The following is a 72,089-nucleotide window of genomic DNA, read 5'->3' on the forward strand; positions in this document are numbered from 1 at the left end:
TGGTGACTCAAGAACAAGTGTGGGAAAAGAATATTTGGTAATATCTTAATATGCCAGTTGTGTTTTAAGGATGTGTCCCATCATAGATCCAGGGTGTCCAGAGGGTGGAAGGGTTTTCTTGGCAGTGAGCTAAAATGTCACCATCAGGTGGCATCATGAGACTGAAGGGACTCATCTTCCCTCATCCTTAGTTTAGTCATTCATTAAAGGAAAGTGGTTGAGCTGGGATGTAGCTCAGTGGCAGACTTGCCTAGCATACATGAAGCCCTGGGTTCAATCTCCAGCCTCACGAAAAGGGGGTTATTGAGCTAGATGACATTTGAGGACTTATTTCTAACATTCTGTGAGGGTTTTTTTGTTTTGTTTTGTTGTTTGTTTGTTTGTTTGGCATTGGGGATTGAACCCAGGGGCACTTTACCACTGAGCCACATCCCAGTCCTTTTTTGTATTTTATTTAAAGACAGGGTCTCACTGAGTTGCTTAGCACCTCACTGTTGCTGAGGCTGGCTTTGAACTCACCATCCTCCTGCCTCAGCCTCCCAAGCACTGGGATTATAGGAATGTGCCACCAAGCCTGTCTCCTGTGAGTTTTAAACATTTAACTCTTGCTACTGTTAATGAGTTAAATGTTCATGAGAGCAGGTAGTTGAATCTGAATTGCATTCTCTTTTCTGCATAATGTGTTTTAGCCTTCTGAGGTTTGGTATGAGACAAAAAAATACGTACAGTGGTGGGGTAATTTGCATTTCTCTTGGAGATTTACTAAAACATTTCACATCATTGGGCTGCTTCTGAAGGCACAGGTGTCTGCAAGGGATAGTGTTACAGTCACTTCTAAGTAAAGACCAGGCCAAGAGAAATGTCAGCACCAGATATAAATTTAAAAAAAAAAAAAAAGGTCTATCAACAACTAAAAATAAAAATAAAAAATTTTAAAAAATAAAAATGATTTTCTTCACTAGCAGAGAGAAAATATGTAGATTATAGAAAAATAAGTATAAAAATGACTCGACTTTGATCAAACTGTAAATATATTCAAATATAATTCAGCATCCCAAACTGACTTTTTTAAGCTTTCAAGAAGCCTATAAATCCCATTATGTAGGGCTCATATTCTTCTTATTTAATTTTGCTTGGATTTGGTTATAATTAAAGCACAGCTAGACAGTGTGATCTTGATCAATAGAGTTATTGCCCAGATCATCCATGATAAAGTAACAAATTAAAATGTTTTGAGATTAGCAATATTTAAGTGTTAAGTTCATTATCTCCTACTTCCTTGTTGGTTCCACACTCCTGGAAATTTTTATCTATTTGGTGATTGAGTTTCAAAAGGTAGGGTAAAGTGTACAGTAAATTAGTCTGCTGGGAGCCATTAGCCAAGTAGGTATGACAATTTCCTTGCCAGCGTACCCCATGTTGCAGTGACATTGAATGTAGGTGACCTTGCTCAAGGACCAAGGCGGATTAGGGCGTTCCCGGTTTAGGTTCCAGGTTTAAGGTTTAAGATTATTCCTGCTGGGAATAGGGCGTATCCTGCTGCCTGAGTTCCTCTTGAGTTCTCACGGGATTCAGACAGTATTTTTTGGGAGACAGATGCCCAGTGGAGGTGATTTTGGGCAGAGAACGTGGATTTGGGCAGAGAACGTGGATTTCCCCAGAATGTGTTTGTAGACGGCTGGTGTGAGTTCGGGAATAAAGAGTTGCTGTTTGAATCTACAAGCTGTGTGGTGGCTCGTGATTGTGTGCCCAGCCAGACTGCGGCATTTGTGCCCAGCCAGACTGCGGCTTTAGTCTGTCAGGGTGAATTGAGGTATTTGAGGTGAAAGAGAATAGAGTTAGGGTAACTGCTGTACATCAGAGTGGTGAACTCTCCATTGTGAAGAGTTATTGGATACCTTATCTTTTCAAGCAGAAATGCTTAAAAATTTCCTTCAACTGGATATAGTGGTACAGTCCTGTAATCCCAGCTACTCGGGAAGCTGAGACAGAAATCACAATTTCAAGGCTCACCTAGGCAACTTAGCAAGGTCCTGAGCAACTTAGCAAGACCCTGTCTCAAAATAAAAATAATAAGAGCTAGAGAGGAAGCTCAGTGGTAAAGCACCCCTGGGTTCAACCCCAGTATAAAATTTTTTCCCCTTAAATCTAGCAAAACACTATATGTGAGTCAATGATTGGAGGTAGCATGGTAACTTCTGGTCAGCTCTCTTTCATCAGTACTGGGGATTGAACCCATGGCACTCTACCACTGAACAACATTGCTGGCCTCAAGCTTGTGATCCTCAACCTGTGGAATCACTGGGATTATAAGTGTGCACCACTACACCCAGCAACTTAAATATTTTCTTAATTGTAGATGGACACATTACCTTTATATTATCTATTTATCTATCTATTTTTATTTATTTATTAAAATTATTTCTCATAGTTTTTTTTTTTAATTTTTTATTGTGGGTTGTTCAAAACATTACAAATTTCTTGACTTATCATATTCCACACTTTGATTCAAGTGGGTTATGAACTCCCACCTTCACCCCATACACAGATTGCAGAATCACATCAGTTACACATCCATTGATTTACAAATTGCCATACTAGTGTCTGTTGTGCTCCGCTGCCTTTCCCATCCTCCACCCTCCCCCTCCCCACCTCTCCCCTCCTCTCCCCTCCTCTCTCTCTACCCCCTCCACTGTATAACCCTGAGGGTCTCCTTCCATTACCATGCAATTTCCCTTCTCTCTCCCTTTCCCTCCCACCTCTCATCCCTGTTAAATGTTAATCTTCTTCTCCTGCTCTTCGTCCCTACTCTGTTCTTAGTTACTCTCCTTATATCAAAGAAGACATTTGGCATTTGTTTTTTAGGGATTGGCTAGCTTCACTTAGCATAATCTGCTCTAATGCCATCCATTTCCCTGTAAATTCTATGATTTTGTCATTTTTTAATGCAGAGTAATACTCCATTGTGTATAAATGCCACATTTTTTTTTATCCATTCGTCTATTGAAGGGCATCTAGGTTGGTTCCACAGTCTTGCTATTGTGAACTGTGCTGCTATGAACATCGATGTAGCAGTGTCCCTGTAGCATGCTCTTTTTAGGTCTTCAGGGAATAGACCAAGAAGGGGAATAGCTGGGTCAAATGGTGGCTCCATTCCCAGCTTTCCAAGAAATCTCCATACTGCTTTCCAAATTGGCTGCACCAATCTGCAGTCCCACCAGCAATGTACAAGTGTACCCTTTTCCCCACATCCTCGCCAGCACTTGTTGTTGTTTGACTTCCTAATGGCTGCCAATCTTACTGGAGTGAGATGGTATCTTAGGGTGGTTTTGATTTGCATTTCTCTGACAGCTAGAGATGGTGAGCATTTTTTCATGTACTTGTTGATTGACTGTATGTCCTCCTCTGAGAAGTGTCTGTTCAGGTCCTTGGCCCATTTGTTGATTGGGTTGTTTGTTCTCTTATTGTCTAATTTTTTGAGTTCTTTGTATACTCTGGATATTAGGGCTCTATCTGAAGTGTGAGGAGTAAAGATTTGTTCCCAGGGTGTATGCTCCCTATTTACCTCTCTTATTGTTTCTTTTGCTGAAAAAAAACTTTTTAGTTTGAGTAAGTCCCATTTGTTGATTCTAGTTATTAACTCTTGTGCTATGGGTGTCCTATTGAGGAATTTGGAGCCCGACCCCACCGACTGTAGATCGTAGCCAACTTTTTCTTCTATCAGACGGCGCGTCTCTGATTTGATATCAAGCTCCTTGATCCATTTTGAATTCACTTTTGTGCATGGCGAGAGAAAGGGATTCAGTTTCATTTTGTTGCATATGGATTTCCAGTTTTCCCAGCACCATTTGTTGAAGATGCTATCCTTCCTCCATTGCATGCTTTTAGCCCCTTTATCAAATATAAGATAGTTGTAGTTTTGTGGATTGGTTTCTGTGTCCTCTATTCTGTACCATTGGTCCACCCGCCTGTTTTGGTACCAGTACCATGCTGTTTTTGTTACTATTGCTCTGTAGTATAGTTTGAAGTCTGGTATCGCTATACCGCCTGATTCACACTTCCTGCTTAGCATTGTTTTTGCTATTCTGGGTCTTTTATTTTTCCATATGAATTTCATGATTGCTTTCTCTATTTCTACAAGAAATGCTATTGGGATTTTGATTGGCATTGCATTAAACCTATAGAGAACTTTTGGTAATATCGCCATTTTGATGATGTTAGTTCTGCCTATCCATGAACAGGGTATATTTTTCCATCTTCTAAGATCTTCTTCTATTTCTCTCTTTAGGGTTCTGTAGTTTTCATTGTATAAGTCTTTCACCTCTTTTGTTAGGTTGATTCCCAAGTATTTTATTTTTTTTGAAGATATTTTGAATGGAGTGGTTGTCCTCATTTCCATTTCAGAGGATTTGTCGCTGATATACAGGAATGCCTTTGATTTATGCGTGTTGATTTTATATCCTGCCACTTTGCTGAATTCATTTATTAGCTCTAATAGTTTCTTTGTAGAGCCTTTTGGGTCTGCTAGGTATAGAATCATATCATCTGCAAATAGTGATAATTTAAGTTCTTCTTTTCCTATTTTGATGCCTTTAATTTCTTTCGTCTGTCTAATTGCTCTGGCCAGTGTTTCGAGAACTATGTTGAACAGAAGTGGAGAGAGAGGGCATCCCTGTCTTGTTCCAGATTTTAGAGGGAATGCCTTTAGTTTTTCTCCATTCAGAATGATGCTAGCCTGAGGCTTAGCATAGATTGCTTTTACAAAATTGAGGTATGTTCCTGTTATCCCTAGTTTTTCTAGAGTTTTGAACATAAAGGGATGCTGTACTTTGTCGAATGCTTTTTCCGCATCTATCAAGATGATCATATGGTTCTTATTTTTAAGTCTATTGATGTGGTGAATAACATTTATTGATTTCTGTATATTGAACCAGCCTTGCATCCCAGGGATGAATCCTACTTGATCATGGTGTACAATTTTTTTGATATGTTTTTGTATCCGATTCGCCAGAATTTTATTGAGGATTTTTGCATCTAGGTTCATTAGAGATATTGGTCTGTAATTTTCTTTCTTTGAAGTGTCTTTGTCTGGTTTAGGTATCAGGGTGATGTTGGCCTCATAGAATGAATTTGGAAGTTCTCCCTCCTTTTCTATTTCCTGAAGTAGCTTGAAAAGTATTGGTATTAGTTCTTCTTTAAAGGTTTTGTAAAATTCTGCTGTAAACCCATCCGGACCTGGGCTTTTCTTAGTTGGTAGTCTTTTGATGGTTTCTTCTATTTCCTCAATTGATATTGGTCTGTTTAGGTTTTCTATATCCTCCTGACTCAATCTGGGCAGATCATATGACTTAAGAAATTTATCTATGCCCTCACTATCTTCTAATTTATTGGAGTATAAGGATTCAAAATAGTTTTTGATTATCTTCTGTATTTCTGAAGTGTCTGTTGTGATATTGCCTTTTTCATCCCGTATGCTAGTAATTTGAGTTCTCTCTCTTCTTCTCTTCGCTAGCATCGCTAAGGGTCTGTCGATTTTGTTTATTTTTTCAAAGAACCAACTTTTAGTTTTGTCAATTTTTTCAATTGTTTCGATTTCATTAATTTCAGCTCTGATTTTAATTATTTCTTGCCTTCTACTTCTTTTGCTGTTGTTTTGCTCTTCTTTTTCAAGGATTTTGAGATGAAGTATGAGATCATTTATTTGTTGTTTTTTTCTTTTTTTAAGGAATGAACTCCAAGCAATGAATTTTCCTCTTAGAACTGCTTTCAATGTGTCCCATAGATTCCGATATGTTGTGTCTGTGTTTTCATTTATCTCTAAGAATTTTTTAATTTCCTTCTTGATGTCTTCTATAACCCATTGATCATTCAGTAACCTATTGTTCATTCTCCAAGTGATGTATGCTTTTTCCTTCCTTCTTTTATCGTTGATTTTCAGTTTCATTCCATTATGATCAGATAAGATGCATGGTATTATCTCTACTCCTTTATATTGTCTAAGAGTTGCCCTGTGACATAATATATGATCTATTTTTGAGAAGGATCCATGTGCTGCTGAGAAAAAAGTGTAACTGCTTGATGTTGGGTGGTATACTCTATATATGTCAATTAGGTCTAGGTTATTAATAGTGTTATTGAGTTCTATAGTTTCCGTATTCAACTTTTGTTTGGAAGATCTGTCCAGTGGCGAGAGAGGTGTGTTGAAGTCTCCCATGATTATTGTATGGTGGTCTATTAGACTCTTGAACTTGAGAAGAGTTTGTTTGACGAACATAGCTGCACCATTGTTTGGGGCATAAACATTTATGATTGTTATGTCTTGTTGGTGTATGGTTCCCTTAAGCAGTATGTAGTGTCCCTCTTTATCTCTTTTGATTAACTTTGGCTTGAAATCTATTTTATTTGATATGAGTATGGACACTCCTGCTTGTTTCCGAAGTCCATATGAGTGATATGATTTTTCCCAACCTTTCACCTTCAGCCTATGTATGTCTTTTCCTATCAAATGCATCTCCTGTAGGCAGCATATTGTTGGGTCTTGTTTTGTGATCCATTCTACTAGCCTGTGTCTCTTAATTGGTGAGTTTAAGCCATTAACATTTAGGGTTATTATTGAGATATGGGTTGTTCTTCCAGCCATATTTGTTTATTTTTGTTACTAAACATGGTTTGTTTTCCTCTTTGATTATTTCCCCCCCCCTTTACTGTCCTACCTCCCACTGTTGGTTTTCATTGTTATTTTCCATTTCCTCTTCCTGTAATGCTTTGGCGAGGATGTTTTGAAGAGATGGTTTTCTAGCTGCGAATTCTTTAAACTTTTGTTTATCGTGGAAGGTTTTAATTTCATCCTCCATCCTGAAGCTTAATTTCGCTGGATACACAATTCTTGGTTGGAACCCATTTTCTTTCAGTGTTTGAAATATGTTATTCCAGGATCTTCTAGCTTTCAGAGTCTGTGTTGAAAGATCAGCTGTTATCCTGATTGGCTTACCCCTAAATGTAATCTGCTTCCTTTCTCTTATAGCTTTTAAAATTCTCTCCTTATTCTGTATGTTGGGCATCTTCATTATAATGTGTCTAGGTGTGGATCTCTTATGATTTTGCACATTCGGCGTCCTGTAGGCTTCTAGGATTTGGGATTCTGTCTCATTCTTCAAGTCTGGGAAGTTTTCTTGTATTATTTCATTGAATAGACTGTTCATTCCTTTGGTTTGGAGCTCTGTACCTTCCTGTATCCCAATGACTCTTAAGTTTGGTCTCTTAATGTTATCCCATATTTCTTGGATGTTCTGCTCATGGTTTCTTAACAGTCTTGCTGAGCTGTCTATGTTCTTTTCCAGTTGAAATACTTTGTCTTCATTGTCTGATGTTCTATCTTCTAAGTGTTCTACTCTGCTGGTAGTATTCTCCATTGAGTTTTTAAGTTGGTTTATTGCTTCCTGCATTTCTAGGATTTCTGATTGTTTGTTTTTTATAACCTCTATCTCCCTGTATAGTTGATCCTTTGCTTCCTGGATTTGTTTGCGTAATTCATTGTCGAGGTGATCTTTCATTGTCTGATTTTGCTGTTTAATGTCTTCCTTGATACTCCAGATCATCTGAAGCATGTATATCCTGAATTCTTTATCTGACATTCCATCTGCTGCAGCTGTTACCTCTTCTAAAGTTGCGTTGACCTGCATTGCTTGTGGTCCTTTCTTTCCTTGTCTTTTTATACTGCTTGCGTATCTTTCCTGCAGGTGCGGGTGGCGGCTCTGCTCTCTCCTTATTCCAATTGGGGTGTCGTGGCTACCACGCCGGCAGGTCACTGGGCCTGTTCTGGGAGCTGGCGGCGGCTCTGTTCTGCCCCTTCTCCAATTGGGGTGACGAGTGTACCACGCCGGCAGGCCACCGGGCCTGATCCGCCGGTCGGTTGCAGGTTTGCCTACCCTGCAGGCGCGGGCGGCGGCTCTACGCTGCCCCTACTCCAAATGGGGTGACATGTCTGTCGTACCGGCAGGCCACTGGGCCTGTCCCGCTGGTCGGTCGCAGATCTGCCCACCTTTCGGGCACGGGTGGAGGTTCTGCTCTGCCCCTACTCCAATTGGGGTGTCGTGACTACCCCGCCTGCAGGACGCTGGGCCTGTTCCTGGCACGGGCGGCGACTCTGCTCTGCCACTACTCCAATTAGGGTGGTGTTTGTACCACGCCGGCAGGCTCCTGGGCCTGATCCGCCGGTCTGTTGTAGGTCTGCCTACCTTGGAGGCGCGGGCGGTGGATCTGCCCTGCCCCTCCTACCACGCCTGCGGACCCCTGGTCCTGATCTGCAGGTTGATCACTGGTCTGCTCACCCTGCGGGCACGGGTGGCGGTTCCGCTCCACCCCCACTCCAATTGGGGTCACGTGACCACCACACCGGCAGGGCCTGATCCGGGCGTGGGAGAAGGATCTGCTCTGCCCCTACTCCAGTTGGGGTGACGTGTGTACCACACTGGCAGGCCACTGGGCCTGACCCGCCAGGCTGTCACAGGTCTGTTTACCTTGCAAGCGCGAACGGCGGCTCTGCCCTGCCCCTCCTACCACGCCCATGTACCACTGGGTCGCGGGTCTGCCCACCTTGCGGGTGCGGGTGGCGGCTCTGCTCCGCCCCCTCTCCAATTGGGGTCACGCGGTCACCACACTGGCGAGCCGCTGGGCCTGCTCCGGGCGCTGGCGGCGGCCTGGCTCCTCCCCTCTGGCTCGACGACAAATTGAGGAGACTCGGGTGACTGTGCCTCACCCCCCCTACCAGGAGACCAACTGCTTATGTCACCGCTGGTATTGATGAAGTTCTCTCCTCCGCCGCTTTCTGCTGACATCAGATCTCTGCCATGTTGGTATCCTATGCGAATGGCAGCATTTCGTTCCCCTTGCCAGGCAACCAAAGCAACGGGTGAGTCCTGACCGGCCCTCAGCAGGACCCGGACCGAGAAGCAGTTTCCGCGGGCTCCTAGCCCCGGGCCAGGGAAGTTCCGGGAGCCGGAGCTCGGCCGCTCCATGCTCGGTGTAAGCTCCTATAAGGGTAGGCTCCAAGAAGCAGTCCCCGCGGGCTCAGTTCCGGGAGCCGGAATTCAGCTGCTTAGTGCTTGGTGTATGCTCTGATAGGGGCAGGGTCCAAGAAGCAGCCTCCGCAGGCTCCGCAGCCCTGGGCCAGGGCGGTTCCGGGACGGTTCCGGGAGCCGGAACTCGGCCGCCCCGCGCTCGGTGTTCGCTCCGATAAGATCAGGTTCTAAGAAGCACCCAGGCGCTGAACCCTAGCAATCTGTCTGCAAGCCGCAGGCGAATTGCAGCCTGAAATTACCTGTTCTATGGCTGAATGAGCTGCGGTCAGTCGAAAACAGGGATAGTGACGTCAGTTTACCAACATGGTGGCTGCTGGCCTCCTCTGTGGTCTGACCGGTGTGGAGAACCGAGATGGACCGCTTCCTTCCCCCGTCTCGAACCCAGAATTCAGCCCTGAGTACGGTGCTTGCGCGGCTGGCAGAAACTGCAGTGCTGTAACCCTGCGTCTCTATCCCAGCGCGCGCTGCAGACTCTAGCCGCGGGGCGATTTGCTGAATAAGCTGTGTTACCCTCCGTGCGACAAACCTCTCGCGTTTGAGTCCCCGTAGCCGATCCTTGTGCGATGGAAATCCTTCCTCCAGGTTCCGGAGCACCCCACTATTGCGGGAAATTCCTAACAAGATATCCTTTAGCCGTCCTGACTTGTCATACTCCCACACAGTGAAGCAGCACACGGGGGCAATGCACTCCCCTCGCCGCCATCTTCCTTCTCCCATAGTTTTTTTTTAATACCTTTATTTATTTATTTTTATGTGGTGCTTGAGGATTGAACCCAGGGCTTCACACACCTAGGTGAGAGCTCTATCGTTGAGCCACAACCCCAGCCCTATATTATTTATTTTTATATGGTGCTGAGGATTGAACCCAGTGCCTCACATGTGCTAGGCAAGCACTCTACCACTGAGCCACAACTCCAGCCCAGCTTAACAATTTTTCAACAAGGGAAAGAGGGTGTGTTCATAACTGTGTACATCACATTGCTGGCTTTGAAGATGAAGAAATTGGTCCGAAAATCCAAGGAATAGGATGGCCTCTAATAGCTGGAAAAGGCGAGGAAACAAACCACCTAGAGCCTCCAGAAAGGAATGGATCCCTGCCTGAACCTTGATCTCAGCCTACTGAGACCTGTATGGTACTTCTGACTTCCAGAACTATAAAATAATGAGTATGTGTTGTTTTAACCACCAAACTTGTGATAATTTATTGGAACACCAATAGAAAATTAACATAATAGACAAGAACTAGTGACATTGCTATCAGTTATCCAGAGCTTAAACTTAGCCTAGTCAAAGTCCTTTAGCTCCAGAGTCTTCAGCATTCCTTTGCATGTATGCTTATTCCAAAGTCATATTTTTTTTTCCTTATAAGATAATAACAAAAGAACAAGCAGTCAGGGTAGATAGATGATTTGGTTGGGTCAGGAAGACAGGGGTTGGTTCAAAAGAAAAGAGAATGCTAATACCTCCAGGACACTTCCGCCTCCTCCTCCTCCTTAGCTGGTGCCAAGGTCACTTGCCTCCAGAGAATTGTTCCTCCCAACAAGGAGTTAATAATGAGATACTTGCTGGATGGCTCTCTTCCTGCCCTTTACCAGAAGGGGAGAGTGGGAAGAGGGTGCATGAGAAGAAAGGAAACCTGATATCTATTGTAAGGGTCCAGCGATTGTTGGAGGAAGAGACCACCAAGAGACCGCAGCTCATGCAACAGCAAAAGGGGTTTATTGAGGATCCAATCCAGCGCGCTGGGGCTCCGTGCTCACTCAGAAAGAAGAGCAGCCCAGAGCCCAGAGCAGGGGTTGTGCAATGCTTAAGTACACTTTTTGGGGAGGATGGGGACTTTACATACATCACAGTCTCCTTTAACAAATCATCATACACCGCGGGAAAATCAAACAACAACTCCTAAACATGATTAGTTCATTCATTGGCGGGAACAGGTTGGGCGGGAGTGATAGGTCAGTTCTAAGGGGGGAGGTACATTCAAACTGATTGGTTTAGGCCCTGCGATGTCTACGTGCAAGGTCACACAGAGGGTCCTAGGTTATCAAACAACCAGGCGATCAGGGGAAATATTTACTGGGCGGTTTCCAAGCATTGTCTTAACAGCTACAGGAATTTCAGGTTTTGGTGTAGCCTAGGAACTTAACAATACCTGGTCCTTTACATTTTAACTCAGGCCTTGCAGGTTAGAAACTTTACAATGCCTGGTCTTTTACACTTTAACTTCAATTTCTTTTACCCTTACACTATAAAGGGGAAGGATGCCCCCACTCCCTCAGGCACCCTCTCTGGACCACCTCCTCTCTGGAGGAGCCTCTCTCTGTTCCATCCTTTAAATAAAATTTCTTTTTTACACATGCCTCTGAGATTCCCGGGTGTTCAATCTTCAACACCACGGGTGGGACGGATCCTTACCAGTCTCACTTACATTACCGATTTTGAAAAGTGAAAATAAACTTTATTAAGACCACATACTCAAGAGCTGCTCTACTGAACTTACAGAGCTTACTTTTTAGACAGCAAAGGAAAGTAGGAATGCAATCCTAATGAGATGAATGACTCAGCACTTAGCAATTACAAAGATGCTCTATCCAACCACAGGATTATTAATCACTGCTGGAAGCAGAAATGAGCAAATTGATAACTTGATGGTTCAGGAGAATCCCACTTGGAAACTGGAGAGAGCCAAGTCATCAATAACTCAAGAATCAATTCTTGCACTCTCAGCCAACCTCTAGCCAAAAGGAGTAATGGCCTATTGGTAGCCAACTGCTTCAGCTTCTGGGATTATGTTACATCAGGATGTTCTTACCTTCAATTAAAATAAGCTGCATGACACTTAGGAATTTACCTACTTCCATGGAAACTCTTTTCAAGTAGAAGTTAGTTGGCAGGTATTGAAAAAAATGCAAAAATTAAAAAGCATCAATTTAAAAAATGATGATTGTGGTAGAATTATATGGCTTTTGCTGTCCCTGGCATTCATACCGTGTTCTTTTCATAGTGACACAGAGTTTTAGTTGTTGCTAATCCCACACACATTCCTCTCACTAACCTTCATAACAAAAAAAAAGAGTGAATGAAGGACCCAAGCCTTGCTGTCTCTTAAACCAAATGATTAGTTTAAGAATTTTAAATGGGACCAAATTTGATCTAATAGAATTCAAGCCTGGATTACTATTTAAAAGTATTGGGCAGAGGCCTGTTCTATGGTCTGGTCTTGCTAACATGGTGAAACATGAGCTAATGTGGAGGGAAAATCAGTTTGACAATGAAGTCGACTCAAAGGGAAGAGGGAGAAGAGATTTCTTTGATGTCTTTTGGACTCTTTAATCTAGTCATTGAATCTAGTCATATTATTTTGCCTTTAATCTCCTACTTATCTGTGTGGGCTTAATTTCTTTTCCAGTAGTCCTTTCTGTTACAGTAATCCCCCTTTGTCCATGGGGGCATATTCCACAGACCCCCTGTGGATTTCTGGAACCTCAAGAAGTACCTAATCTTATATATCCTACATGTTTATTTCTGATACATACATACCTATGATAAAACTTAATTTAAAATTAGGCATAATAAGAGATTAACAACAATAACTAAATAAACTAGAATGATTATAACAACATACTGTATAAGTTATGGAAATGTGGTCTTTTTCTCAACTATCTTATTGTTACTGTACTCTCCCTTCTTGTAATGATGTGAGTTTAAACCATGCCTATGTGATAAGATGAAGTGAGGTGAATGACGTACGCACTGTGACATAGCATTAGGCTACTATTGACCTTCTGACGAAGTGTCAGAAGGAGGATCATCTGCCTCATTTCAAAGTGGGTTGGCAGGAGGTTTCTTCATGTTACTCAAAACTGAGCAATTTTAAACTTATAAGTTATTTATTTCTTCTGGAATTTTCAATTTTATATATTTAATCCAGGGCACTTTACCTCTTAGCTACATCCCCAGCCCTTTTTATTTTTTATTTTGGACAGGGTCTTGCTAAGTTGCTGAGTCTGGCCTCAAACTTGCAATCCTCCCTCATCAGCCTTTAGAGTTACTGGGATTATAGGCGTGGACCACGGTGCCCAGCTCAATTTAATATTTTTGGACAATAGCTGACTACAGGTAATTGAAACTGTAGAAAGAAAAACCTCACATAGGAGGGACTGCTATACTCACAATCAGGAGCGTCTAAGGCAATCATGTCAATTTAAGAAATCGTCTCAACATCAAAAAGAAGGATCAAGGAAGAAAGTAGGAAAATACATAGGAAAAAAGAAGACAGATGTCAATTGTTAAAAATACAAAAAAAAAAAGCAGAGGGAAATTGAGAATATCATCCAAATGTTACATATATTATCCATAAATACAACACAAACATAACACAACATTATTTGTGATGCTTTTGCAGAGGAGAAATACTAGATATTACTTCATTCAATAGTTGAAACTAACCAGAGAAATCTCTTAACTTCTTGTACTACAGCATCAGTATGCTTTATGTGGTCCCTCAATTGCCTGATACTGTACTGGAATTGACATCAGCATTTATAGTTTTATTTGAAGCTAAGACAATGACACAGAAATGGAGAAAATTCTGTCTGCATTTAAAATGCCTGTGTGCCAGGAGGAGAATATAAAAGGAGAAAATGTAGCTATAACTAAAAGTGAGTGCCATATGTAAGTATCATTTTAGTACAAGATGATACATTGTTATCTGCCACAGTCTGGCTGGGCACAAATAACTGAGCCACCACAAAGCCTTGTAGGTTCAAACAGCAACTCTTTATTCCCCAACTCTCAACAGCACTCTACACACACTTCCTGGGAACACACTCCCTCCACAGGGCTCCGCGCACCAATTCTCCCAGAACCCCGGGAGAACTCCACAGGAACTCCAAAGTACCGGGTGCCCAAGGCAGCAGGATCCGCCCTAACCCTGGAGCCGCCCTATTCCGGGAGCAGGGTCACCTTTCAACCATTTCCTCTGGCAAAATGCTAGGCGTCATTCAGACTAAACTGTGGCTCTCAACGTTATCTCATTTTTAGTTGTTCAAAACAAATGATTTCTTCTTAAAAAGCTTTTGAGAATCTCCATTGGAGGTCCATATCTGTGACCCTTTTTATTCTATATTCAGCACATATGAGAATGCAGAAGCAGGGTGAAATCAAAAGACCTCAATTATTAGATTAATATGATTAAGTTGATTCAGTCAGCAAAACTAAGTCAACCTATTAAAAAGAGTTTTAATGGAAAGTATCATCTTTCATAAATTGGGCATAAAAACCATGAACCATTTGGAAAGCAACCTAGTTTGTGCCCTATCTCATTTATCTTAATTTATTGTTTCACAGAGCCACGGCCTAGCCAGTTTCTGGCTCAGCTTGGGGTTTAAGGTCACAAGACAAACTGTTCCTTTTCCCTCTCTCTATATTCATTTAGTATTTTTATTCATCTTTGAAAGAAAGAAAACTTTTCAACTCGTGTAACAAAAGACTAGTGTCAAAACATAATTTTAACAACACACACACAAAAAATTGAACTCAACAATCAGTAATAATGGAAAGACATCTCCATAGAAAAACAAGCAACAGAGAGACAACCTGAGTGATCAATAATGTTGGTCACCAATAAACTCATGAAAAGATGCCCAGCTTCCCTATCACTCAGGAAAATATAAATTGAATCAATAATAGCATATCATATGCAAAAGATTGATGTTGTGATTCGGATGTGGTTGTCCCCCAAGGGATTCATGTGCTGGAGATTTGTTTTCCAATGTGGTGTTTTAAGAGATGGTAGAACTTTTACTGAAGGGAGATTAGGTCAGTGGGGGCACTGCTCTCAAAAGGGATTAATGCTCTTCTTGCAGAGTGAGTTAGTTCTCACTAGGTAGGTTGTTATAAAATAAGACCACTGCCATGTGCTTGACTTCCTGTTTCCTTTCTCATTTCCCTGCCATGTTGTGACTTAGCCATGGAGCCACCCAATGTGGACTTTCAGACTCCAAATCTGACTTCTAAATAAACTTGTTTTAGAAGTTCCAAGACTCCACTATTTTGTTGAAGCAATTGAAAATAGACTAACATAGTTAGTCTGAAATAAAAATAACAAATGTTGGCAGGAATTAGGGCTATTGGCAATTATTTAATACGCAAAGTTGAAGATACCCTATGACCTACCTATTCCGGTTCTAAATATTTACTCTATTCAGTTCTAAATATATTACTCTATTTAAGCTATCATGCATATCATTGTAGAATTGATTTTTTTAAAAATATTCATTTTTTAGTTATAGGTGGACACAATATCTTTATTTTATTTTTATGTGGTGCTGAGGATCAAACCCAGTACCTCACGCATGGTAGGTGAGCGCTCTACCTCTGAGCCACAACCCCAGCCCCTGTAGAATTGATTTTTAAAGTGAAAAACTAAATGGTCTTCACTAAGACAATGAACAAATTCATTTTGGTAATTCATGAATAGAATATTTAGAATTAATATAAACCAAACCTATGCTTACAAATCTGGATACATCTTTAAATTACAATCTTTACTGAAAAATAGGTAGCCAGAGTATACATGAAGTATGATATATCCCTGAAGATGCAAAAGTTACCCTGGAGGCTGAAATAGATGAACTGCTTGAGTCCAGGGGTTTGAGGCTTACAAAATCATACCTTATGTTGTTTATTGTACATGTATTAAATATGTAATTGTTAGGTTGGTTTGAAGTGGCTGAGGAACAAAGCACCAAGCAACCCACATGTGCGAAAGAACCACCAATCAGGTGCCAACAGAATCACTTGTCAATCAGCAGGGTCTCCTGACCAATCCTGGATCTCAGCAAGCTCCCCTGACCAAACCCAGTAAGACAAGGGACTCTAAAAATCTCCCTTTCCTGTCCCAAGCCCTCCCTTCCTGCCCTAAGCCTAGTAAAAATTCCAGTCCTGCTGAGCCCTGCTTGATTCCCCCAGACCTGGACCTGCTCTGTTGTACTCTCCTGGATCGAATCTCAATAAAGCCTCGTTCAGCAGCTTTTAATCTGCCTTCTTTTAGTCACTGGTGCCTGACATTACAGTAATAAAGTGGAAAAAAAAAAACATGAACAGAAAGAATACAATAACTTCAATGAAGTAGCAACTCTAGATACTTGGGAAAATGGAATGGGGTGGTTTTAACTATATATAAGTATTATTTAAAAAAAAAAAAGCAGATATGGCAGAAGATTAACATCTGTGACATATATACCCTTGTAACCAAAAGCTTGGTTCTTGTCCCCAGTGTCGATTCAAGCCAATTTAATAATGAAGACACGGTTTTGAAAAAAAGGAAAAAGAAGTTTTATTGCTTCGCTAGCAAAGGAGAAACACAGGGAACTCCTGTCCCCAAGCTGTGATTCTGCCCATTAGAGAAAACAGAGAGCTTTAAAGACAGTATTCAAAAGCTACATTTCAGGTGTCCCCCAACAGGGGGGTCTCAGGGTGCTCTGAAGGTATGTAAGGATTCACTTCCTAGATCCTCTGGCAGACATCTCCTTCCTGTGGAGCACAGTAACTCAAGGTAATCTTGTTTCCCACCCCCAGGTTAGGGAGGGGGAGAGGTTGAAGAGGAATGGAAAAACTTGTCCTTTTAAAAATAAGCCTCAGGGCTGGGGTTGTGGCTCAGCGATAGAGCGCTCACCTTAGGCCCTGGGTTCCATCTCCAGCACCACATAAAAATAAAATAAAGGTATTGTCTCCAACTACAACTAAAAAATAAATATTTTTTTAAATAAGCCTCAGAGCAACTGAGGGCTATATTCACAAGGTGAACTACTATGACCTTTCCCCACCGTCAATTTCTATATTCCATGTCTATGAAAAAATGGACATCGACATCTCCAAGCTGCTTCCTGCTGAGAGAGGGCAAAGTTGGGAGAAAGTGACCCAAAGTCCTTGTTTTTTGTCAGATGGGGCATGGGCAGTTAAGGGTATTCAGCATCACAGAAGTTCAGAGGTCCATGGTGGCATCTGGCAGGTGAGGGGAAAAGGTATACAGAGGGCAAGGTTCATACTAGGACAACCAATAAACAAGACGGCAAAGCATTACTTTTTTAAAACAATTAATAAAAAAGCAATTAATATTTTAGCCAGTCTCTGGAAAGCAGGACAAGCTTGTGTCTCTAGACTCCTCTGTGATGGTTAAATATTAGGCACTCCCACAAGAATACTTCCTTGACAGCCTCCAGCTTTACTTACTTTTGGTAGGGCTGACACAGTGTACATCTTAAGTTACATTAAATAATAATTAATGATAATAAACATTGTTTCTCCTTTTAGATGTCCATGTAGGACTGTGCTCAGGCTATACTCTCCTGCCAGGTGTTTAAGACCAATTTGGTCAAAACTGACCTTGTTCCTATCTATTTTTAAGAGTCAGCTGAATTTATCTATAATGGGAGAGGGCATGGGAAAAATGGAGGAACTTTGATTGGGCAAAGGGGAGGGAGAAGAGTAGAGGGGATATGGGGGCAGGAAAGATGGTGGAATGTGATGGACATCATTACCCTAGGTACATGTATGACTGCATACATGTATCTCTAGGGTAATGATGTCCATCACATTCCACCATCTTTCCATTGTACACATCGCATCACAACTTTTCATTTCTCTGATGGTACATGATGTACGATACATCATGCCACACCCCAATTCCCACCTCCTCCAGCCACATCCTGTTACTTCAATTACCACTCAATTAATCCCCATCAGGAGACTAATTCACTGATTGGGTTATGACTCTTATAACCTAATCATTTCTCCTCTGAACCTTCTTGCATTATCTCACACATGAGCTTTTGGGGGACATTTCACATACAAACTGTAACACTATCTGTCCTGTAGGTGATGTCTTAGATGGCTTATTTCAAATTAACCCAGATTTTATTTTTTAAAGAAGCATTACCTCTGTAAAACACTACCAGGCAACAGTTATAATGTTTATAAGGAAAATACAAAATGAAATTAATAGAGCAAAAACATATTTAGGAGTCTGGGGATATAGTTCAGTTGGTAGAGTGCTTGCCTCGCATGCACAAGGCCCTGGGTTCAATCCCCAACACCACAAATACACACACACACACAAACATTTAATTTGTGTAATAGCTATGGACTAAGAAAAATGACATTTGTAATCTTGAATCTTTACTTAGTCATACATTACTTTATTTATTTATTTATTTTTATTTCTTACATACATGACAATAGTGGAATGCATTACAATCATAATTATCCACTCACAGCACAATTTTTCATAACTCTGTATATAAAGTATGTTCACACCAAATTATGCCATTATACATGAGCTCTCTTATTTTTTTTACATTATAATTCTTAATACACCTTTATACCACAATTTATCATATCTCTGTTTGTATATAAGGTATGTTGACACCAAATTCACATCTTCATACATGTATTTTGTATAATGATGAGGGTCTCCTTCCACCATCCGTGCTATTCCTCTTCTCCCTCCCTAGTTATACATTATATTCCCTGTTTGAGATTACATTAATCTTTACAACAAAAATTAATCTTTTGAACACAACTTTAAATGAGCTAAAGTCTAGCCCATTTTGGAGCCATTTTAACATGGAGTAAGGTGGGAGGCAGAGACTTATCTCAGTTAAGGTGGGGCTGTTCATGAATAACACAATACAATATTACACCTAAAACATTAATCAAAGATAGGCTAAGAGAGCTTTTAACTTTCTTTTTGTGGAAAAAGTGGCAGAATACTTCTACGTTTCACAATGTTAACCTTTAAACAGGTCAGACTTTCATTATCTTTCAAAAATACATTTAATTTTCCACCCCGGTGTAAAAGGTAACACAAAATTTTACACATATCTTATTGATAACAGGTCCAGTTACAGAACATTAAATTTTGATATAAATAAATCTCCAATATATATAAACTTATGGAAATGTTTTTTTTAATATTTATTTTTTAGTTGTAGGTGGACACAATATTTTTATTTCATTTTTATGTGGTGCTGAGGTTTGAACCCAGTGCCTCACATGTGCTAGGCAAGCACTCTACCACTGAGCCACAATCCCAACCCCTAGAAATGTTACTTCTATAAGTTTGAAAATACCAGTTCGGACAACTTTAATTTGGAAAACACCACCTTGGTAAAGTGCTCTCCTCCTAAGCTTTATATTCTAAAACTTGTATATTAGGAGAACATGAATATTTAATATACAAGGAAGAACTAATAGCTAGCATGCAGATGTCCTTATATTAACTAAGTTCAATTTTCACAGTAAAATTCAGAATCCACAGATAGTATAGGCTTGTAGAGTTTAGTAATACTAGCAAAAATCAAGAATAGCCTTAAGCGCTAGCGCAATAGCGGACACCTGTATAATCCCAGCAGCTTGGGAGACTGAGACAGGGAATCTTGAGTTCAAAGCCAGCCTCAGCAATGGTGAGGCCTAAGCAACTCAGTGAGACCCTGTCTCTAAATAAAATACAAAATAGGCCTGGGGATGTGGTTCAGTGTTTGAGTGCCCCTGTATTAGATCTCCCCACCCCCCCCCCCCCCCCCGCCCACCATAAGAGAATGGCCTTAAATCTCTTATTCATTTAGGAACAGTGTTAATGATCAGAACTAGACTTAGTTAAAGCAATAGATATAAGCCAGCTTTTCAAATGGCAATGTGGCCCTTTTATGTCAGATGCAATGTATAAAAGACAGCACTTATTGGTTGAGACAAACATATATTTAGTTTCAGATGCATACATATCTCTAGTCTCATAAATTTAGGTTATGAAAATCAAGCCTGTTCAAAATTTTAAGGCATCTGTTTCTCTGGCAAAGAAAAATCCTAAAAGTAATGCACATCACACTTTGATATTTTATAGCTCTCAAGTCTAGTATAAATTGGTACTCATCAGTGAAGTTTTTTTAACAGGCAGAACAGGCAGAGTAGGATATCTGGCAAAGCTGACTCAATTCTCATTTTAAACAACTGTCCAAAGAGAATGAATGCCTCTTTTTTTAAGGGAGTATTCTTTTTCCCCCTTGGAGCAAGTTATTTCTTCCTAAAACAAAATCTTGGTTAAGATAACACTGATCACCTTTCTCAGGGTCCCTTTGATCTAGAATGCCTCACTCACTTCTAATAGACCTCCAGCAGAGCAGGCTTTATTTTCTTTTCCTGGAAGGCACTTGCAAATGAAGTTGTTGCTTTTTGGGTGAGAATGTTACTCTACATTTAACTTACACAACAAATTTATCCTAGGAGAGGAATCACACTCTGGCATATACTGAAAAAAAAAAAAGTGCCTTAATCTTATTTTTCCTTTCAGTTTGTACTCAAAGGGTTGGAGCACAGGTTGTTTGACCAGTCTCCTTTATCATCATCATAATGCTATCAACTTTAGGTGAGTTCCCCACTGTCAATCGTACCCAGAGACTCTCTCTTTATATACCTATGTATCTAGGGCACTTTGTCCAGTGAAGGTCATATTGACCATACAGAGATTGTTAGGGACCTCTCTCTGCAGAAATCAGCAAAGCCAAGACACAAGCACTTGCATTCATGGAGACTTGGGGAGGCCCTTCTATTTTAGCTCTTGGGCAACCAGCAGGGCTGCACCCAGAAGGGTCCTTTGGCTAAATAGGGCATCTTATCAGATCTTCAAAAGGGGAGACCATTTTGTTCCCAGGTTATTATTTAATAGTGCTGGAGCCTATTGCCACATTCCTTGTGACTGGCAGCTTTCATTTTCCACCGCCATTAAGATAGCTAGTTAATCATCAGACAATGAGTATAATGGACACCAGATAAGGTTTTTTGAATGTAAAGGCAACCTATGAGGTTATGCATTTCAGCCCACTTCTTTGTCCTAGAGTGGTGAGAAAAATGGAAATGGGAGTGGACCCAACCAGAGGTTGCAAAAAATTCAGACTTAAGGACTAAAAGCCAAATATGAAGTCATGGGCCAAGCCAACAGCCTTGGTACCTTCCCAACATCTGTACAGCATAGATTCCAACAATTAGCCCAATGCTTTTAATGTCTGTGCAGCCTGGACTCTGACCCTGTCTTTACCCAGAAGCCGAAGTCCCCAGACTAGTATACTCTCAAAAAGTTTTCCGCCAGTTTCCCCCCCTCACATCATGGGGAGTTCCATCTTTTTTTCTCATTCAAAACTAATTTTATTTCTTTTATTTTTGTCCTCTGCCACCATCCATGGATTTCATTTTTTTGAACCCAGAAAGAAAATCAGTGAGGCCTACAGCCTACATAGATTTCATTTGTCTGCAGAAGCAACAAATGGAAAACTTATTCTCAAACTCTAATTTTATTGCCATGGGCAAAGAGTGGCTGGAAAGCAGAGTAGAGGCCCGGCCCTCTTTGCTCATTTCTCTATACACCAGGTAGCTTTCCTGAGTTTTTCTTTTTCTTCATTCCAGGACTGGAGTGCCTGACTCACTGCAGGATGATTTGCAGCTGCCTGGGGCTAAACTGCAAAGCAGTGCTGGTGACATGGGGGGGGGCTTTAATAATTACTTGGAGGTGGATTGTCTTTGAATGCAAGCATATATATTTGGTTACACCAAGCATCAGATACAGTTAACTCAATTCACATTAATTAATTAAACACAGCAAATACATCATACAATCCCAGGACAACCATGAGCCCCAAAGTACCTCTGATGCCACGTGACTTCTCTTATAAGTGGACATTGATGTTGTCTGATGGTTTACTCCAGTAGATGGGTGGATGTCAGAGAATGGTGGAGAGGATCCAGGGATGGACAGCAAGGCAGTCAGTCTCATTGATGTCTTCAGAGTGAAGATCTCTGATGTGGCAGGACAAGCAGTTTAAATATAGTTCCAAGTTTATGCTCATTGGCATCACCCTCAAGCATTGCTCTGTCTTTAGATGATGGTCCTTATCAATTGCGACATTGCTAAGCATTCCTGTGGCTGATGTTCTTACAGGTGCTCAGACTGTCAGCACTGGGTTAAAGGGATTAAAAAAAATTAAATCCTCTTTTGGTGTCCTGCTATACTCGCACATTAGAGGCAGCAGCTGTTTGTATTCAACTTAGTTTTTGACTGTTTAGACTCCTTATTATGTACTCACAGAATCTTTCACTTATTCTGTCTCTGACAGGCCAACTCACAACCACAAAATTGTACAATAATTCAGAAAACCATTCCAAAGTCCAGATTGTTACAAGTAAAACATCATCTTTTTTATAGACAGGTTTATATCTTTAGGTGGCCCATTTGGCCAAGATCTTTCCCAAGAAACAATCTATAGGATCAACCCAGTATTGCCCAAATCTTAAAGGGTCAGAAACAGATACAAACAAAAAACAGAGACATACAAACAGAGAGGATTCCCAAACCATGGCTGACAGAAACCTTTAAAATAGAACAGATGGGGGAAATCCCCCCAAGTTCCCAACTCCTACTGAACCATGACTTTTACATCAGCAATGCTACAGACAAATGTTCCTATGAAGAGGGACCAGATGTTCCCTCAAAGGGGAACCAGACATGTGGAATCATGGGTCTCCTTGTGCACACCAGGGGAGCTTACCAGATGGCCAATGTGTCGCAACTTCACTGGGCTCAGTCTCCTTTTTCTCAAAGTAGACCAAGATGGAGCAATTTGTAAAGTTCAGGGAAGGAAAGTGGGAGTTCCCCCAAAGCAAAAAGGGCAGCTGCTGGGAGTTTCTAAGTCCCTCCCTTTACTCCCAGGGATATAGCTCTTCTAGTTCCACCTGAGGCACACTCGCCCATCTCCTGACTTTCCAGCAGTGAGCTCTCAAAAAGTTCACTGTTCATCCTCAGCATAGAAGTGCAGTTGCTTGGAGTGCCAGGTCTGCCCAAGAAAGCGAGAGCAAGGACTGTTCTCTGGTCCCACTTGGGGTGCCAAATTTAAAATCAAAATCTCAGTCCTTGTCCCCAATGCCAGTTCATGTCAATTTAATAATGAGGACATGGTTTAGAGAAAAAGGAAAAAAGAAGTTTTATTTCTTTGCTAGCAAAGGAGAAATACAGGGGACTCCTGTCCCTGAGGCTGTGATTCTGCCCATCAGGAGGAACAGGGAGCTTTTAAAGAAACTCTACCAGGTGTGCTCTGATAGGGGGACCCAGGGTACCTTGATGGTGTGTTAGGATTCACTTGTTAATTTGGGAGATACTTACTTCCTAGATTCTTTGGCAGACATCTCCTTCCTGTGGAGCACAGATAACACAAGGTAATCTTGTTCCCTGCTCTAAGTTAGGGAAGAGGACAGGGAGAAGAGGAAAAGAAAAACATGTCTCTTTTAAAATAAGCAGCAAGGGCTATATTTAAAAGGTAAAGCAGACCATTTTACATTACTACATCTTATTATCTATGTTCTTGAGATTATTTGTGCCCATGATAGCTGTATGATGGAAATATGTATTGGTGTATTATGCCCATACCTTCCTACTTCCAACATTCAGAAACATTATGTTGGTAGTTTGAAGAAGATCTTGGTAATATTTATACCAAGAAAATATCAGCCAACACTACAAATCAGAGCTTGATTAGTTGTTTTGTTGGTCGTCTACACTTTAAATAAAAAGTGATGCAGAAAATGTTAATAGTATGGATTAAATTTATAAGTGTGTTATGTCGGTAGTTGTTACATTGTGAGTAGCACAAAAAATGAGTTAATGTTCATCTGATATTAAAAAGTTAAGAGTTCAATCTAGCAAATATGTTAATCACATTATTATCAAAGGAATAAAGTTTTAATAAATGTGTTAGTTGTTTCACTTTCATCTTATTCGTTAAAAATATCAAGCAACATTCATGGAATTATACTCATTCATTATAATCTTTTATTGCTATCTATGCAAAAGCTCAGCAAAAATTTTAAAAGGATTCTATGACAATCTCCTTGCTATATGGAATTTATAATAAGGAACATTTAATATGTTAATATTTTAATAATAGGATTTTAAAAATCAGTAACAGTCACTCTGGCAGGTAGACAATTATAAGTAGTATTAGGAAGTAACAAGTACTATAAAACATGTAATATTTATCTGGGGAGTACAGAGGAAGTAACATTTTAGCTCAGCGGGAGGACAGGTAATCCAGGCTGCAGATCCTAAGGGCTGAACTTGGGCAATGGCCTTAGAAAAAGAGAAGTTTACTTGATTTTGAGAGACACCATTTGATTTCTGGGTTGCAACTGAATAGCACCAGGACTGCCCCATGGGTCCTGAGGATAAGTATACATCTGAGGGAGCAGGAGCATGACAGGTCCAGGGGCAGGAGTATATCACCTGTCCTATAGTCTCTGGTCAGTTCCTTCTCTTCACTCCTTTAATGCTTGATTCTCAATCCACTGCTCATCTACTGCATTCTTCCCTACACTTCTTCTCTAGATCTTAGCAGATGACCTTCCCTCTCCCGCACACCTATACCCAGTCAGTCACCAAGTCTTGGAAGCAGCCTCCAAGTCATCTTTCCTCTTCTCTTCCCCCACTACAGTGCCTCAATCTAGAATCTCATCTCTTCTTCCCTATGTGTAATGGGCCTCCCAACTAATCTCCTAGCTTCCCCTTATTGTCCTTCACACTACTGCCAGAGTGATGGCTTAACCCCAGGGCTGTAAAGGCCCCAGTATAATATATTCCAATCCCCCCAAAAAGAACTTGGAGGACTCAGCAGAGAATGTTTGGCCATTTTACTATTCAGGTAAACCTTGGTGCCACAGTTTGGAATAAACTGGGGGCTACACCATGCCTATAGGCAAAGGGGAACAAGACACAGGACAGATTGCACATCAACTACACATAAAGGTTTCTTCAAATGTTTGATGAGCACATGACTTTACTTCACAACTGAGTTTGTTCTGCTTTGATACCTACACAAATACTGGAGATAAGGGAAGTGGATAGTTTCCTTCTTCCTTATGTTCCCTAGCACATTCTTTGGAGTCCTTTTTAGTTCACCTTCAAAAATAACAAGACTTCTAAGCACTGACTTGTTTACCCCAGCAATGATCTTTCTAAATCTTATGCTGTCACACTTCTGCTTAAAATAATACCATGGGTCTCTGGTTTTCAGGATCAAGTTTAGATCCTCTCATGAGCACATCCCTGCCTGCCTCTCTAGCCCAAATGTTTCACAATCCCCTTCATTCTGCTCAGTTTGAACTTGTCCTCTGACTCTCCTGTAATTTCATGCACTTTCTGTTCCTCTGTTTGTAATCCCCTTTGACCCAACTTCTTCTTCTTCTCCTGGCCCCCTTCAAGATTTAGGATCAGAATTACCATTTGCAGGAAACCTCCCAGTCCCCTTCTGCTTTAGGCACCCTTCTCTGTGCTCTTTGAGATTAACTCAGTTTCTGCCCATATTATACAAGTTTATGCCGTGATTTCGACTTATTTGTCTGGGTCTCCTGCAGACCGTGGCATAATCATCTGTTTATCATTCAAGCCAAGCATGGAACCTGTCATACAGCAGGCCTCTTTGAGAATTACTAAAATAATTTTAGAAGTTGAACCATAGAGTGAGCTCCTTGAGGGAGAGATCAAAGATGTATCTAACATCTCTATATTAAGGAGGAGAGAGATACTGTGGTTTGGACATGATCAGAGCAGGGAGAATGAGGCAAAATTTGATACCTCTGTCTCGCCCTACTTGAGTGAAAGACAGGTGGAGTCGAAGAGAAAAAACTACACTTCCCGTCATGCTCCGGGCCACCTCCGGGGTACTTTCGTCTTCACGCCTCGACCTTGCGGAAATGAAAAGAGTACTTCCGGGTCCGGAGTTAACCGGGCTCCGGCAGCGTTGGTTCGGCCCTTTAGGGCCTTGCTCCGAAGCTCCGCCTTCGTTTCGGTCTTTCTGGAAAACCCGCTTTGATCTCGGCGGTGCGGGACAGGTATTTCCCCGTGGCTGTGGGTGCTTCTGGGACCGTCTACAGCAACCGGGCGGACAAGGCTCTTTTCCTCGGAGGCTGGAAAGCTTGGAGCGGAGCAGGGCACTGCGGGCCTCTGGAGGGAAGCAGGTTACCTGGGTCGTGGTCCCGACATTGACATTTTGTTTCTTGTTTCTTCTCTCCGCAATTGCAGCGTCCCGGGTGCCTGTGTGTCTCCCATGGCTGATACGACCCCAAACGGCCCCCAAGGGGCGGGCGCTGTGGTAAGTGAGCCGGCAGGGTCGCGTTGGTTGATTTGCCAGAGGTAGGAAGGAGCAGGAAGTACTGCGAGGACCCGGAGCGTTCCAGAAGCGCAGAGATTTCTGGACTAGGATGAGTGAGTGGGTGCGGGTGCTGAGAGGGGAGAACCGAAGGGAAGCTACAGAGGGAGCTACAAGTTTGCTTCTGAAACCACAACTGGCTGTCTTGGAGCAGGTGGCTGTCACCTGCGTGTCCTGGAAATTGGTTCTTCTTGCCATTCCCCACACCTCAGTCTCTAATTGTCCTAGGCCCCAAGGTTGAAGATGCCGTGTAAGGGTATGCCGTGACACTAGCCTCATGGCGCACTTGCGTGGGGACTGGAAACCTATGTGTCAACTTTATGCCATTGTATAGAAATGACGCACAGAACCATCTGTTGTTTTCCTTCTTCACATTGTTCTTACTTCTTTACAAAGCGAAGTACCAAGCTTTTGTAATTTTTTTTTTTTTAAGATGCCAGTCAACAACTTCCTAGTTACTTGCATCCGAAGCATTATTATCCTCTAATTTTTCCACCCTAAGTGTGTGAATTGGGCGAATTACTTTTTGAAAACATTTTGCAAGTATTTCTACATAAACACTTTAAAATTTTGCTGGCTCATTTAAAAGTCTTTGTTAATCCACAAATATTTCGGTATTCTTTCACATGACCACGTTAAGTTATCACATGTGGGAAATTTAACATTGATAGGTGGTATAAACTGATATGCCATTCATGTTCAAGTTTCCTTAATTGTCTTTTAAAGCTGCTTCCTTTTCCTCAGGGGTTCTGCCAGAAAGCATGCATTATGTTTACTGGTCATATATCTGCTTCCCTCCCGTTTTTGTCTTTCAAGACTGGTAATTTTTTTTTTTTTTTTTTTTTGTGGCCAGGGAGATTGAACCTAGGGGCCTTGTGCTTTGTGCATGCTAGGCAAGTACTCTACCAACCGAACTACATCCCCAGCCCTAAGATTGTTAATTTTCTAGAGCCCAGACCTGTTCTGTAGAATGCTTCTCAAACTGGAATCACATGAATGATTATTTTCTCTGTGCATTATAAAAAAGCATTTCTTTTATTAATTAATGATGGACCTTTATTTACTTATTTGCTTATATGTGGTGCTAAGAATCCAACCTAGTGCCTCACACATGCTAGGCAAGTGCTCTACCACGGAGCCACAACCCCAACCCCATATCAGGAAGCATTTCATGTTCATTTATTATAAAGATTATAATATACATTATAAAGATGCCTTTTTTCCCTTTAATTAAGAAGAAGTTTTTGAGGCTCTGTATCTTGTTCCTCAGTCGTTTTTTTACCTGAAGATTCATTAATATTTTTTGTCTGTACTATTTACTGCTAGTTGGTGGTTGGCCAGGTCACTCTTTTTTGTTTTGTTTTGAAATGTGGTCTCACTTGTTGCCTAGGCTGGTCTTGAACTCTTGATGGGCCTAAGTGATCCTTCCTGCCTCAGTCTCCCAAGCAGCTAAGACTATAGATGTGTGCTACCAATGCTAGTCACTCTCAAAAATCTAAACCAAAATATGCCCTTTTGACTTTTCTTTTATTGTATGATAAAATGAAATGCATAGCTCAGCAATTTATGGTAAAATGAACACCCTACACAAATGGATTTTAAAGAAAATATCCCTAAATTAAATTTCAGATTGTGATGTAGAGCTTGGACATTTGTAGAGGAACTGAGCACAGAAAGCTAGATTTAGCCTTCTGTTTGACCATTCCTGATCATTTAAATTTAGGGGAGAAATAGTATGGTAGGTAGGATATAATCAACAAGAGGCATATTTCATATTTCTGACAGTACCTACATATTGATTTAAGAAGGAATGCAGTAGAATGTATTTGAATTTTTAAATGTTCGTGCATTTTTACTTAAAAAGTTTTTTTTTTTTACACTTTTCCCCCCAAAGATAATGAAGTTAAATTGCTTAAAAGCAGTGTTCTGAAACTTCAAATACACCCATTAGTGAGTTTCAAAATTAGCTCTGTGGAAGCCTTTTTTTTTAAAATACATTAAGAATAAGTATTATTTGTGAAACTTTGTTATCCTTCATATACTCATGTATGTTTGTATTAGATCTCAGTGTTAACAGTATTTGTGGTACTGTAGTTGAAAAATGTAAAATTCTCTTTAGAATATGAATATAAAATACATCTTAATGATAAAGCATATTTTTATGTTTTTTAGTGCTAATGAACATGTACTGGAGAAAGAAAAGCAGCAAAGGAAAAGAATAAGAAAAAATGAAGAAATATGCATGTAGAAGTTTAATATAGTGTCACTGAAACTTATAGGGACAAATAAAGCACAAATCCCATCTTAAAACTTGTAGGGGAGCCTAAAGGGGATGCAGAAAGTCATAATCAGAGAAGCAGGCGATATTTAATAGTTGATAGTTGTATGTTGAGCACCTCCACTGTGTTAGGCAGATCATCCACTGAGTAATGAGTTCAACTGTAACTGACTGATGACTGTGGTTTTTACTTTGTCCTTTCAAAAGTTTATTTAATTCAAACTGGGTTTGTGTGTTGCCTTTTTATTCAGTTCTGAGACCTGCCTATTTGGGTTTGAGATTTTGCTAAGAATAGGCATTTGGTTCTCTTGAGAGCAATTAGTTCTTATTTAATGTTCTTTTTAAATAGATGAAGCCAATATTACAAGTGTTGAAAGAACACAGACAATTGTAGTTAAATTTCTGTCCAGGTTCCTGTGCTTTCCAAATCAACACTATAGAATTTTTTAACTTGTCATTGAGCATTTATGTGAAACAGTTAATTGCCTTGAGAGTTTTCATTTAATGATTTAAAAACAAATGTTATAAGGTTGTTGAAATATTTTGAATATGAATAAAACTATATATTCTTAACATAATTTGCAGGCTTAATTTACTACCATATTTTTCTTTTTAAATACAGCAATTCATGATGACCAATAAACTGGACACGGCAATGTGGCTTTCTCGCTTGTTCACAGTGTACTGCTCTGCTTTGTTTGTTCTGCCTCTTCTTGGGTATGTACTATACATAATTCTGGCTTTGATAATTGTTCTGTTTTTTTATGAAATACTTTTTTAGGTGTAAGAATTGTTAAATTGTAAAAGGTTCAGGGACAGATAAAAATACAAGTCCTTAGTAATATAATCAGTTGGAAGGATTTATGATTTGTGAAACTAAGCATGGTGAAAATCTGAGCGAAAATGTAGGTGCAGGGTTAAGACAAGTTCATGATTTTTGCATTTTTGATCTTTTTATCTTGATGCGAAGAATCACTGCTTTATAAAATTTAGTTGGACATATGTATATGAAATGATGCTTCTAAGAAGGTAGAACAAGTTCAAGTAATTTTTTTCTATTGATAGTTAAATGAGTTAGGTGTTGTGCAATTATGATGCAATTCACAAGGGAGGAAGAGACATGGTAGTTGTTTGTCTCATGATAACTTCTCCTCTGGTAATTTACAGGTTGCATGAAGCAGCAAGCTTTTACCAACGTGCTTTGCTGGCAAATGCTCTTACCAGTGCTCTGAGGCTACATCAAAGATTGCCGCACTTTCAATTAAGCAGAGCATTTCTGGCCCAAGCTTTATTAGAGGACAGCTGCCACTACCTGTTGTATTCACTCATCTTTGTCAATTCCTACCCTGTTACAAGTATCCTTTTCTACTTTTTTGATAGTGAAATGACCAACTAAATATGTAGGGGATCTGTTGATTATTTTTTGCTATAGGAAAGATTAGTAACAAGGGCATTCGATAAAAGTTGAAGTTTTTGCTTTTTGGCACTTCATTTATATGAAAAAGGTATGCTTATTTTAAAAATTTCAGACACTAAAGCTTGAAATGTAAACTTTGAAGAGCTGATTTGGGATTTTTAAACTTTGTCTATTAATGTTCTTCTCTTTTATAAATTTCTTGATTAACAATGGGTATTTTAAAGTTCAGATTCAAAGCATAAGCTTATATAGGATTTGTGAATACTTAAAATTTTCTTTCATTTAACTGGGCATATGTGGTGGTACAGTCCTTTAATCCAAATAACGCAAGAGGCTGAGGCAGGAAGATCCCAAATTCGAGGTCAGTCTTACAAACTTAGCGAGGCCCTGAGTAACTTAGTGAGACACTGTCTCTGAGTAAATTAATATATAAATAAATAGGGCTGGAGATGTAGCTCAGGTGTAAAGAAGCCCTGAGATCAAGCCCTCGTACCTCCCCCCCCAAATATTTTTCTTTCATTTAATTTATAGCTTCTTTGAGAAAGTATCTAGATGTCTTCCTTTTAAAAAGGTAGATCATCACCTATTTCCTTTTTTTTTTTTGTAGTTGTAGTTGGACACAATAACTTTATTTATTTATTTTATGTGGTGCTGAGGATTGAACCCAGGGCCTTGCACACATGTGAGGCGAGTGCTCTACCACTGAGCCACAATCCCAGCCCACCTATTTCCTTTTTTAACTTTCAGTGACCTAGGAACAAATGAAAATTTATCAAGAAATGATTAGTAAATTTAAAATAATATTTACTGTATGTAATGTAGAAACATGGATAACATATATGGAAACAACATATAGATACATATGGATAATCCATGTAGCTATTGAGAATTAATAACTCATTTGGAATATGTATGCTTTCACAATTTCAAAAGTATTGCCGGATGATAATGGGTATTATTCCAAAAAGGAGAGAAGTTCTACAATTCATTGTGTTTGGGAAGCACCAAGTTAAAGATTTTGAAATAGGATTCTTTGTTATAGGACCTTTGTGCATTGTGAGATTAATGTTTCTTAGTTTTTTTTGTATAGATCACCCATTAGGAAGTTACTTAGTGTTTTAAGAAGTGCTGATGTAAGAGTTTGAGGGTTTTTGTTTCTTTGTTTTGTTTTTTGGTGCCAGGGATTGAACCCAGGTGTGTGTAGCCACTGAGCCACATTACCAGCCCTTTTTTATATTTTGAGATAGGGTCTCACTAAATTGCTTAGGGCCTGGCTGAGTTGTTGAAGCTGAATTTGAATTTGTAATCCTCCTGCCTCAGCCTCCCAAGCTGCTGGGATTACATGTGTGCACCACTAATCCAGTTTAAGGGCTTTTGAATATTTCTGATACAACTATATATAGTGGAAAACATAAAAAAATATTTCTCTAAGACTAAATGTCCACTTAGATGATACCTATATTGTGAATTATCATTTTTAAATAGTTTTTGTTTTTGTCATTCTGGGGATTGAACCCAGGACCTTGTATATGCCAGGCACACACTCTACCTATAGGTCATGACCTTTGTGATGTACACTCAGTTTCCCCAAGCTAGGGGGATGAGTCAGATTAGAAATATTAAAAGTATGAGAAATTTAAGAAATAATACACAAAAATAAGTGAAAAGCAGGATCCGATGGAGACGAGCTCTGATGGAGATTGGGTCTATCTCTCCTAAATGGAGTCCCCAGGCTTTATTTAAATGAGTAGGAACACCAGTGGGATTCAGTGTAAAGAACTTCCTGAGGAAACAGGAAGAAGGTGGCAGAAACAACTTGGTTGAAGCTTAGCAGGTCGTACCCACCTTCGTCTGCATTTGTACCTAGGTCTTTGAGCTAAGGCAGGATGTCAGCATAATCTGGGCATTATTGAAGTTCTCAGAAAAGTAACCTCCCTGCCTTGTGATGGCTCATACAAACCCATAATCATACGTGGCCTACACAGCCTCCAACACGTAAATACTGGCAAAATAAATTTCCATTTCCTCACTATTTATAAAGGGATGGAAGTGAAGTATAGCTCAGTGTCTGGCACAGATCAGGTGCTTACTTAACTTTTGTTGAGTGAGTCATGAGGTCATGCCAAATGAGACCCATGACTGGGAAGACAACCCGTCTTGTATATGCAGTTGGTTATTCACTAACCCATTTCTCATGGGAATGTTGAAGTTTAGGATTTCTTCTTCCTTAAATTTCTATGGGAGGGGAAAGGGAGCAGTGAGAATAACATAAACTAGTAATTGTCAAGGAATACTAATCTAATTCCTAAGGAAGTTAGGCATTATGGTAATAAAGGTGGCCAAAATATTATCATAAACATTCTGATTTTTTTTTTTTAAATATCTTTATTTGTGTTTATTTTATTTTATTTTTTTATGTGGTGCTGAGGACTGAACCCAGGGCCTCACACGTGAAGGGCAAGCACTCTACTACTGAGCCACAGCTCCAGCCCCGATCTTTGTTCTTACAAAGGTGATACATTGCCCTTGCTCTATCAATGACAAGTACTTAAGAGTTAAAATTGTAAACTTTTCACCCCTTATCTTTTCTAAATAATTTAAAAGTGACATTGAGAGCTAAGATTATGAATATGTTATTAACAGTTTGTTCCCAAGCTTTGTGCTACATGTCTATTATCCCAGCTAGTTGGGAGGATAAGACAGAGAATTAAAAGTTAGAGGTCAGCCTGGGCAATTTAGTGAGACCCTGTCTATAAGTAAAAAGTTAAGGTAGTGTACACCTCGGTTCAATCCCCAGTACTAGGAAAAAATGATTTATGAACTCTAGAATATTAGCGATAAAAGAATCATTAGAAATCTCTGGCTTTGATTTCTTGTTGTTTGACAGAGGATAAGGAAAATGAGGTTTGTGATAGAGCCAGGACTGGAAGGCTGGTGTCTTGATCCCAATTCAGGGTTCTGTTTTCATTACCTGATACTACTACTTATTGAATCGATCTTCAAGTCTGGATACATGTCAGAGTTTAAATTGTATTATTTAAGCCAAAACAGTTTCACAGAGGGCCTTAAAGAAGAGAGGATTATACCTTTCATCAGCTTCAAAGGATTTATGATTCATTAAAAAGTTTAAAATTGTGTGTGCATGTGTGTGTGTGTGTGTGTGTGTGTGTGTGTGTGTGTGTGTGAGAGAGAGAGAAAGATCTCTGGGTAATTGACATTTTAATTCTTGTGAGTGGCAAGAAAGAATTGGTCAGGGTATTAATTTGGAGAACTACTGTATTAACACGATTTGGTTCTTTTAATACTATATGAAGGTGCTTACCAATTGGAAATTGGAACCTTTGGGTCCTAACAGAGAATGTAATAAATTTGAGTCTTAGATTGTTAGAGCATTACCACTTCCCATTCATGTCAAGCCTTCAGCAAGTATAGAAAAACAATGATTCATTTCTTAGAAACTGCTTATATTTTTAGGGCCAGTGTTTTTACGTCACGATTGACTAATAGTCTCTATCATTTCATGGAAATGACAATTTTTTTTTTGTTTTGTTTGTTTTTATTATAAGGCTGGCAAAAATTTGGGGTGGAGAATGGAATTTTCTGAGAAATTTCTGTTTTACAAAATGTTGCATGAAAATTGTATATTTACCCTGGGGCATTAAGCCAAATCAATGATTTTAAATACAGAGATTTTCTGTTTATGTCTGAAATTAAACTGATGAGACTTTCAGTAGATTATATACCACCCCAGATATATACTATCTTTTTTATTTTTACTAATTGAGAGGATAATTATATCAGCTTTATAGGTATGTTATCTTAAAATATAATGGGATCTTTGTAGGAAAGAAATAATAAAACATCTTCAACTGAGAAAAATTTGGGAATTATTCCTTAAACCATTGCCTCAAATTCTCTTCATTCTCTTAATGAGACCCTGTCTATAAGTAAAAAGTTAAATGTGCTGGGGTTGTAGTTCCGTGGTAGTTTATACCTGGGGTGAGATCTGTGAAAGCACTGTAAAAGACTATCTCTGTGTTTGAAGATTAACTTAAGTGGCCAGGATGGCCATTGTGGGGTTAAAAACCGCATGCATAGAAAAAAACTAAGTAGCCTAGATTTTAATTTAATTTAGCAAATATTTGCAATGTTTTATTACCTCAAAAACTTTGAGGTAGCCTAGATTTTAATTTAATTTAGCAAATATTTGCAGTGTTTTATTAACCAACCAATAAAAAATAAATGAAAAAAAACTTTTCACTATTAGTTTTCTTCATAAAAATAATGGTGTTTTAGAAAGTGAAATAGTTTACTTTCTTTTTTATAAAAAACAAAAACTTCATTTAATTCAAAATATATTAGTAAACCAATAGCCATTTCACTGAACTCACTTTGCAGGTGGTGTTTCTGATTTGTATATTTGAACTTAATACATGGCTTGTTTTGCAAAGTACTTGATAATTTTGTGTTTTCCTTAATTGTTTTCTTCAGTGAGTATTTTCCCAGTCTTGTTATTCTCTTTGCTTCACGCTGCCACATACACGAAAAAGGTCCTTGATGTAAGTAAAATAATGCTGTTTCTTTGATTCCTGGGAGTTTAAGATCTAAGACACTCTGGCATTTGTCACAAAGAAGTTCCTCTGTTCTCTTACACACTTGTTATGAATTATTTAGTGATTTAGTAGTTTTGAGTTTTAGAAGTTTTTATTGAGGTGTCACAAATAGTACATTTTGGGGCTGGGGATATAGCTCAGTTGGTAGAGTGCCTGCCTTGCATGCACAAGGCCCTGAGTTCGATCCCCAGCACCACAAAAACAAAACAAATATAATACATTTTGTAGATAAAGGATTGCACTTAAAATTATTCCTTGGTTCTCAGAGGAATTTCCATTTTTTAATTGTTTTTTAAAAACCTTTTTAAGTTTGATAGTTGCTAGGTGCAGTGGCACATGCCTGTTATTCCAGTGGCTCAGGAAGCTGAGGCAGGAATAATACAAGTTCAAAGGCAGCCTCAGCAACTTAGTCAGGCGCTGTCTTAAAATAAAAAAAGGACTAGGGATGTAGCTCAGTGGTAAAGCACCCCTGGGTTTAATCCTCAGTACAAAAAAAAAAAAAAAAGATTTGATGAGTTGTCAGAGGTTTCTTATTTAGTCACTGTATAATTCCAACATACCAGATAGACTATACCAAATCTCTCTTACACTAATATTAAGGACTGCTGTCTTCCTAAAACTATTTCATACTGGATTGGAACATTAAGCCTAACATAAGTGTGCCAGGTGGATTTACTGCATATACCCTGAAATTTTAATTAAAATATCCAAATTTGTGCCTTGAATCAGACTTCATTGGATTTTATAATTTCTTTTTTTTTTTTTTTAGTCGTAGATGGACACAATACCTTTATTTTATTCATTTATTTATTATATGTGGTGTTGAGGATCGAACCCAGTACTTCACGTGTGCTAGGCAAGCACTCTACCACTGAACTACAATCACAGCCCAGGACTTCATAATTTTTATCATTTATTGGCTAAGGAATCACAGATATTTTAACTGTATTACTGAATAGGCAGATTTTGTTAAGATTGGAGAGAAATAATAACATTTTTTGGTAAAATAATCTTTTTTTAAAGAAACAAAAGCATCTAAGAATGAAAAATATTTTCATTAATGTTTTTGACTTCAAATACACAAAATAAAGCAAGAAAATACATTGTTCATTTTTAAATAGTTTGTAAACTTTCAGTCATTTTTGTATCACTAACTTCTGGTTCTCTTGCCTGTTGGATGTGCTATTTATCTATAAAGAAAGAAAATTTAGTCAGCTCTTAGTTATCCCTTGGTTCTGCATCTGTGGATTTAACTGATTGCAGGTAAGAAATATTTGCAAAAATAAGTTTGTGTCTATAGTAAACAGGTATAGACTTTTTTCCCCTAAATGATACAATATTAACAATTATATATATAGCGTTTACATGGTATTAGGAATTATAAGCAATCTAGAGAAGATTTAAGGTATAAGAGGATGTTTTTAGGTTATATGCAAATACTGTACTATTTTAAATAAGCATCTTGAGTATCTGCAGATTTTGGAATCTGAGTGGTATCCTGAAACCAATCCTCCATGTTTCCTGAAGGGTGACTGTAATTGAGTTATCAAAAATACTTCATTATCACTAATGTATATTTTCTTTTGTTTTAGGCAAAGGGTTCAAATAGTTTACCTTTATTGAGATCTGTCTTGGATAAATTAAGTGGTAATCAACAGAATATTCTGAAATTCATTGCTTGTAATGAAATTTTCTTGATGCCTGCTACAGTTTTTATGCTTTTTAGGTAAGAATAAAAATACATTTGTTTTGGAAAGCTAATGACTAAATGAATAAATAAAAATATTAAGTTTTATGTTGCTTGGAATTATGGTCTTGTAGTAATAGTTATCTATGATTGCCTCCTTATTTTGTTTGTACCCTTGGTATGGAAAGTAATTCATGAATAAAGAAAGCTTTCCTTTTGAAAGTTAGAACATTAAAATATCATTGATCTCTCTGTTGATATCTTGCATTTAAGTTTTAAAACAGGGCATATGTCTATCTGGATGATTCTTTTTTCAATTTTTAGTTTTCCAAGGAACAAGATATTATAGATAAAAGTTAAAATATTATTTGATTATAGGTCTTAGTTACAGTTTTTTTAATCTTTTAGTTGTCGATGGACCTTTATTATTTATTTATATGAAGTGCTGAGAATCAAACTCAGTGCTTCACACATGCGAGGCGAGTGCTCTACCAGTGAGCCACAACCCCAACCCTTAGTTGCAGTTTTGTTTTGATATGTACATATAAAAGAATCCTTTAATAATATACAAGTGTGTAGTAAATACATAAGTATCATCATTTATTGTCTCTCCCATGCTTTTTCCTACTTGAATGTTTTCATAACCTGTTTATACTAATATACAGTCATGGTTTGTTTCATTTAATGGTTGTATAGTGTTATATCAGATGAGTGTGCTGTTTTATTACCCATTTCTTTATTGGTGGACATTTTGTTTCCATGTTTTTTTTTGTTTCCAAATACTGATGTAGTATACATCTTTTTCTGCTTACACTTAGGTGTCAGTGTTTTCTTTAACATATCAGACTTCATTTTGCCGTATTATAAGCTAAATTGATTTTGTGTTTAATAGAAATACCAAAATGTCCTGTAAAATGTCTACATATCTTGTTTTTCCTAATCTTGTTGATTTGTAATAAACTATTATTGATTATAAATTTATATTTTATAATTTCATATTCATTGCCTTGAAAAACTAATGATGTTTGTGTATACCTGATAGTTACATCTTTCTTTAGCAGTCTCTCTAAACATTTTGTAGATTTCCTTAAATGTAAATGCATCTTTTCCTATCTTTTAAGTAATGCTTTCCTCTGAAAACTCTATGGTCACCACATATTGCTTAAGTTATGGGTCCAACTAGATAATATACTTTAAATAAAGTTCTAGATTGATGCAAATGAAAGATTTTTATTTATTTATTTTATTGTAGTTGTAGATGGACACAATACTTCATTTTATTTATTATTTTTATGTGGTGCTGAGAGTCAAACCCAGTGCCTCACACGTGCTGGGCAAGTGCATATTACCTAGCATGTGTGAGATTCTGGCACTGCATAAAAAAAAAAAAAGTTAATTGAAATAGATAATGTTGAAAATTCTTCCATCTGCAAGGAAGCTGAATATAGAATTTGATGCATCTTTAAAACTTTCATCCCAAATTTTAGTTAAGTTTTATCCTAAAAACTGGTTACATGAAGGGTTAATGTAATCTAAGTCAAAGGAAAAAAAGAGGGATAAAATAAAAATTTCAGTATTTTCCCCTTGATGTATAGGTCTAATTTTCATCTCTTTCTTGTGTGATCTTGATCATTTAAACACTTTAATTATTAAAAGGAACTTTTTGCCTCCTTACTTTCTTACTCATTTTTCTTGGGTTATCTAATCCTGGTCTTGAGGAATACCAGGTTCTGCCATTTGTTTCCTGTAAGTAGCTAAAAGTAAAAATAGTAGGTAACTTTTTTTTATTATATATATGGATATGGATGTAATTGATGTCTACACTTCGAAACCTCCAAATTCTGTTTAATAAGCAAAATTATTTTGTTCCTCTTCAATTAGCTTAAGGATCTGGGGTTGCAACTCAGTGGTAGTGTGTTTGTCTAGCATTTGTGAGGCCCTGGTTCCAATCCTTAGCAACACACACACACACACACAAAAAAAAAAAACCTAAAATAATTTTAATGAAATGCAATGCAATTTAGAGAAATACCTCATTTTTCTTGGTAGATTAATTAAATTGTGCTCCTTAAAGATTTCATTTAAACACTTACTATGTACACATACATCTTAGTTTTCACATTATTGTAAAGGAGATATGAATTTACTAGAAATATTTAAAGAGGAAATAGCTTTATTGTTTTCTTTACTCTTAACTTACTCTTGTAGTGAAACTGTATTTTGGTGTCTGTTGTCCAACTTCCCTGTATTCCCCTTCCCTTTTCCCTTCCTAATCTCTAGTAATTACTATTTTACTGTCTTCTTTGATATCAATTTTTTAAGCTTATACATATGAGTGAGAACATACAATTTTTGCCTTTCTGTGCTGGGCTTATTACTTTATAATGTCCTCCAGTTCCTTCCATTTTTGCCATGAATGACAATATATTTTTTTGTGTGTGGCTAAATAATTATTATGTGTATGTACTTGGATATGTATGTCACATTTTCTCTATTCATTCTTCTGCTGATGGATTCCTCAGTTGATTTTCATATCTTGGCTATTGTGAATAGTGATGCAACAAACACAGGAGTGTAGGTATCCCTTTGATATGTTGATTTCATTTACTTTAGCTATATACTCGAAAGTGGGATATAGCTGTATCATACTGTAGTTCTGTTTTTGTTTTTTTTTTTAATTTTATTTAGTTTTGTGAGGAAACTCCATACTTTTCTCCGTAATGGCTGTACTAATTTACATTCTCACCCACTGAATTTAATAGTTGCTTTTTCTCTGCATCTTCACCAAGCATGTTATTTTTTTATTTTTTTCATTGTAGCCATTCTGATGAGTAAGATGATATCTCATTGTGGTTTTTGATTTGCATTTCCCGGATGGCTAGTAGTGTTAAGCACTTTTTCTTGTTGTTCATTTGTATATTTTCTTTTGAAAAACACCTATTCAGATTATATGTCCATTTGTTTAAGTTTTTTTAACTCCTTATGTGTATCATGTATATTAATCTCTTCTCAGTTGAATAGTTTGCAATTATTTTCTCCCAGGTTGCCTTTCATTGTTGATGTTTTCTTTGCTGTGCAAAAACTTCTTAGTTTTATATATCCCATTTGTCCATTTTTGCTTTTATTGATTGCCTTTAGGGTCTTATGTAGAAAAGTAATTTGCTTATTCCAGTGTTTTGAAGTGTTCCTCTTATGATTTATTCTAGTACTTTGATAGTTTCAAGTCTTTCATTTAGGTCTTTGACCATTTCGAGTTGACTTTAGTATATGGTAAGAGAGAGAGGGATATAATTCCATTTTGCCTGTAGATATCCAGTTTTTTTTAGCACCATCATAAAGGCTATCCTTTTTCTAGTGTGTGTTTTTGTTTTCCTGTATATGTTTTTGACACTTTGTTGAAAATTAGTTGGCTATATTTATTTGTAGGATCTCTTCTGTTCTCTTGGTCTGTGTTGGTTTTTATGCAAGTATCATGTTGTCTTGGTTACTGTGTTCCTTTATGTGTAAGAACAGGTAGTGTGATGCTTCCAGTTTTGTTCTTTTTGCTCATAATTTTTTTGATTTTTCTAGTCTTGTTCCATATGAATTTTAGGTTTTTTTTTTTTTTTTCCTATTTCTGTGAAGTTGGTGTTTTGATACTGTTTACATTGAGTCTGTGTATCATTTTGGGTATGGACATTTTAACAATATAAATATTCTTTAGCTATAGCTGAGGATTGAACCCAGGGGTGCTCCACCACTGGCTTATGTCACTGCCCTCTTTATTTTCTATTTTTGAGTCAGTCTTACTAAATTACCCAGGCTGGCCTCAAACTTGCAATCCTCCTGCCTTGGTCTCCTGAGTTGCTGGGATTACAGGCATGCACTGCCACACCCAGCAACAATAGTCTTTTAGTTCATGAACAAGGAAGGTCTTTCTGAGTTTTGTTCTTTTTTCAGTGTTTTGTGTTTTTTTATTACTTTATTTTAAAGAATTAAAATTTGTTTATGAAGTTATATTCCATTTCTTTTGTTTGTTTTGTTTTGCAGTGCCTGGGGATCGAATCCAAGGTATTGCATATACTAGACAAGGGCTGACCCACTGAGTTACATCCCCAGGCCTCCATTTCTAAAAGGAAAAGCTACTTATGCTTTTAAATATGTAACTTGAATGTACCCAAGCTAACATTTAAAGCAATCATAAATAATGACTATTCTTTGTGTGCTACCTTTCATGGTAGACACACAGTCTAATATTAGAAAGCTATATTTAAAAATGAACTAACTTATAATTTGAATTGTCTTACACATACATGTACATGCATGCAAAGATGGGTAAACGGATGATCATTATAATTTTATTCCTAATTGTGAACCGGAGCTATCCTAAATATTCATTACTAGGGAGCTTATTACATAATGGTACAAGTAAGTATAAGAAGGAGTATTTGAACCTATAAAAAGAACAAGGTAATTTCTGTATTGTCATATGGGATGCTTTCCAAGGTATAATATGTTAGTTAACAGTAGTATGGGGTGTTACCATGTGTGCACTGTTAGTATTAGCCATTTTGTATACTTGTGTACATAAATAGAAGTATATTTGAGATTGTGCTAAAACTTTGAGAAAGGGCTAATTTGGATGAGGGGAAACTTGTTTTTCAGTGAGTATTTTCTATGTACATTTTCTGTATTGTTTGCATTACTTCTTCAATTTATGTATTTATTTTTAAAAAATATTTTTTGGTTATAGATGGACAGAATATCTTTATTTCATTTATTTTATGTGGTGTTGAGGATCAAACCCAGTGCCTCACCCATATGAGGCAAGCGTTCTGCCATTGAGTCACAACCCCAGCCCCTGTCTGTTTTAATATTTTTTAGTTGTTGATGGACCTTTATTTATTTGTATGTTGTGCTGAGAATCGAACCCAGTGTCTCACACATGCTAGGCAAGCACACTACCACTGAGCCACGACTCCAGCCCCTGTTTGTTTTTTTGATTTTTAATTTTTTAATTTTAGTTGTCAGTGAATCTTTATTTTATTTATTTTTTATATGCGATGCTGTGAATTGAACCCAGTGCCTCACACATGCTAGGCAAGTGCTCTACCACTGATCTACAACCCTAGTCCTACTTTTTCAATTTAGAAAGTTAATTTGTCAAATTGTTGGAGAAAATGGATGTAACATTTAATTTAGTGATGTTTGTAAGTTTGTACTTTTTCTATAAAAGTAATATCATGCATTGGGTGCAGTGGCACATGCCTGTAATCCCAGCAGCTTGGGAGGCTGAGGCAGGAGGATCACGAGTTCAAAGCCAGCTTCAGCAACAGCAAGGTGCTAAGCAACTCAGTGAGACCCTGTCTCTAAATAAAATACAGAATAGGACTGGAGATGTGTCTCAGTGGTCAAGTACTCCTGAGTTTGATTCAATATCCCCTCCCCCCCGAAAATAATATGATGCAACTTGAAAGACTAAAAAATTAGCATAAGAAACTACCTTTAGCATCTTAATGTATTTTCTCCAAATTAAGTTTCAATATACAGTTGTAATAGTACGTATAGATTTATGTTTTGCTCTTTTCAAAGTTGTTATATAGTTTTTATAACAAAGATTGTAAGTAGTTGCATACTAAATCCATTACATAAACATAATGGTGTTATATAAATTTATGTCACCCTACTACTTTTCTGTCCACTGTAGGTTTGTGTTGTGTTTTTTCTTTCTTTTTGGTGATAGTAGGGATTGAACCCAGGGTCTCTTATATGCTTAGGGAAGTACTCTAACACTGAGCTACATCTCTGGCCCTTTTTAATTTTATTTTGAGACAGAGTCTTGTCTAGGATGACCTAACTTGTGATCCTCCTGTTTCAGGAGTAGCTGGAATAATAGGCTTGTCCCACCATACCCAACTTATTTTTTCTTTATTTATTTTTGCAGTACTAGGCATTGAACCCAGGATCTTGCACATGCCAGGCAAGTACTGTATCAGTGAGCCACATCCTCAGCCCCATTGCTATGTTTTATTAGTTATTTTCATGAAAGTTTTAATCCAGATGGAGTTTTCTAGGAAGAATTCCAGACTTGGAGTTTCAAAAACGTATCTATAGATAGATAGACATAACATATATTTATATATACATATCTTTCTTGAGGTATTTAATTATGCTTTTTAACCAAGAATACTAATTAGTATAGGCTGTGTAAATTTGCTAGTGAGCCAGTATAATTTTTTTTAAATATTTTGTTTTTAGTCGTAGATGGACACAGTACCTTTATTTATTTATTTATGTGGTACTGAGGATTAAACCCAGTGCCTCACACTTATCAGGCAAGCGCTCTACCACTGAGCCACAACTCCAGCACTGCCAGTATAGTTTTGAGTTTTTGTTTGTTTATATAAAATAAAGTACTTTTTATTTGAATATGTGTTAAGTCTTAAAATTTAATTTCATCAATGATAATTATGGAAACGCTTTTATGTAACTTACTGATTTATTTAGTATAATTTCAGCTGAGCACAGTGTCCCACACTTGAAATCCCAGCTACTTAGGAGGCTGAAACAGTAGGATTTGAGGCCAACCTCCGCAATTTAATAAGACCATATCTCAAAATAAAGTAAAAAGGGCTGGGGGTATTGCTCAGTGATAGAGTAACCCTGGGTTCAATCCCCAGCATTGAAAAATAAATAAAAAATTCAAAAGTAATACATGGCCAGGTGTGATGGTGCACGCCTTTAAGCCTAGCATTTTTGGGAAGCTGAGACAGGAGGATCATAAGTTTGAAGTTAGCCTGAGCAACTTAGCAAGACCCTGTCTGAAAATGAAAAGCACTGGGGCTGTAGTTCGGTAACAGAGCACCTCTGGGTTCAATCCCTATTACCACCAAAACAAAATAGGTAATATTTATAGATTATGTTTATAAAAGTTTAAGCAATAACATTTTACTCTTTACCATCATCTGTATTCTTTTATTTCCTTTTTAAAAATAACTTGGGTTTAGATATATTTCATTTAAATGAAGACATACATTCTCCATTTGAATTGACTATTGCCTTTTGAAAGTATATGTATGAATTGGTAATGTATGTTATTACTCTGTATTTGTTTATTTCAGTGGTCAAGGAAGTTTGCTCCAGCCTTTTATTTACTATAGATTTCTGACTCTTCGATATTCCTCCAGAAGAAATCCATATTGTCGGTAAGCTGATGATAAGTTTAAGTATGTTCTGTTTTTTAGAGAATTGTCGAAATGTAGTATTTTTAACTTGTAAAAGTAATTTGACTAACAGTTTAGAACTTGGAAGAGACATTTTTGCAGCTCTGTTTGTTTTTTATTTAGAGACGGCATTTCACTGAGTTGCTTAGTGCCTAGCTTTTGCTGAGGCTGGCTTTGAATTTATGATCCTCCTATCTCAGCATCCCAAGCTGCTGGGATTACAGGCATGTATCACCATGCTGCTGGTGGTATAAATTTAAGTTCTATGTGTTAGAACTAGCTAGGGTTATTGAGATAGTTGTACAGATGCTATTTGACTTATGATAGCGTTATATCGTTATAAATTCATTGTAAGTTGAAAATATTGTGAAGTCAAGAATGCATTTAATACACCTGCCCTATCAAACATCACAGCAATCAGTACACTATGTCAGTTGTTCACTGTCATGATTAAATGGCTAACTGGGCTTGCAGCTTTCTGCTGTTGCACACTCTCACAATTAAGAGTATTCAGCATATTTCTAGTCGTGGAAAATATGGTTTCTGTTGAATGTGTCACTATTCCACCATCATAAAATTGAAAAACTGGAATTTCTTAGTCTGGAAACATCTGTATTTCTTTTTAGAAATTACAACTGGGGTTATCTTGACCACCTTGAAAACACTACTATGGTTAGGTAATTTAAAGATGTGTAATACAAAAAATCCCATTCTCTAGGAGCTTTCCTAGTTGAAACAAAAACATGTCCTGAATACTAATAAGCAATAGTTTAGGATAAAATATTCACAAATCAATATATAGTCCCCTTCATCCACAGTTTTACTATTTCTTATTTCAGTTACATATCATCCAAAAGTGGAGAATTCCATAAATAAATAATTCACAAGTTTTAAATTGTGCATAGGTCTGAATAGAATAATGAAATCTTGTGCTGTCCTGTTCCTTCCCACCTGGGATGTGAACATCCCTTTGTCTAGCATATCTATGATATATAATGCCTAATTTATAAATAAAGGTTTATCATAGGTATATGTGTATGGGAAAAAAAAAAAAAAAACAGCCCCAATGGAGGCTCCTGGAACATGTCTCCCTTGGGTAAGGCAGGGATCACATATGGTTGCTTTTTTTTAATCCATATTATCTATAGTCCACAGAAGCGGGAGTGGTCATTGGGCCAGAAGATAGACAAGCCTAGGAAAATTTCCCAAATTAGAGATTTAAATTTGATCTGGAAGGATTAAAACATTAAAGCATTTTAGGTAGGCAGGCAGATATTAGGAACATGAGTTCAGAGGAAAAAAAGTGCAGGCCATGTTTGAAGGGGCATTGAGTAAAGGAGTTTGACTCCAGTGCAAATTCAGAATGATAAATTGCTAAAGCAGGTTAAGAAGGTATATTGGAGTCATGTCAAAAACTTCTTGAGTTTCAATATCAAAAATTTAAAATCTGTTAGATGTGTGGGAATGATGATTTTAACATGCTCAGAATATTCTGATATTCTTGTATAGAATGGGTTGGATGAGAATAATGAGGAAGCAGAGAAGTATTTTAGGAAATTAGTAGTTTTCAGGAATGGAAGTTTAGTATACACTGAATTATATATTCTGTTCTTAAAGTGAAGTAGAAATAAAATGAATAACTGCATTTAGTAGATTTTAAAATGTAATTTGGTAATGTTAACACAGCTTTTATTTTCCTGTTTAAAATAATGTAGTAGAATTCAGCCGGAAATTCAATCAGTATGTTATGATTAATTCTATAATACCATCACAAGTACACTTAAAAGAGCTGAATTTGAATGCTGACCCATCATTTACCAGGTGTGTGACTGTAGGCAAGTTATTTAAATTTAAATTTCTTCATTGGTAGAGGTGGAAACCTCCTCCTGAGGGTGAAATGAACCATATTTTAAAAGTACTTAGACTATTCAGACATGTGCCTCTAGTCTCTGCTATTATGTAGGCTGGTGAGGTAATAGGATTCCATGATTCCAAGAATTCAGGCCAGCATGGGTAACCTATTGAGACTTTTTCTTTAAAAAGTAAGTACTTAGACTCTTGTTATTTTTTAGGTTCTAAATAAATATCTTCCTTATTCTATGAGCTGATTTTTCTTTCTGGGGGCTTTTTATGCTTTTTTTTAGACAATGTCTTTTTATGATATTTTCTGAAGTAGAGCTTATTTGTTTTAGACATACAATCCTAATGAGTTCCTTAATGAAATGTCTTCATTTTTATTGATTCCATGAGTCTTTTCCTTTTCTTTCTGGTCCATGCATTCATTTCAGGTATTATCTTCTAGTTCCCTGACCTGACCTTCATTTTTCATTAGCAGATTATACCCTTTTTTTTTCATATACCCTTAAGTCACATTAGTACATCTAGAAATTTAGAATGTTTCAGTAAATAAAAATGAAAAGATAGCAGTGGGTCAAGCTACCACAAATATGTGCTAATAAATGTCTTCAAAGATTGCTTATAAGTATACATTTTAATCATAACAGTGGAAAGGTAATGGAAAATATCAATAAAAAATGCAATAAAACTACATCTTCTGAACTACACTATTTTTTGTTAAGGGTTTTGAGGCTGTCTGTACTGACAGTTAATACCATTTTTACCTGTCATGATATTTATTGTTTTAAAACTTTAAACTCAGCTCCTGAGTCACAATAAACTCATTTAGGTACTTAAAAACCATATGTCACTGATGGCCACTGTATTAGACAGCCCAGATACCTGGTATTTTCATCATCACTGAAGATTCTGCTGAACACCATGACTCTTTTCTTTCTTTTTTATGACCACAGTTTTTTTTTTTTTTTTTAATTTTATTTTCAGGCTTTTTTTTTTTTTTTTTTTTTTTTTCTTTTGAATTATTTCCTCAGGGCAAATACTGAAAAGTATGATTTTGGGAGGGCCAAATACCATTTTTATAGTTCTTGACAAATATTGCTAATTAAAAAAAATTTTTTTTTAGTTGTAGATGAACATGCAGTATCTTTATTTATTTTTATGTGGTGCTTAGGACTCAACCCAGTGCCTCACACATACGAGGCAAATACTTTACCACTGAGCTACAGCCCCAACCCCTATTGCTAATTTTTTTACAAAAATTTGTATTTGTTATTATTTTTTGTTATACATGACACTGGAATGTATTTTGACATATCATACACACATGGAACATAACTTTTCATTTTTGTGGTTGTATATGATTGACCACAGTATTTTTTAGGGTACTTTCTAGCTTTATTCATTTGACTGAATTATTCAGAAAACATTGATAATGTATGATTATAACAGGTGCATGTAGAATTAAATATCTGCTTTGTGGGACTTACTGACAAGTTAATTAGACTCCTAAGTCAGTATGATGATAAGGTGCTGTGAAATCATAGAGAATAGGAGATAAGTGAGAATTCACTGAGAAAGTGGGATAATAAACCAAGTCTTTTTTTTTTTTAATATTTATTTTTTTTTTAGTTCTCGGCAGACATAACATCTTTGTTTGTATGTGGTGCTGAGGATCGAACCCAGGCCGCACACATGCCAGGCGAGCCTGCTACCGCTTGAGCCACATCCCCAGCCCTAAACCAAGTCTTTTAAAGAATGAACCTGAGTCCCGGCACAAGGGTGCCTGAAAGTACTTGTCATACCAACATTTGATGTCTGAGCTCAGGAGATACATAGGGAAGTGGTAAAGGTCTTTGCCCAGAACGATAGATGGTAGAAAGGACTAGATCATGAAAAGGTGTGGATGTTATTTCGAGGTGGGGGAGCCTTTGAGGTTTGTACATGGAAGGATTGGGAACACCTGTTTGATCTGATTTTTACAATATATATCTACATATATGTATATGTAGTTGTAGTTTAATTAGATGGACAGCATGCCTTTCTTTTACTTGCTTATTTTTTGTGGTGCTAATGATTGAACCAAGTGCCTCACATATGCTAGGCAAGCACTCTGCCACTGAGCCACAGTCCCAGCCCCCAATTTAGAGTTATTTCAGAAGATGTATTACAAGCTTATCAAGAAGAGAAGATGACCTGTGCAAACCCATTAGAGTAGTACAGAGCCTGCACTAGTAGAAAAGCTAAAATGTTAGAAAGATACTTAGGATGTAGCATTTTAGGGTGTGGGAAGAAGAATGAGATAGAATGCCTCCATCTCCAGGTTTTGGGTATGGTAGCTAAAGAGACTGTGAATAATGGTGCTGTAACAAGGAAAATACTGGCCTTTGGTTGTATGTGCATTTTTGCAAATTGTATTCCTGTCTTTGTGTGAGAGCATATTAAATACTTTAAAAAAAAAAGTTCAAACTATAAATGTCACAAAACGGATACAGAAAAGTAAAAGAAGAGTTGCATCTTCATGCAGGATGAGTCAGCATATAAGGTCAAACTCACGAATAGGAAAATACTCTTGCTCTTTCAAATCACTTACAAATTTTACAGTACAATATATGTGATTTTGGATATACCTGCCAAATAGTATACATGTAACATGTACCATGGGTAATAAAGGGTACTTTGTAGGCAGTGAGTACAGTTGGGGCAAAGGCAAAGTCCACACTGTGTTTGAGGCATATCTATGCAACATAACTCAATTAGAAGTTGTGGCAAGAGATGAGCCATAGTTAGATTGAGATGAGATCATATAGTATATTGTATGGGCTTTAGTCTGAATATAAAGAGCCAGTTCTATCAATAGAAAGAAGCTCTGGGAAGTAACTTCTATTGACCATCTTTGTTGTCTCATTTAAACTTCATTACAACTCTGTTAAGTACATGCTTTTAATTTACAGAAGAGGAAAACTCTGAGAGAATATGTTCTTTAGTAGTGTGTGAATTACCCATAATTTTTTTTTTTTGCTCTTTTTAAGAACAAGTTGAGGGCTGGGGATGTGGCTCAAGCGGTAGCGCGCTCGCCTGGCATGCGTGCGGCCCAGGTTTAATCCTCAGCACCATATACAAACAAAGATGTTGTGTCCGCCAAAAACTAAAAAATAAATATTAAAATCCCCCCCCCCCTTTAAAAAAAAAAGAAAAAAGAACAAGTTGAATTTGCCCAAGTTAAATGTGAATATTACCTGACTCTACCAAAGAAAAGAATGAAAGTCTTTCCTAATCTCAGTCCTCAGAGATAGTTTTTATTTTGGTGGTGCTGGGGATTGAATCCAGGGCCTTGTGCGTGCAGGGGAAGCACTCTACCAACTGAGCTATATCCCCAGCCCAAGATAACTATTTTTTAGAATGCTTTTGTTATTTGAACTTTTTCACTGAAAAAAGATATGGGTGCAGATTTTGAGAATTTCATTGTGGAGATATATATATATATTTATTTTTTTTTTGTGGATGTGTTTGTTTTTTTTGAGATGGGTCTCACTATGTTACCATCACTGGTCTTGAATTCCTTGGTTCCAGCAGTCCCCCTTGAGTGCTGGGACAACAGTTACATGCCACCCTGGAGATGTATATATTTGTGTGTTCCCTATGGTTCATTCTATGTTAATCATTCCTCAAATTCTTTGTTGACTGGGTAACATCTTCATCAGCATTTTGTAACACTATACTGCTTTTTTCTTGTGTTTTTTAAAAAAAAAACTATTTTATCTTGCAGGAACTTGTTTAACGAACTGAGAATTGTTGTTGAACACATAATAATGAAGCCTGCTTGTCCACTGTTCGTGAGAAGACTTTGTCTCCAAAGCATTGCCTTTATAAGCAGACTGGCACCAACAGTTGCGTAGTTTAACATCTAGTTAAGCTATGTATATAATATAAGCATTATTAACAGCTGGTACTTCTACTAGGGTATACTAAATTCCAGGTGTTAACACTGACCTCAATTCAATTTACATAGTAAATGCATCTCAATGGAAAAATAGTCATTTTCCTGGCATGTTAAATCAAGCCTTTTCAAAAGTTGATGAGAAAAATTTTACTGTGCTCTGTTGCTAATGGTTAAGGAAGTTTGTATCTAGTGATAAATGTATCAATTTTTTTAGATGCTGCTGTGCGTGTATCATGAAGTACATTTATTTTTTGAAAAAATAGTTCTGAAATTTGTTTCTACCTAATTTGTAACCTAATCTGGCATGAATTCATTATGGTAATAACATGTGAATTTAGTATATTTTAAGACAGTATTCTTTTGCCATTCAGTAATTTTGGTTGATGATTTAACAGAAGCACTGTAATTCTATTTCAAATTGTTATTGATTTTGTGCTACTTTGCTAGGACAGATTTATTTTGGATGTATCATTATAAGAGGCAGTTTATGTCTTATGCTAGGAGCTTCTGAATTTTTATTTCCATAAGAATTCTGTGGCTTTGATTTTTTTTTTTTTTTTTTTTTTTTAACTCAACTGTAAGCCTGTTAGTCAATTGGATAAATATTTGGGGTCACATAACCACTTTATATCAGAAAGTAGTAGTGACACAACTTTGCTTTCAAAGACCCATTGAGAAATATTTCTTAAATAGGAAATCCTTTTACAAATGTGGACAGATAGGTTTATTAGTATTATAGTTTGTAAAATTACCTAGTTCAGGTTCTTGACTTCAGTTTTCTTGGTTTCTTAGGCTTGAATTTTCCTAGAAAATTGCAGCAGTCAGATGCCTTTTGAAAGGAATGTAACTGAAGATTGAGCATATGGCTATACTCATGTCTGAAATAATAATGAAGAATATCCTGTAGATTACATATTTATCCATCAAATCTGATTTGAAAGGTTAAGTGGAAAGTTTTTTAGGTAAGGTAATATGTAATGGGCCTGGGAGAGGAATCGGGAATAGTATGCATTTCAGTCTTATAATGCATAGATATATTTGAAGAAATTGGCTGTATTATGCAACTGTGATTTGAGTTGTATAATGTGTTAAATCCTGTTCATTGAACTCCCATCAACTACTTTATAAAATTCATTCTGATCCTTATTATTGTTGCATGATTGGGAATGTTCAAAAACGTAGCACAATTTTAGTATAGAATAATATAATTGTTTTTGTATCCTGTTTTCTTCTGTCTGCATGTAATATGGATTTCTCAAATACATTCATTAGTGATTTATCAGTAATATCAATTTTCCTTTTGTTCAACTTTCTAATCTATAGAAAGATGAAATTCTTAGGCTAGATTGCCAGAAAAATTCTACTTTGATAGCTTAACTGTAACCAGCTATTTTTGTATTTTTGTAATATTTATCCACTATGTTGGAGAAGCAACCTCATAATATACAGTTGATTTTGTGTGTGTGCAACTAGCCTCATCACTGTATGTGTAATCTGATGATTTTGAAAACTAACTTTCTAGAGCAATAAAGTGACTATAATGTTAAGTGAACACACTTATTTCTAATGTGTTTTAAAATATTATCTAATTATATCAAGAAATTTTGGCAGCTGAAGGCATAATTTATTTGAAAAAAATTTCCTTGTTTTTTTTTAATTGTTAGAAGAATTTGAGAAGTAGTGCTGTGAGAGTTCATTTATACCTATTACTTAGCTTCCTCTTATGTCAGCATCTTATATAACTAGTAGAATATTTATCCAGAGTAAGAAATTAATCCTGGACCATTGTTAACTAAAGTTTAAAACTTATTTGGATGGCACCGGTTTTTCCATTTGTTGTGTGCTTGCATTCTATTTTTACCTTAATTGCCTTTTACTTTTAAATGTCTATAAGTATTAATTTTGAATTTTTCTTCTTTATTTTAAAAATCAACAATGGTCAAAAAGATGTCCCTAAAGGAAGTAATCCACAGTGGTTTTGAAAAATTTTTAAACCTAAAACTTCTGTAATTTCAGATACTTGTGCTTTAAATCAAGGCTTTTAAATCACATAGTATGATTATAATATTTCTGATATGCTCATGTTTGAATGGAAAGAATAGATTTATTTCTTAAAGGAAGACTTAATATATAAATAATAGTCAAATTTATGAGAAACTTAATTTTACAGTTTGAGCATTACCAGATATTTGATTTGCTTGAAATTATTTGTACAAGTATAGCTTATTTGGTATCTGAAATTATAGTGTTACGTGTACACCTCTGAAATTAAGAAAATCTAAAAACAGTATATAGAATGAATGCAGTAGGAAAATTAACTTTTACTGCGTAACTGAACTAATTTTTTCTTACAGGTGTAAAAGAAGTTGATTTAACATCCAGAATATCTCATTGTTTAGGAAATTGTATAGTGCCATTATTTATTAGAACCTCTTGGACAGGTGGACACCTCATACAAAATACATTATTCTAGCAAGCATTCTATATTACATTTGTTTTGTATACTTGGTTTCTCATTAATTTAAAAAGTCTCAGGTATAGTTTATATTTAAATTTTCTTGGAATAAAATTCACCAAGATTAGTGCTTCTGGGAGGAAGCAAGAAAGCAAGCTATCATCATCATCATCATCATTTTTATTATTATTATTAAGTTTGCATATTTAAGAATGTCCCTTACAGAGAACATGAGGCCAAGCTTATAATAAACCAGAAGTTATGAAAGATTAATACATTCTGTCATCTAAGTAGGAATTGAAAAACTATTAGTACTTTACTTTGTAAGAATCAGGATCAAAAATTCAGATTAGGGTTTGTAAATTTAGGGCATGGATATTATTTATTCTGGAAACGAAAATGAATATGTAATGAGACAAATGGAACTGAGAGATTCCGTTTTTAAAGCATTCAGATGACAGTTAGTAAATTAATTTTAAGGGATTGTGATAAACACCCTCAACAGCTATTAATACAGCTATTCTAAAGCCTCAGAGCTGTCACTTAGTTTTGATAGAATGAAAACCTCAAGGGAGAAAGTAGCCACAGACAGTTATGTTTATAACAGTAGGTGTCACTCTTTCCTAAAGTTGCTTCCCATTTTCACATGTTATATTGGAAGGTTAAATGCCACTGGAACAGTGCTGAGTCAGCCATAAAACTAAGGATCTGAATTCCATGACCCTTTTTAATGTGTATTAATTCAATATTGAACAAATACTTAGCATTTACCATGAGTACTTTAAGTGCTGGTTCTTAAACCCGGAGCCTCATGTTCTATCATTGAGCCTATGTGAACATTTTAAAAATCCCGAAATGTCAGAAATACCCTGTCAAACATGTGCTTTTTAGGAAAATAGGCCACAATTGAAGTCGCATACAAATCATTATCTCTCTCTTTTTTCTTTTCCATTCAAAGTGCCTAAATCACCTAAATACATCAGTTATAAAATTGTTCTTCATTTTCAGATGTGTAGAAATATGCAACTTAAAATTTTTCATCACCATTTTGTAGGTACACTTAGATACAGCCAGTTTAACCTCTTAAAATTTAGACTTCTCATTGTAATATAAAAACATTGAACTTCTGGGATGTTATATCAGGAGTGGTACTTATATTTGAAAATTAAGTGTGAGTTGTAGAGACACTACTAGTTTTTTGTAGCACTTCACTGAAATTCTAATCCTAGAGAATTTTAGTGAGACTATATGATAGTATAGTTCAACAGATAGCATACCAAAGGCATTCCTTTAAAAATCCAGGAGTTATTACTAGAGATTGTTTTAGTGAGCACTCCTCTTTTATATTCTAGTGGGAAGTTATTAGATCTGGTTTAAAAGATAAAAAAAGGAGCTGCTTAGTTTGGGAGGCTTTTTGGTAGAAATTAATCTACAAAATTTTTATAATAGGAGAAACATGTTCCCATGTGAGGTATTTTATCTATAGTCGTTTCCCTCTTGTGAAGTTCATATAAGAAATTGATCTGCACTGAGTTTGAGTTGATATGACGAGAAAGAAAAGTACAGTATTTTTTTAATATAAAGCTGATTGTTTTTCTTTGAAAACAATAAGAAAACTTACAGATGGACGTTTTTGCTGGAATTATCTCATGTCTTAGGAAAAAGAAGGGCCCATGAATCATTTTACTTATTTTATAGCCATTTACAGACACTTTTTGATATGTTCATAACTTTGGAACTAACCTTTTTTTTTCTTTTTCTTTTTTTTTTTTTTTTTTATGATAGCTTAATTCTAAATTGTTACTATTTTTCCGTTGTAACTTTAAGATAGAACAATTCCTTTTGACATTAATTTTTACCTACATGTGTTTATAAGTTGGAGACCAAATGAGCAAAGTCTTGGACAGGTAACATTTATGATGTGTTTATATTGGAACAAATGTGAAAGGGTCACGAAAGTTAGAAACAGAGTCATAATAAACTGCTTGATTTATAAATGCATTACTTTTGGTGCTCTATATAATGGGATATATTGAGTTAAAATTTTGTATATATAGTATGTCAGCATTTCTTAGTAACTTCTTGAATCTATTTTTAATATCTAATATTGTACAGGTTGGGGAGTTAAGCTCTTCAGGCCAATACTATCCACACTGTAGAAATTTATAAAATAAATTGAAAAATTCATCATTCCCCTGTATTCAGGACCAAAACACATAATGCTAATGTAGGGCTCAGAGGGGAAATATAGGTCTCCTGCATATTTGAGAAAATGTGAAGTTCTTTCAAGAAAATCTAATAAACATAATAATCATAGCCTGCTGACACTAAGGAAAAAGGACCTCATTCACTCTTTCTTTTATGCAGCGATTTACTGGTCCCTACTGATTTCCAAATTGGATCACTGTAGTAAATTATCCATGCAGGTACCTGTGAAAGTAAGCCCTGGGATCCATATTTGTTTTGTGTTCTGCTTAAATCAGCAAGAATGATAAATTTGATGGTGTGAAATTGGAAGTATCAAGGGCTTTCTTTGGTGATTGAGCAAAGTAATGTCTCCACTTGTAATTTATTGTGACCCTTTTTCACTGTGTGTGCTTTGTATGTCCAATATTTATTTCAGTACAAATTAAATTGTTTCTTCACCTATATTGTTATATCTAAGATTTTATTGATGTAAAAATCAAATTGTATAATAAAAATCTCTCTGGATTTAAGCAGATTTTAAAATGTTATGTTGCAAAAATACATTTACAGTTAGAATTCAGCTTTCCTTTGAGCCTAATTGCCTTATTGTTAGAGCCCTTTTATTCTCAGTCCATTACAAATAATATAAACGCTGTGATTGTGAGGTCTAACAGGAAACTGGAAAAATAAGGTGTGAAACAAAACTGGAGGGAAAAAAATTCATTCTCATCCCCATTCACTTTCCCTTCTTCTGGTTTAAAGCATGTCACATTTTACATTGCTTATCAGTAAAATTCTCTTCTGTGTCTCTAAAAGAGAAGGATCCTTTTTAAGATCAGTATAAAAAATTAATAAACATTCAACATGCCTTTTAGATTTTAGGTTAATGACTAGAAGTGATTAAGAGTAATATCCTTATAGAAGGCTTATGTGACTTTATAACAATAAGTATATTAGGATGGAAAGAGAAAATAATAATTAGGAGGACTTCTTCACCTATATTGCTAGCCTCAGAGGAGGACACAGACCAATAGTTGTACCCTCTTGGGAAAGTGGTAGGGAAATTCTGTTTTTCCATTTTAATACCTTTTATTTTGATACCAGAGATTGAACCTGTGGGTACTTTACACTGAGCCACACCCCTAGCCCTTTTTATTTTGAGACAGGGTCCTGTCAAGTTGCTTAGATCCCTGTTAAATTGCTGAGTCTAGCTTTGAACTTGGGATACTCCTGCCTCAGTCTCCTGAGTTGCTGTGATTATAGGCGTGCACCACTGAGCCAGACCCATTTTGATTCTAAAGGAGATAGGATATCCAGTTATTTTTCTTTGAAAACGTGAATGTGGAACTTTGATTGGCAGTCTCACTAAAAATAGAATAAGGAGCAGGTCAGTTCCGCAAAAGGAAGGGAGTGCCGCTAACCAAACAAAGGGTTAATTTGGGGCTCTGCCACTGAATTAAGAATTTAGTATTAGAAGCATTATTCTTACTAAATTAAATTGCCTTTGGAGCTCCAGTGGCGCAATCGGTTAGCGCGCGGTACTTATAAATTAAATTGCCATTAAAACAAATATTTTCAAATTATTAGATTGTAGAATTTAGGGAAATTTATTACCAATTTTACTTTTTTTTTTAACCAATTTTACTTTTTAAATGTATTTCCTTTTTTTAAAAACTAATTTGTAGAATTTTAGTTTTTCTTTAAATTCTTTGAAGCTCTATAATTGTTACTATTCTAGAAGTGATACCAAGGTGTCTCAGGACAAATAAAACTGGCAGTGATCTAGAATAAAATAGGTCTGTCTTTTATCATTAACTGATGAAAGACACAATCATGTAATAGGGATTCTGTGATCCGAAATAATGGTTCTTGATATTTTGAAGTATCAGGTTCATATTTAGCAGTTAAGTATAGTAATAAACATTTTTTACTGTCGTTCATCTTCTGAAATATTTAGAAATTACTGTTTTACTACTTTACCTAGAAGACTAAACTTTTTCAAGCTATTTTACTCATTTTGAATTAATGGTTTTTGTATGAACATTGTATGTTCATTTCCTGATGGTAGTCCTCAATTTCAAAATAAAAGCAAAAAAAAAAAAAAAAAACTTCTTAAAGAAAATTTGGAACATTTTTTAGGAAACATTTTAATTTGGCTCTTATATTTTTTAGTTATATGGCTAGAAATAAAAATATTTTCTTCAAAGCAATTAGACATTTCTCCTATAATTTGCCAGAGGGGTTCTTTTCCTTTGCTTATTAATATTGCATCAAAGTCAGTTTCTCTTAGGAGACTTATTAGGACTCTTGAGTTTTTGTTTATGTTTATTATACTTACTTTAAAATTGTTTTGTGGCAGCTACACTTGTATATTTATATACAACTGATATGATTTCAGTAACAAAATCTCTTCACCCTTTATATTAAAATGCAGAAATGAGCTCGAAGCGGATTTATAAAATCATTATTTTCTGTATACTAATAGTTATCTCATTCTCAAAGTATAATCTTATTTTAATTGTAAGCAAACTTCATTCTGGTGGTAAGTTTTCTGAAAAGCAATTCTAGTAACTCATTTTGTTTGTAATAAAAAACAGGAACAGCGGGAAGACATATAGCTCAACTTCATAGTATTTCTAGGTTTTGGTTTTTTTTTTTTACACTAAATCACTTAATCAGTGTTAAGAAGGGCTTCTTGGGCTTGGGGTTGTGGCTCAGTGGTAGAGTGGTTGACTAGCACATGTGAGGTACTGGGTTCAATTCTCAGCACTATGTAATAGATAGGTAGGTAGATAGCTCAGTTCATCTACAACAAAATATGAAAAAGGTGAGGGGTTTCTTTCTCAGGAGGCTAAGGCAGGAGGATCACAAGTTCAAAAAGCCAGCCCTGGTAACTTAGCAAGGCCCTAGGCAACTAGCAAGACCTTGTATCAAAAAAGGCTGGGAATGTGGCTCAGCGATTAAGCACCCCTGGGTTCAATCCCTGGTACCCCCTCCTCCAAAATATATATATATATATATATATATGTATACATATGTGTATTGTATATGTATGTATGTACATACACACACATGCATAAACAAGGGCCAGGTGCAACGGCACACACCTGTAATCCCAGCAACTCATGAATCTGAGGCAGGAGGATGCAAGTTCAAGGCAAGTCCCAACAACTTAGCAAAACCCTGTTTCAAAATAAAATAGGGCTGGTGATGTGGCAGGGTTCAATACCTAGTTAGCCACCCCCCAAAAAAAAATCCATTTAAAGGGTGCAAAATAAGTTTGGGTTACCATAATCAACTACTTAATAAATCTTGTAAGTCAAGGTATAAAGTCACAGAATCTTTTGAAGATTTTTAAAAATTGCTATTGAATGTTGATGAAGGCTATTGAACAGTTGACCAAGTTTTCAACTAGATACTTACTGTTACACAGGGAAAGTAAACCTAAAAGATAATGTCACACAGATGAATTTAGGGGCCCTAACAAAAATAAGTAAATTAGCCAGTGAAAGCACTTAAAAATATTGGAAAGACTGAACTGGAAAGTACTTGATTAATTTAAAGGCATTTCAGTTTAAAAAATTTAGGAGCTGAGGTAGAGAGAGTGCTTAGCATGCACAAGGTCCTGGGTTAAATCCCCATCAACCCCTCCTCCCCAGTTTTGTTTTTTTAAACACTGCCAATTACACACTGTGGACCTAATTAATGACCCAAACGTTAATATTATCAAGGAGTTAAAAATATATATAGCATCAAGAGTAACACCAGAAATAGTAGTTCCAGTATTTGGACATTCGTCTATGGGCCTCAGTTTCCTTATTTGTAGAATGTAGCCAGTAGAAAATTATAATAGAGGTTTATTTGAGGTAGTGTATGTGAAAGTGTACACTAAAGATTTATACAAACAGCTAAATTTACATTCTTTTTTTTTAAGATTTTATTAGTTGTTGATGAACTTTCATTTAGTTATATGTGGTGTTGAGAATTGAACCCAGTGCCTCACACATGCTACACAAGCACTCTGAGCCACATCCCCACTCCCAATTTACATTCTTTTATGGTCTCATTTTTACCTTAGGGAATTCTGGGACTCTTGAAGTTTAAAGAACTGCCCCCAAAGTCATACTTAATGAGTCAGTGTCAGTTAAATTTTGTGACACTATGTTGTAAGTCACTACCTTTCTGAGAAAGAATGAAAACATTGAAGCCTGGGAATGTAGCTTAGTGGTAAAGTGTATATTTAGTGTGTAGGAGGCCCTGGGTTCAGTCCTCAACACCAAAGGAAAAAAAAATTAGCCTGGCCTGGTGGTGCTTGCCTGTAATCTCAGAGGCTAGGGAGGCTCAGGCAGGTGGATCACCAAGTTTAAAGCTATCCTCAGCAATTTAGGCCCTAAGTAACTTAGCAAGACCTTGTCTAAAAGATAAAAAGGACTGGGGATGGGTCTTAGTGGTTAAGCACCCCTAGGTTTAATCCCTGGTACAGAAACAAAGAAATGAAACTTTGGACCTGTCAAGACCAAAAAAAGACAAAGCCTTATGTCAACATTTGGATTTTCTTTATCATCAAAGTTCCAGAGCTTATGCAGGAGACAAGTAAAAGTGCTATTACTTATCAAAATCAGATCCACCTCTATAATTTTAGAAGTTTTCTCCAGAAGTACATCTTCAAGATCAGCAAATGATTTAGAAGTCCTCTCCAAAGTATACTCTTTTTAAACTATCCCAAATTAATACATAAGGAGGCAAAAAATAGTCTATGAAATACTCAAAGCTCAATTTATCTGTAATGTGTAGAGAATGTGGCCCAGAATTACAATTCTGTCTTCATTAGAGAATATGCCAGAAATTGAGAGTTCCCTGATTCTTATCCTAAATGAAGCTTCTAGGAAGCACAGATAAAACCTTATCATCTCAAAGCAGTAAAACCTGGCCTGTCTCTAGGGCTCTGAAGTCTGACAGGCCTGGCTTCAGTTTTTTAGTTGTGTGGCCTGTTTCTCTTCTGTAAAATGACAAAATACCAGCACCCTGTATAAAATGACCTAAAGTACATATTATCATAGTGCTTTGCATATGAAGACTCAGTATATTCTGGCAGTCATCATCATCATTAATAATTTAAAACTATAATGATTCTCCAAATGACATATAGTATAGTAACAATTGATACTTTTAATGATGACTGCCCATCATTTTACACTATACCGGAGTTTTAAATTTTTGAATTGTCAGAGAAAGTTTAAAATTTTAGAGGTTACATACAAGATATTGTGATTTAATGGTAAGAGCTTTAAATAGGGATTAGCACTCAGACTTAAGTAGTAACTATGTAGGGTAACTATGTAGGGTTGCGTAACATTTTTTAACCACTATGAACATCTGCTTTCACTTGGAAAATAGGGAGATACAGGACCCAAATCATTAATTGCATGGATGATGGGATGGTGTTTTCTTCCTTGCCACTCCTATTTTCTAAAATGTTGAGTCTCTGAAGACTACCTTAATAGAAGAATGGTTTTAAAATGTTATGTAAGGTATCAGTGTAATGAGAAATCTAACTGCATTAAATATTTTAAAAAATTTTTTTCAGTTGTTGATAGACCTTTATTTTATTCATTTATCCGTATGTGGTGCTGAGAATCAAACCTAGTGCATCACACATGTGAGGCAAGCGCTCTACCACTGAGCCACAACCCCAGCCCTGCATTAGATGTTTTACCAAGTAGTCAGGTCCCATGAGGACTTTCCCCTTCTGCCTCATGGCACATTTGGCAAGTTTTGAAACCTCCCCACTGTCAACCAGATAGAGCACAAAAAGATAGAAAGCATCCTTTGGAGGCAAGATCCAAGGGGAGTTGGACTGGCATTTTAAGGAAAGAGTATATTAAAAGGACCAAGAGACTGTATAGCAGCACTGTCCAGTGGGAATACAATGCAAGGCACAAATAACAACCACCTATGAGGTTTAAAATTTTCTAGTAGCCAGATTAAAAACAGTAAAAAAGGGACTCGAGATGTAAATCAGTAATAAAGCATGTGCCTAGCATGCACAAGGACCTGAGTTCAGTTCCTTTTGACAAAACAAGAAGCCAAAACATAGAACAAAGAAACAGATGAAATTATTTTTGTGAGGTATTTAATTCAACATATCCAAAATATTATTTCAATAGTATATAAGTTATTAATGAATTTATTTTTTTAGTACAGTGTTTGAAATCTGGCATGGATTTTATTTTGTGGCACATCTCATATGAAAGAAACCATCAGTGATTATCTGGTGAGCATGGTATAATCACCACTTGTTGTTCCACAGAGCCTAGAGCTAAGTTCCATTCATGGCTCTAAATAACACTTAGAACAAGTTGAATAGATTAAAAAGTGATTTAATCTCACTGGCTGGTGGACACTGTGTGATTTGAATGATATGACCTGAAAATGAAATTTTTAAACATTTTTGGGATATTCTGTGTGTATTTAATTGGCCAAATTAAGACTGTTTCGCTATAGATTAAACTACCTTTCTCTTCCATTTGTGGTGCCATAACAAAGTCTAACAGCCTGGGTGACTTGAACAACAGAAATTCATTCTCCCTCATTCTGGAACCTGGGAAGTACAAGATCAGGGTGGTGGTGAGAGACGTTTCATTTTGAGGCCTCTTAGTTTGCAGGCAGCTACCATCTCATTATACGGTCATGTGGCCTTTTTTTTTTTTTTTTAATGAATATGCATGGAGAGAGAGAGATTGTTTTCTTCTAAGGCCACCAGTCCTGTTGGTTTAAGATACCATTATAATCTGACTTAACCTTAATTACCTCCTAAAGACTCCATCTTGTATACAGTCATATTCATTAGGGTTTCAACATATACTTTTGGGGTGTGTCCATAATTCAGTTTATAGTGTGAGCTTTAGTGTTCATATGTAGACATGTGTAGAAAATATAACTAGGAAAAAAAAGAGAAATTTTAGGAGATAATGGAATGCCACTTCTGAGTGTATCTGTGATAAATGGTCCTTTGATCTGTGAGTTAAAGGATCCAGTGGTGTTCAAACCTGGCGCTTGTACTCACTAGTACTAGTAGGTGACTTGAGGCAAGTTACCTACTTCTGTGGCTCTCAGTCTCCTTTTCTATAAAAAGCTATACTTAACCTCAGGGTTGTTGTGAGTTAAGTAATGAATATTAAAGTGCTTTTTAAACTTGCTATTTAAAATGTTTGGTGTTGCCACATTACTGTGACTTGCACATAGTAGGCACTGAAAATATTTTTTAAATGATTTCAACACAGTGATAATATATTTTATTACATGCATCAGATAGTGTGAGCTTTTAAGAGGGTTTCTGTCATTGAGGGTTTCTGTCATTGAGGGAGAATACATATGCTAATCCAGTTGTCAGAAGCATTAAGTCATCAGAATGTCTCAAAATCAGTCTGTTTACAAATTGTGTCAGTTATACCTTCAAAATATATTCAGTATTAGACTGTTTTCGCCTGCTTCAGTTCTCACCATGGAGTAAACTATCTTCATTTCTCACCTAGATTATTGCAACAGCTTCCTTATTTTACCCTTTCTTCTGCTTTTGTCTCCCTTCTTCCTAGTTTTTATTTTTGTTGTAGCAACCACAATGATTCTGTGAAATCACCCATCAGAATGTGTCTCCTGAAGGAAAACAACAACAACTTCCTTCCAGTGGCTTCTAGTCTCAGAGTTCTTGCAGTGCATATGTGCCCCCAGGGTTCAAATCCAGAGTCACACACATGCTAGGAAAGCACTTTTAACACTGAATTCCATCCCCAGATCTTCAAGCACCTCTTGATCATCTCCTATGTTCCCCCTCATTCAGTTCATTCTAGCCACACTGGTTTCTTGCTCTGCTCTGAATAAGCCAAGTAGACTCCTGCTTTGAGCACACAATTGCTCCAACCTAGAATGTTGTAGTTGATATCCATTTCACTCATTACTTTACTTGCTTCAGATCTTTATTCAAATGTCACCTGGTGAGACTTTTCTGGACTGATGTATCTAAATGTATTGTTCTTACCTCTACTGTAGTCTTTCTTGTTTTATTTTTTTCTCTAGTACTTGTCATAGTCTTACAGCACTTACAGATAACAATTATCATACACGTTTTTTTTAATCATGTCTTCCTCACCAGAGTGTAAGCTTCATTAGAATAAGAATCATTTTGTTTTCCTCATTGTAAAAACCACTTGCTAGAACACAGTAGGCACTAAATACAAGCTCAATTGTAAGGGTCCAGCGAACGTCGGAGGAAGAGACCACCAAGAGACCGGCTCATGCAACAGCAAAAGGGGATTTATTGAGGATCCAATCCAACGCGCTGGGGCTCCAGGCTCACTCAACAAGGGAGAGCGGCCTAGAGCCCCGAGTAGGGGTTGAGCAGTGCTTAAGTACACTTTTTGGGGAGGGCGGGGGCTCTGCATACATGCAAATCATGAGGCGCGGGAAAATCAAACAACAACTCTCAAACATGATTAGTTCATTCATTGGCGGGAACAGGTCAGGCGGGAGTGATAGGTGAGTTCTAAAGCGGGGTACACATTTGAACTGATTGGTTTAGGCCCTGAGATGCGTACGTGCCAAGCTGCACAGGGTCCTAGGTTATTAAACAACTAGATGGTCAGGGGGAATATTTACTGGGCAGTCCTGGGAATTGTCCTAACAGCTACAGGAATTTCAGGTTTTGGGTGTAGCATAGGAACTTAACAATACCTGGTCCTTTACATTTTAACTCAGGCTTTGCAGCTTAGAAACTTTACAATACCCGGTCTTTTACACTTTAACTTCAATTTCTTTTACTCTTACACAATGTTTGAAACCCTCCCTGTCAGTTAAATAAGAGGAATTCTGAGAAAGATATTGGTGGTTAAAAGTTGGAAGGAGTGTAGAATCAGAATTGGAAACTGTATAACTGAGAATGATACAGTTTCCATTGGGAACAGTCATTGCTGTTGCTGGGGCACTCCCCTAGACTTCTGTCCTTACCATCCCTGAGACCTGAGTATAATTTATTTCATAACCCTTCACCAGAGTATACTCCACGAGATGCCTTGCTTTTTTTCATTACTTTCAAACTGAAACCTCAAAGATGTTCTGATAGTTAGTTGGAGCCTCTGTCACAATGCATGGGCCCTAGCTGCAAAGGAGCCCAGAAAGCAAGATCCAGCATTCTACCTTGAGGAGGAAGATAGAAAATTTCCCAGATATTGAAAGTTATGTTCAAAATATACCATCAGGCATGAAATCAGATAAATGCCCTCCATGGGACCAAGTTCTGTCATTAAAAATAAAACTTGCAGCTCAAGGACTAAACATAATTCAGAATTTGTTTCCAACAGCAACAACAGTTTAAAAATAGCTTTTAAAAAAAATGACAGTGTCTCCTGATGTTGCCCAGGGTGGCCTCCGACTTCTGGGCTCAAGTGATCTTCCTGCCTCAGCCTCCCCTGATCCTACTAAGCAGCTATAAGTTACTGTGCCCAATTCCTTCTTTCAATTTTGTTTTTTCATTTTTTAGTTGGCAGTTTGGGCAGTACTGGGGATTGAACTCAGGCAGGGCCTCACATACGCTAGGCAAGCACTCAACCATTGGAGCTATATCCCTAGACCCTTTTATTTTCTTTATTCTTGACCTTGCTTTTATTCTCTACTAGTTTCATATATTCATTTGACCTCTTAGTAATAAGACCAAGCCTACTGCCTAGAGTATAGTTTCCATTGTGACTGGTAGGCCTTGGCTAGGGTGGGATGAACAAAAAACTGCATCTTTTATTCATGAAAAAGGGAATCAGGTTGTGAGCCCATTGTCAGAAAATGTGTTAAAGCATGTAAAATATCAGACTGCTCAACTTTTAAGGGCATATTTTCTGCTTTTCACAAACCATGCTTTGATGAGGTCAAATGCTAGATTGAATTCTATGAATAGAATTGATATTAGTTTATCATTTTCTGTAACCATCTTCTTTTGTTTTTCTTTTTCAAGTAGGGATTGGGAGTTACTCTTAAATTATTAGATATTCAAGTTTAGAATCCAGTGTCATTATATAATTCAGTTGCAGATGCTACAGTGCAAGTTAATAAATGGTTCTTTTTTGCACTCTAGCCTCAGATTGCAATTCCTTTGTCACAGATGTGGGTTTAGTAATTATTCTTTTGACACTTTATAGAAAGTTGGCTTTTTAAAAGGCATTTTGCTTCTATTATTTGCTTTTATTTTTTATTTTCTACTTCTTAAATTCTTACATTTATCTTAACTCTTTATAAAGCCTCAGGACTTTTTAGTTCACTTCTGCTGTGCAGAGGAATGTGAATACTTCCAATAATTTGTTCCTTATTGTAACCAAGCCAAAGCTTGTTTTCCATTTTACTGGTACAGTTGAGGCCTCAACTTTTAAGGTCATATTTTCTGCCTGTTACAAACCATGCTTTGACTTCCCTTTTCCAAGCTTGTCTTCTTCCTAATCAGAAAACAAGGAAGGGCCAAGGTTTTCTTCCCATTCAAATTTTTGTATAGTTGCTTGTATCCAAAGGTAGACACAACATAGCTAAAATTAATACCAGAATTGACTCAATTCAACTTTTTTTTTTTTTTTTTTTTTTTTTGTCGTGCTGGGAATTGAACCCAGGGCCTTGTGCATTCAAGGCAAGCACTCTACCAAGCGAGCTATATTCAACTTTTTTGAAAAGAAGACCAAAAAAGGTAAAGATCTAGATATTTTTAGAGCAAATGGTGCAAAATTTCACAGAAATCTCTTTATATTTGGATTGATGTCAGATAAAAGTATTTTCAGCAAGCTACCAAAAGATAAGAAATGTTGGAAGTATTGGGATAAAAATGTAGTAAAATTGATGTGAACCAAGAAGCTGTAATGATGTGTGTCCATGCTGTTGAAATATCTGGAAGATGGAATTTCCTTGAAGATGAAGGAAGAGTGTAAGAATAGAATAGACTTAAGAATCTAGCCCTGTTTATCTTTTTACCTTCATATCTCTTCTAGTATAGATAAATATTTGATGCAAAATTATGAAGAATACTGTTCCCTATTCCTTTCTCCTTGATTCCCAATAGTGATGCTGATAATGTGAAGTGGCTTTAGACATGGAGAGAGGTGGTGGGTGGGAAAAACTGTATTACTATATATACATGAAGATTCAGAAATCTAAAAATAAACACACATACAAACACACTTGGTGGAAGCTGATGATCATTGCTTTTATATAGTGCCAAACTGTTATGGTTTCTCAGTAGTGGCACTCTTTGACATTTGGGGGGATATAATTCTTTGTTGTGAGAGGCTGCCCTATGCATTGTAGGCTGTTTAGCAGTATCTCTGGGCTCTACCCTTTAGATGCCAGTAGCATCCAGCTATGACAGTAAAAAAGGTCTCCAGACATTGCCAGAAGCTGCCCCTGGTTGAGAATCACTGCTGCAGAAGCAATTTGTGTTTGGGCATGGGGGATGTGGAGCCTTGAGCTCGGGCACGGAGGCTGGAAAGGCCGAGGGGCAGAAGTGTGAGGGTTGTAAGGATACCTGTGGAGAAATGGAAGGAGATGGTAGATGAAGGAAACTGAATGGAATGCTGGGACACACGACATATGTAGATTCCTAAAAGAAAAAGAAAGGATCTTAGAGGCTGAGAGTCTTTCAGAAATGTAGGTCAGTAGTTGTAACATTTAAGGGGATAGACTTATTTCTCTTAGAAAGTTTTGTTTACTGAGAGGGAAGAAGAGTTGATCAGAAAAAGAAATGGAGGGGCTGGGATTGTGGCTCAGCCGTAGAGTGCTCACCTAGCACGGGACCCGGATTCGATTCTCAGCACCACATAAAAAAAAAAAAAAATAAAGGCATTGTGTTGTGTCCATCTACATCTAAAAAATAAATATTTTAAAAAGATAAGTGGAAGTGTCTTGAAAGCTGTCTTTCTACTTAAAGTTGGATTGATGTCACAAAAGTAAACTGAATCCCTTGTCCTTCTCAGTGAAGGAGAATGCAGTTATGTAGTTCTTAGAATTTTTATTCCTCCCATCATTTGCATACATCATGTGTCCCCTGTGCTATAATATAAACTGAAAATTAAAAATAAAAAGATGAAGAAACATTCCCTATACAGTATTTACTGTATATTAGACAAAACAAAAATTTGAAGCTAGTTTTACTGAAAATCTCAACTCCAAAAGCATAAGCATGAGCTGGGCATGGTGGTGCACACCTGTAATCCCAGCAGCTTGGGAGACTGAGGTAGGAGGATGGTGAGTTCAAAGCCAGCCTCAGCAACAGCAAGGCACTAAGCAACTCAAGTGAGACTTTGTCTCTAAATAAAATGTAAAATAGGGCTGGGGATGTGGCTCAGTGGTTGAGAGCCCCTGTGGTCAATCCCGGTACTTGCCTCCACTCAAAAAAAAACATAATCTGTATTATATAGTTGGCACTTTTTACAATTTCAGTGTCTCTATATATTAGCCTCCTTAAGTTACTATAACTTTCATTTTAGGTATTGAAATTTAAAACAATCTCATATTTAGTTAAAAAAAATTCAACTACCCTCTGGAGAAAACTAGATCTGTGTTCCAGCTTTCTTTGCACACACCTCTCTTCCGCATGCCTGCTTTTTTAGTGGTGAGGTCAGGAGGCTCAGGAAGGAAAACAGGCAATATCTTAAGGACTGGACTGTAATAAGGTGGTTGTGTAGGTCATAGTAGCTTATTTAGTTTACTCTAGTGAAGAGATATGGTTATCCCAGCAGGCCTCATGAGAAACTCAAACCCAAAGCAGCCCCCTTACAAGACTTATATCTGTCAGCTGACTCCGTACTGGCAGTAGTGAATTCTTCTGATACATACTTCTGGCCCTGTGCTTTGTTCTATAGCAAGACTCTAGGCCTCAGTCTTATTTATTCTCTGATCCCAATTTTGAAGTCTGTTGGATCAGATAGTGCCGGGTTTCTGTTCTCGCGACTAAAAGGCTTAGGGGTCACTCCAGTTAAACTGGGCTAACTGGGCTGTGCAAAATAACCACACAAGAGACACAAATACCTTTTTCTTTGGGGTCGCTGTGACGGCTCCTCTGACTTTAAGGGTCCACAGAAAGGAGAGAGCGAGAGCACGCGCTGACCCCTTTTACTGAGGAGAAGCTATTCAAATGAGGCAAGGGGTCAGGTTTCAGGGTTTTGAGTCTATCTTCATGATGTCCACTGTCAGCAGGTTGACTGACACCTGGGTAGGCCACACCCAAGGGCACAGTAAGAGAAGGGGACACACACAAGGCACTTCCATGGAAGATTCTATCCTAAACAGGGCAAGGGATTATATTACAAAGGAACAGGTGAGCATTGTTTCACCCATGGGGCTGTAGCAAGATACACCCATGAACGAGACACTGACCCTCACACCCAAGAAGGGTGGAGAAAGCTCTGCCACATTTCTGCGACTGAGCGCCTCAGTACCCAGCTGGGGAGTGTAACTCAGTCACGTGTAAGGTTGGTCTCCCACAAGATAGGATCCATAGTTGTTATACCATAGAAATTCTCTTTAGTCTTATTTCTCCCCAGTGCTCAAAAAATCCCTCCAGGTTCATAGCATAGGGGCAGGCAACTTTGATGGCTAAGCAAACATCCAAATGGGGAATGGAGATACCAGTCTTCTTTCCTGTTTTGTTTGTTTTGGTATCAGGGATTGAACCTAAGGTACATTCCCTGTCCATCACCCCAACTTTAAAAAAAAATCAAATTTTTTATTTGTTGAGACAGGATATCATTGAGTTGCTAAGGCTGCCTCTGAATTTGGGATCCTCCTGCCTCTACCTCCTGAGTTGCTGGGATTACAGGCAGGAGCTCACACACCTGACACTAGTCTTTTTGTCTTGAAGATATAAAAAGTCTACTAGTACCATGTGATATTCACAAATGTCATAAACAAAACAGAAAAGTATTAACCATTAATGAAACAAACAAATAATTTAACACCAAGTACTTCTTTTTTTAAGACTTCAGAGGGTTGGGGATTGATGTCAGTAAAGCACTAGCTTAGCTTGCATGAGGCCCTGGGTTCCATTCTCAGTTCTGCAAACAAACAAAAACCATCATCCAGATGTTGTGATACATATATCCAAGAAAATCTTGCTTTTAGAAAACATAGCTTTTAATAAGGATGAACAACACACTAAAAAGAAATATGGGCAAGAGTCTTGAATAGAATATGAAGAGGAGATCCAAAAAGACAATATTTATTTTTTAAAAGGTGTCCAACTTCATTTATCATCAAGGAAATGCAAATTAAAATTACAATGCCATGCCATTACAAATTCACCACAGTGATTAAAATAAAAAAGAATAACAAATGTTGATGCAGTTGTGAGCAAACAGAACTTTCAAAAATTGCCGATGGGAGTATGTACAGATAAAAGCACTATGGAAAACTGTTAGTAACTGCTAAAGCTGGAAGTGTGCATTTCTCTGTAATCCAGTAATTTTTGTTCTAGGAATGTATCCACTAGAAATGCACACATGTGTCCAACATAATTTGTTAATGGCCCTAAATTGGATATCACCAAAATGCTCATCAGTGGTAGAATGGATAAATTGTGGGATACAATAGAATCCTATCTAGCAAAAATAAAAAACACAATATAGATGAATCCCACAAACACAATGTTGAGATAAAGAAGCCAAACCCAAAGTGTATGTAGCATACAATTCGTGCATACAAAGTCCACAAATAGGCAAAATTACTCTGTTAGAAGCAGGATTAATGGTACACTTTCAGGGTAGGAGATTGCCAGAGAGGCTTCTGGGAAGCTGGCACTGCTGGGTACTGGTTTTATAGTTTGTTCACTAGTGAAAATGTGTACCCTTAAGAATTGCATCTTCTGAATATACCTCAACAAAAAATACCACTGGATTTATTTTCACTTTACCAATGAACTACATCTCCAGCCCTTTTTATTTTTTTATTTTGAGACAGGGTGTTGCTAAGTTGCTTAGGGCCTTGCTAAATTAAATTGTAAAAAAGAAAAAAAATTGAATGAGAATTTCTCTTGGTGTGTCTAACTGTGGTTTCAGGGGAAAAAAATGACTCCACAAATATTGTCTTCTCAAGAAGTACCAAATCTCCATGTTCCGTCCCCAGCTTTTTTCTCACAACAAATATTACCCAAATGTTCAGTTTCTTTTGCCCCCAAGCATATTTAGTATTTCTTTCCCCAACTGTAATCCCAATCTTACTAACTTCTGAACAAAGTGTGTGTGTGTATTTATAAAAAATTGTGACCAAAAAAAAAAAAAAAAAACCCACAAGCAACTTAGAATGTCAGAGGTGGAGGATCTGTGAGAACAACCTACCCTTTTCCCCCACCCCCTTACTCAGCACATATAGAGATTTGGAGTCAAAGGAACAGAGTCTGATTCCATGTTCTATCACATTCTTCTTCTTTTTTTTTCCTATCACATTCTTGCTTAATGAAATGGGAGGAAAAAATCTCAACTTCTGGAAAATGAAAGGGAGGATTAGCAACCTGGTCTGAAATCATATCAACTCCAAGTTGCCCTTCCTTTATTTATGCAGGAGAAGTTTGCCTATATGTACAAAATGTGTCTATGCAAATCCACTTTACTTTTGACCACGGCAGAGTGTGACACTCTTGGTAGCCATGATTGTCATTTTTATCCGCATTTTATGATAAAGGTGTTCTCATGGGACAGCTCCTTCTTTTGCCTGAGGGAAAAAAAAACATGATGGCAACTAATATATCTGTGTTAAATTTGTGTTTCTGATGTGCCTTAGGATAGCCACTGGATTTATTTTCTAATGGATTATCTAAGTCAGTTTTCCAGGTAACCAGCCAAGTTTGTCTCATGATCTGAATCATCATTTCCCCAAAGCTATCAACAGGATGAAACCAAGGAATAGTCGATTCAGTTTTAGAAGCAAGTTTCTGAAAGGTGTTGGGACTTCAGAGTTAATAGAGAACCTTATAGGAGTTATAGTGTATGGAAATCAAAATGACACTTGACCTCTTTCCTGCATCTATTTCCTTCTATCTGACATAACAGTTGTCTATATTTAGGCATCTTTTTATATCAGGAATCTTCATGAAACTCATACAAACTAAAATTACATTGATCATGCATAAAATGATATTTAAGTTTCTGGGAAAATTCTCACTCTTCATCTACATTCCAGAAAAAAATGAGATCACATTGTCATTCAAATCTTTGAAAGAATAGTACCCACTGACTCTACAAGAGTGGTGTTTAAGAGAAAGGTCTTTGTGCCTTAGTTTCTTCATCTAGAATTTGATAAGGTGTTAGGAAGGGTGTAATGGACCTAAAGGTTCAGTAAATAATCAATGTTGCTACTACTATCATTATTTAAAATTATGTGTTTAAATTTTCTGTATCAGCTGGGTTTGCACATGCCTGTAATTCCAGTGGCTTGGGAGGCTGAGGCAGGAAGATTGCAAGTTCAAAGCCAACCTCAGGAACTTAGCAAGCCCTAAGGATTTAGTGAGACCTTGTCTCAAAAAAATAAAGGGCTGGGTATGTAGCTCAGTGGTTATACACTCCTGAGTTCAATCTCTGTTATACCCCTCCCCGCAAAAAAATTTGTTTCCTCCTTCAACAGAAAATAAACTCTATGATGCTGGAATCTTACCTGTTTAATACATACAGGCAAATGCTGAATGTGTGTCAAGGAGCATAAAAATAAAATTTCTTAGTAAGGATGGGATTTCTCAAAGAATTAAAAGGAAAATTTCCTAAGGAACTCTCAAACTGACATTAATTTTTCAAGACTTGGGAAAATTTTGAAGACTATCTAGCAGGACAAGTATATGATGTGGGTGTAAAGAGCAATACAGAAGTATTTCAAGCCTTGTGCAGGGTTAAATAAAATAATAGCATGATCCATTATTTTTCAAACTTATTTGGCAAATCAAGGCTACTGGAGGTTTGTAAAAATTGTCTACATCAAGCTACACCTGCCTATACCAAGAAAAAGGAGGGTAGAGCCAGGCATGGTGGCACATGCCTAAAATCCTAGCAGGTCAGGAAGTAGAGGTAGGAGGATTCTAAGTTTAAAGCCAGCCTTAGCAGTGGCCAGGCACTAAGCAACTCACTGAGACCCTGTCTCTAAATAAAATACAAAGTAGGGCTGGGAATGCAGCTCAGTGGTTGAGTGTTCCTAGGTTCAATCCCTGGTACCACCACCCCCCCCCCCCAAAAAAAAAGGAGGGCAGGGAAAAACACATAGTGAAAATTTACTATATATTAGTATTAAGTTCTTCACATCACATGGCTATTATTAAAATTATTTTAACACCTACACAAAATATATCTTAAAAGTTTCTTATCAGAAAAGTAAGTATATTCCTCTAAGATTGAGAACTAGATTAAAAAGAATAAAATTCCATTGCACAAAACAAAACAAAACTTAAGTACTTACTTTGGTCATTAAAATGACAGTGGAAACCAGGACCACTTTAACAATGCAAAACGTTAGGTTAATTTTGTTCAGAAAGAATTATTCATAAATGTTAATGAATATTTTACATACATTTACTATAAAGTTAGAAGCCTTTGTGTATTTTTTATCATAAAGTTGAAAAAAAAATTGTATGGAGGATTTATCCCAGGGGCACTTTACCAATGAACTACATCCCCAGCCCTTTTTATTTCTTTATTTTGAGACAGGGTCTTGCTAAGTTGCTTAGGGCCTCGCTAAATTGCAGAGGCTGACCTTTAACTTGTGATAATCCTGTCTCAGCTTCCCAAGTTGTTAGGGTTACAGGTGTGGGCCACACAGAGAAAGATGAATTTCTGTTAAATTTACTTTCCATTCTTGTAACGATTTACTCATTCACCCGATTATACTTAATTGGTATAAAAGACTATGTTGAATCTCTTTAAATTAGGAACATACTAATTAATTTCCTCTCTAAATAGTTATCTTGTAGTAATACAGTTGAGCCACTCAGACTAAAACAAACCATCAATGCAGTCCATTCAGTTTGTGCCAGGCACTGTTTTAGCCCCTTGGAAACAGCAATGTAGAAACGGAGAATTCCAATATCATGGTGTTTATTTTCTACTCTAGGAGGCAGAAAACAAAATAATAA

General features: G+C 37.1%; 1 protein-coding gene across 2 annotated transcripts; it reads left to right on the forward strand.

Moving 5' to 3' along the window:
- Positions 1–25,885: 25,885 nt before the first annotated feature.
- Tmem33 (transmembrane protein 33) lies at positions 25,886–50,872 on the forward strand. 2 transcript variants are annotated; one of them, XM_027938490.2, is made up of 9 exons: positions 25,886–26,009; positions 26,200–26,269; positions 29,227–29,321; positions 29,772–29,959; positions 34,513–34,580; positions 36,227–36,360; positions 43,422–43,505; positions 49,147–49,267; positions 50,113–50,872. In XM_027938490.2, the coding sequence occupies exons 2-9, from the start codon at positions 26,225–26,227 to the stop codon at positions 50,116–50,118; spliced, it is 741 nt and encodes a 246-aa protein (XP_027794291.1). In that variant the 5' UTR covers positions 25,886–26,009; positions 26,200–26,224; the 3' UTR covers positions 50,119–50,872. The 2 variants fall into 2 exon arrangements, with proteins under 2 accessions (XP_027794291.1, XP_027794282.1); XM_027938481.2 differs by having other exon boundaries at positions 49,147–50,872.
- The last annotated feature ends 21,217 nt before the right edge of the window (positions 50,873–72,089 follow it).

Source organism: Marmota flaviventris, chromosome 7 (genome assembly GCF_047511675.1).
Source record: "Marmota flaviventris isolate mMarFla1 chromosome 7, mMarFla1.hap1, whole genome shotgun sequence".
Classification (NCBI taxonomy): domain Eukaryota; kingdom Metazoa; phylum Chordata; class Mammalia; order Rodentia; family Sciuridae; genus Marmota; species Marmota flaviventris.

Coding starts and splice junctions, on each gene's coding strand:
- Tmem33 (XM_027938481.2), top strand. CDS start 26,225: ATGGCTGATACGACCCCAAACGGCCCCCAAGGGGCGGGCGCTGTG. Junction 26,270..29,226: donor CCCAAGGGGCGGGCGCTGTG/GTAAGTGAGCCG, acceptor TTTTAAATACAG/CAATTCATGATGACCAATAA. Junction 43,506..49,146: donor AGAAGAAATCCATATTGTCG/GTAAGCTGATGA, acceptor TTTATCTTGCAG/GAACTTGTTTAACGAACTGA.